The 71,786-nt window shown below is 40.4% G+C and overlaps 4 protein-coding genes across 6 annotated transcripts; 2 read left to right on the forward strand and 2 right to left on the reverse strand.

The window, feature by feature from the left end:
• Positions 1–10,880: 10,880 nt before the first annotated feature.
• On the reverse strand, positions 10,881–16,492 carry LOC109476277 (protein LKAAEAR1-like). Its single transcript, XM_019777166.1, has 7 exons — positions 16,327–16,492; positions 15,033–15,176; positions 14,512–14,594; positions 14,313–14,384; positions 12,141–12,198; positions 11,704–11,826; positions 10,881–11,073 (listed from the first exon to the last, which is right to left on the reverse strand). The coding sequence occupies exons 1-7, from the start codon at positions 16,342–16,344 to the stop codon at positions 11,005–11,007; spliced, it is 567 nt and encodes a 188-aa protein (XP_019632725.1). The 5' UTR covers positions 16,345–16,492; the 3' UTR covers positions 10,881–11,004.
• A 33-nt stretch (positions 16,493–16,525) lies between these two features.
• LOC109476276 (40S ribosomal protein S8-like) lies at positions 16,526–20,229 on the forward strand. The gene is made up of 6 exons (XM_019777165.1): positions 16,526–16,597; positions 17,301–17,407; positions 17,628–17,727; positions 18,231–18,406; positions 18,982–19,111; positions 20,056–20,229. Exons 1-6 carry the CDS (start codon positions 16,594–16,596, stop codon positions 20,163–20,165), a joined length of 627 nt encoding a protein of 208 aa, XP_019632724.1. The 5' UTR covers positions 16,526–16,593; the 3' UTR covers positions 20,166–20,229.
• A 1,168-nt stretch (positions 20,230–21,397) lies between these two features.
• On the reverse strand, positions 21,398–30,589 carry LOC109476412 (V-type proton ATPase subunit H-like). Its single transcript, XM_019777344.1, has 14 exons — positions 30,518–30,589; positions 29,603–29,773; positions 28,848–28,947; positions 28,274–28,363; positions 27,917–28,030; positions 26,259–26,363; positions 25,496–25,593; positions 24,933–25,043; positions 24,563–24,647; positions 23,397–23,575; positions 22,898–23,023; positions 22,286–22,387; positions 21,710–21,823; positions 21,398–21,508 (listed from the first exon to the last, which is right to left on the reverse strand). The coding sequence occupies exons 2-14, from the start codon at positions 29,761–29,763 to the stop codon at positions 21,475–21,477; spliced, it is 1,419 nt and encodes a 472-aa protein (XP_019632903.1). The 5' UTR covers positions 29,764–29,773; positions 30,518–30,589; the 3' UTR covers positions 21,398–21,474.
• Positions 30,590–31,073: 484 nt separating this feature from the next.
• Positions 31,074–56,911, forward strand: LOC109476274 (PHD finger protein 20-like protein 1). 3 transcript variants are annotated; one of them, XM_019777161.1, is made up of 23 exons: positions 31,074–31,115; positions 32,391–32,830; positions 33,080–33,245; positions 33,942–34,026; positions 34,787–34,875; positions 36,226–36,376; positions 36,599–36,739; positions 37,165–37,250; positions 37,757–37,941; positions 38,510–38,757; positions 40,768–40,947; positions 43,059–43,360; positions 43,717–43,741; positions 44,420–44,559; positions 45,533–45,644; positions 46,030–46,326; positions 49,580–49,788; positions 51,472–51,571; positions 52,176–52,371; positions 52,909–53,728; positions 54,799–54,894; positions 55,381–55,570; positions 56,004–56,911. In XM_019777161.1, the coding sequence occupies exons 1-23, from the start codon at positions 31,098–31,100 to the stop codon at positions 56,144–56,146; spliced, it is 4,419 nt and encodes a 1,472-aa protein (XP_019632720.1). In that variant the 5' UTR covers positions 31,074–31,097; the 3' UTR covers positions 56,147–56,911. The 3 variants fall into 3 exon arrangements, with proteins under 3 accessions (XP_019632720.1, XP_019632721.1, XP_019632722.1); XM_019777162.1 differs by having other exon boundaries at positions 52,179–52,371; positions 56,004–56,907; XM_019777163.1 differs by lacking the exon at positions 40,768–40,947.
• The last annotated feature ends 14,875 nt before the right edge of the window (positions 56,912–71,786 follow it).

Below are 71,786 nucleotides of genomic sequence, written 5' to 3' on the forward strand. Positions count from 1 at the left end.
CAATATTCAATTCTAGTTTGTAAATATAAGAAACAAATTATTTGAAAGCAGATAGATTTAAAGAATATTTTCTAGTTCACTAGAACAGTATTTCATGCATCTCAATTCGTGGTCCAAAAAAAAAAAATTTACCCTTCGAAAGACGAACGTGGAATGGTAATCATATATCATATGAATATTGCGCTTCTGCCATGCATGTTAAAATAGCACATCCTGATTTATTTCATATCAAATATCATAAACCTAACATCTTTCCGTCAATGTATGTATAATTTAGTTTCTCTTTGTTCATATGTTTAGGATAATGTACAAAATAAATCACGTATTACTGTTACGGAAGGAAAAAATTGAAGATATTATCAATGGAGACATCGAATCATTGACAAACATTGCTAGTCCGCTAACTGTATAAAAATCACTAGAAAATGTAGAAAATGATGCGATTATGCGTAAATCTGCTTCTGTAGGTATCAGAAAATGCATGCTGCGGGATAAAATATACGGTCTACATGCCTAATATCACTATTCCCCCTCCCCAATGGTACCTTACCGGTGTATAGGGCGGCCCCTCGAACCAAAGCTCTCAGCGGGCTTCCTAGTATCAACACTGCATCAAGCGACACAAGAACGCAGGATATACATACTCCACCCAGACGACACCCGTGTTGGCAAAATACTTGACAAGACGAGGACTTCACCAGCAGACTAATTACGGAGGGTTTTTCGCCGGTGCTACCTGTAATAGGGCCTCTTGCGGTGGGGAAGGTTTGGACTGGCGATGTGCCCTGCTTGTCAATGATGCCGCTATCATGACAGGGTGCGTAATACATTCCAGCCCCCTTTCGTAATGGGACAGTCCGGATTTCTCTCAGTTTTCTCTCAGAATCGTCTGATTTTGGACGATGGCATTTCGTTCACGGGGGAGGGGTGATGTTTAGACAATCATACTATTAATTCTGTGAAATGATTTAGGCATAATTTGTCTGTGGCTGTCTTATTAATAGCTCCATCCCCATTTACAAGTCAGATGGCCCAGATTTCAGTCAAAAGTACCTGAGTTTGGACCGCTACATGTCTTGGCGGGGGGGGGGTGTAAGACCAAATGTCGTCCCTTGAAGTCATCATACTTTTTTAAAGTATATCTTTTTGAAGTAAAATTTTATGTCACCCCATCATCGAATTCTACAAAATTCTACTATTTTCAACCTAAGCTACACCTTAAATTTGCGACTTTGAGTACAAATGCGTGCGAACTAGGAGTGCAACCAAGAAGAAAGTTGTAAGGTGTTTTTCTCTTTTTTTTTGTAGGTGGTATATCCCGCAGGTGGGACTTATATTCAAAATGTGACACTTCAGCTGCGCTCTAGATCTTTTCCAAAGATGGCCAAACTTCACTGACCCATATAGCACCATTCCAGTGTCTGAGGGCAGTGACCTACAGATCATCCAACAAACATAAACATATGTTATAAACACGGGGTGAACGACCTCTGGGATTGAGACAGAAGCAGATTACATGAGGATCTGCATGGGGGGTTCCTGGGCCTAGTTTAGGGCGATAAGGTGAATTTTCTGGCCATTTCTTTACAGAGTAAGTTGGATCAACCCTACTCCATAGTAAATAAGTGTCATTCAGGAAGTGTGGATGCCAAAATGTGACCTCTTACGAGCTTAAGACACAGCTGTCAGCCATGTTTGTTTACATTCTGGTAGTTTATGGTGGCACCACAAACTAAGTGTGCCTCATGTGGGCTGTTTTAGCGCCAACCATAAATGTGAGATTATTACACAAATATGTTGAAGTGAGTGCAAATTACCATTATATAAAATATTCAATATTCCTTTAAAAAAATGTTTTGGTACAAATGTTTGGTACAAAAATGTTATATAATGGCCCTTTAACAGTACATTCAGGCAGAGCGATGTTGCTTCATTGTACAATAAGTTGTCCTCGTTTGAGGCTTTGGAAACAATTTCATTGGTATGTTATTTTGTATGGGTGTTATTGTTGTTGTTGTTGTTTTTGGTTAGATTTTGTGGAAATCTGGCGTTTGACTGTAGCCTCTACCAGGCTTCAGGAGGCGGCTAGAAAGAGTAGAAATCAGCCAAATAGAGACAAACTCCCCTTGCATGCTATCTCTCTATTTGGCTGATTTCTACTCTTTCCAGCCTCCTCCTGAAGCCTGCTAGAGGCTAGTATGACAGCGCAATGCGACGAAATTTTCAATAACGCTTAATGGTGAATTCAGAATAACAAATAACGTGCTGCGTGGAATCAAAGCAACCTATTATAGCTCAGAAGGAATCGCACGGCAACAATCAACGTTGAATTATAGCGGCCGGCTACTATTAACGCTGAATCAAAACAACTCTGTCCGACTCACGGAAAAAGGCTTTCAGTCACCCTCTTACATTAGGCCACAGTAAGTTATTTTTATGGATGACATCAGCGCGCGCATTAATTTTCGCCTGATTATGAAAAAAAAACACAATATATTTTGTCGACAGTGGTCAATATGTCGAAAATGGGCAAAGATATCTGTTGCCATGCCGGAACGTGCAAGAGAAATATATAAAGAGAGGAGACAAGACAAAGTTCTGACTTATTCTTTTGTCTTTTACTTTGATGCGGTGATGCATTTCATTTTCCTTTTATATGTGATACTGACTGTGTATATGTGATGTTCCCACTGAATCAAAACCATTTGTACAATAATTGAATTTTTTTATTTTTCAAAGTTGTTTTAGTGAGAAATGGATGTTGTAATAGTTGGTGTTAAACGTAGCACAATATATGTATCATTTCTTGTTTGGTAAAGTTTATGATGTCAAAAAAAGAAAATGTAGGAATCTTTTTAGCCCGCGTTATTGTTGTTATTGTTTGTTTTTTGCCCTATCGCATTAGATTTGGATTCTGGAGAATGTCATACATAAAATTTTATGGATGACATCCGCGCGCGCATTGATTTTCGCCTGTTCTAAAATAAATGTTCTCCGAGGCTCTGGCCTGGCTCTAGGCCAGGGTAGTCCATGGTAGCTAGCGACAATACGGAGCCTGTGGTAACTCTGGAGGATGGCACCCAGGCTACGGAAGCTCTACGACTCAAGAACTCAGTATATACGTGCAGTGCCGATTCATAAATTCCGCAAAAAGCCAGCATGTGCCGGCTTGTCGTATATGTCACTATGTACTGCCACAAATTCACAATACCAGCTTTGTATTCCTGTGGTTTAGTAGCATTTTTATTTTTGGCCGGAATTTTTTTTATTCCCTCGCGCGCACTAGTTTGGTTGTCTTCAGAGGATGTCATCCATAAAATTAAGACGGTGTGGCCTTATAAACGAACGCAACGCCCACGCCTGTCATTATCAGTCACTATAGTCACTCACTTATTACCAGAAATAGGTTGGCATCTATTTATGTGTTACTATATATGGCCAGCTAATTCCTCGGACTAATTATTCATCTCGTTTGGCCAAATTGTGTTATTTCTTTTTTAGAAAAAAAATTAGTCTGGTTGAGATTGGAGGTGACTCGAAAAACAGAGAAGTCGAATGGCCGACAGTGGCTAGGCTAGCGGACACGAGAGTCATGGGTTCGATTCCTGGCATTTCCTGGCATTCCATTAGTAGTTAGGACGTTTTGTCCTTCCCTCACTCCATCCAGGTGTAAAATGGGTACATGACTTTGGTTGGGGAGGTAAAAGGCAGTGGAAGGAGAGGGATGGGCTCTGCCTTCCAAAACCGTGCCCTAGTCACATTGGATTAACAACCCACTGCCCCTACAGCCTCAAAAAGGCTTACAATTTACCTACCATTTGACGGACATATGTACATGAAACCACTCTCTCGTTGGTTGGTTTAACGGTTAATTGCCATGCTGTCATTGGTTGGAGTGCTAATTAAGATGGACAGCATGTGTAAGTCTACACAGACCGTGTGACATAGAACCAAGGAGCTTGATAGAAGCTCCTTGATAGAACGTACAAAGGTCGTCCTTTGACGGACATATGTACATGAAACCACTCTCTATCTCGTTGGTCGGTTGAACGGTTAATTGCCATGCTGTCATTGGCTGAAGTGCTAATTAAGATGGACAGCCCGTGTAAGTCTACACCATCACAGACCGTGTGACATAGAACGTACAAGGTCGTCCTTCACAAGAACGGTCTGCACTGATTTCCCCTGGGGATTACGTCATCATTTATCAGCCTCTAAGCAGGCTTTTTAGTGGGCGATTTATTCGTTTTTCTCGTTTCACCTCGGCGATGGTTGTTGTACGATATATAGCCGAAAAAGCACGCGTTAAGAATTTTACAAAACCCACACAGCAGGAAGATATTTAAGCAAAATTTACGCCATCCGTATTCAGACTTTAAAGACAGAGAAATATTTAAGCAGACTTTAAGATCGATTAAAGTCTACTGAAAAATAAATCTAATCTTTACGAAGGATTTTCGCAGTTGTAAATGTAACGTATTACGGCATGTTTCTTTACGCACGGTTTACAGATACTGAAATATTCAGTTCCGTCAAACATGTTAAACTTAAATGTCCCAGAAAGCTACAGAAAATGTTTCGTATTTCTGTTTCAAAACTTAAGTCAAATTTGAAACATGAGTAAATTAATCAGGTATGTTTAATATTTCTCTACGCACACTTAAATTCAAGCAAGACGGAAAAGACGCCGCATAAAGGTACATCAAATCATCGAGAGCGTTCGGAGGCCTGCACAGGAGGCTATGACCGTAGACAGAGTGCCAGCGCTTCTCGGATCGCTTCACAACGAAGCGCCGCTCTAAAAGCGCTCATCCGGGCGTGTTTGCCCACCGCTTCTCGCCGCATGTTTTCCCGGTCACCGTAAACATATTTCCCCCATGTCGGCACAGCAACGTGACGGCCGGTGTGACAGGCAAGTTGTACCCCCAGACCAAAACCGTACCCGGGTACATTCTGGCGCGGGGTGTAGGGACCTGTTACACCAGGTCTATACCGTACAGATGTAACGAATAAAAAATAGATAGATTGATAAATTGATTGATTGATCAATTGATTGATTGATTGAGAGAGAGAGAGAGAGAGAGAGATTGATACATACATACATACATACATACAGAGATACATACAGACATACATAGATACATATATTATGTAGAAAGATAGATAGATAGTGTATATACATAGATACATACATACATACATACATACATACATACATACATACATAGAAAGTTGAATATGAAAATTAATGGATTTATGAATGGAATGTAACAGAAACTGACAACGGAAGAGTTGAGAAAAATTATACTACTATACTGGGTGAACATAACCGTTGAGTTACTTTACTTATAGACAAAAACACAACTGGCTACTCAGCTATTTTGGCTGCTTTCTGTTTTTGTCGGTCCGCCTTAGTTAATCCTGACAATCTGCTATTAAAATCGGATTATGAAATAAGGATGACTGATTACATTATCACGATAATAACGTTATAAGGCCTAAGAATGCATGGATTTTTTCGTCTATATCGAAAATTAGCTCGTTGGAAAATAACAAAAATTGACCAAATACACTGAATAATATTAATATGATATAACATAAAGAGGAGTTGTGAGCCATAGTTTGTAATTCTATGGCCAGCTTACTCTTTATCATTCAGACTATTTGGAAAATTTTTAATACATTTTTTTGGTCTTTTTCCAGCTACTTAATATTGGAGTATGACAGATATTGGACATTAGTAGCGTTGAACACTACAATATACGTTATTTCATACACTGTAATAATAACATTATTTCGCTTTATGATGTGGTAATTAGGGATTGGGAGGATCATAATATGGCAATTAACTGTCAAAGGGACCACCGGAGATTGTATTTTTAAAATAGGATAGTAACTAGAAAAGTAACATTTGCAAAGCAAATGCATAATGTTTACCTTCATATGGTCTAGTCCACAGAACTACTGCTCTGTTTATTTTCATACATACCCGTTTTAATTCATCATATATGTAATATATGGTGATCAGCCTCTTCCTCTCTGTTCTGGAACAAAATGTAACGCAACACCACGCGTTACCATGGTGACAGACGTCTGGTTCAAGTCATTGACCTTATTTGTTTGGAGAAGAAGAAGAAACTGAGCAAAAACAATATGTTTTCCTTCTGCGAAGGTAAACATAATGAGCTGATATCAGCGTGCAAAATACCTGGTTTCCCAGTTGCCCCGGGCAACCAAATTTTACTTGGGGCAACCTATTTTTGAACCTAGGTAGCCCAATGTGTTACCTGAATTTTAATCATGCCCACTTGGCTTGCACCACTGTATCAGGCAGATGCTTTTTAATCTTAGGTATTAATAGCTATTACTAGTATCAGTTAACTAAAGGCTGTTAGAAATATTGTCAAAGGCTTATGTATGTAACATTGCTTAATTTGAGGAAAGTAGTAACTTATGAGGTGGGGCAACCTAAAATTCTGATGGGCAACCTAATTTTTGCCGTAGGTTCCCACTGGGGAATAAGGTAAACTATTATAATTTTGTCAGTTGTTTCTGCTCAACTAAACGGATATCTCAGACAAAAATACGATACAAAAAAGGGGAAGAAACCTACAAATATACGGGACTTGAACCAAGTACTTGACACCACACGAGCGCAAGCACTCTCACACTAGCTCACTCCGCTACAAGTCATGGTAACGTTACACCCTCTTTTAGTACCTTAAACGTCTATCAAACCCTATTGAAATATAGAACGAAATCAGTCTAAAATCCTTCACTCGAAAAATCCCCCCAAAAAACTACAAATAGTTAAAGGCTAATGGCTTAGTTAAAAAGTAGGACAGTCGGTCGATATTTTTCTGACCTGTTTTTTTTTTCAGTTGGTCTAAAATTTGAGCTCTCTGTGGCCTGAATTGGAGAGTGCCCTGGGGCGTTACGCCGTAGTGTGTGCGTCAGCCAAGCGCTATGTTTGGTGGGCAACAGCCAAACAACAATCCTTTAAGTACAGTGTAGAATCTTCGGCCAGGTAGGAACTATAGAATTCTATCTAATTATAGTTTAGGCCGCTCTTTGTATGATCATGCAATTACCCAGGTCTTTATAAGGGACACTGTAGTTACTGGGTGGTTTTCAACTTCAAGTTGTATTTTGCCAGTCTTTCTTTGAAAATAAAGATGTCTGAATACAGTCGTTGCACATAACGCTACTTCTGCTGTTACAGTGTTCTTGCATGTAACGTATGCTCTTATAGTTGCACAATAAAATCACTACATATCATTAGAAAATCGCACCAACCTGTTAGAAGATCTGACGAGTACGGACCTGACACAGCGGACGTGGTGAAACATCGAAGTATTGGGGACAGATCATTTATAATATGGGGACGGTCGCCCATACAACGATTTCACCGCTATTTTCAACAGTAGAATTAAAAATTGTGACTTAAAAAATGTACGTTCAAACCTGATTTTTAGCATTGTATGAGCATTCTGGGAGCAATTCGGCGACGTAAAATAGAATTTTCAGCGACCACCCCTGGATTGAAAACGACTCTCCCCTGAAGTTAAGCGCTTAAAGAGTGCTGCTTGAGAGAATGAGTGGTTTGAACGCCAGACTCCGTGACGGTTGTGGACACTGATTCTTTGTTGTCAACACGTCCCGCATTTTTCTTACCCTCCAAGCAGAGGTTTGGATTTTGGCTTATTTTTTGCGTGTTTTAGGCTTTTTTTTTTAAATCGGGGTTTCTTTTTTGGGTGAAAAATAAAAACGTGCAAAATATTAGAAACCTCGATAAAAAAAGCCTAAAAACACGCCAAAAATAACCCAAACCTCTGCTTGGAGAGTACATTTTTTTTTCACCCAGACAGCCGCCCTACATAGTTAGGTGGTTCAATCATGGCCTAAAGAGGAGTCTAAATTGATGCTTGCATTAGATACAATCCGTTAATTTGGTGGTTGAATTTTAAAGGGCATACGTGGACGACAGATTAACTTCAAATTCTAACACGGAATTTGGGCTGTGAGCATTTAGATAGATACAGCAGACTTCACCCCTTTGAAGGTCACCCTCTGACACACAGACACACACACACACACGCACACACACACACACACATACACACAAACACACACACACACACACAAACTCACACACACACACTCACACACAAATTCACACACACAAATTCACACAGACACACTCACAAAGCAACATGCTCTTTTTGTACCCATGTTGAAAAGAGAAAAACCCTAAAGGGATGACTTGAAAACAGCAAGGGATTCCAAATATTTGCACATTACTCTTTAGTTCAAGTTCAATGGCACTATGTACACATTAGGCCATACCAATTTAATTTGTTGTTTCTCGGATTTTTTCTGAAAAAATCAGGAGCGACAGGGCGACAAAAAAAACAGGCCAAGGCACCCCATGATAGCTGGAATTGTTACAATATGAGCCATGAAGTCAACATACCAGGCTGGTTTATAATTAAAACAATAGATTTTGGACTTTTGATGAAACAAAATTGCATTGACACTTTGAAAACTTTAACAACTAGGAAGAAGAGGACTTTTTCAACTGTTGGTTGATTTAGAACCTAAAAAAATTTTTTTTTTGCAAGTCAGGAAAAAATGGACAGGGCAAATCCAAGAAACAACAAATTAATTGGTGAGGCCTTAACTATAATAACATAGTATCATTACGCTTTAACACCTGCTCTGGAAATGCACAACTTGTAAGTGTTCGTCCATCCGAAAACTCCTGGCTTTTGCAAACTGGGCGAATGGGACGACAAAAGAACTTTCAACGCCTGCGTTTGTTGTTTGAAGTGACTGTTATAGGTACTGAGGGGTCAGCCACGGGGGGCCAAAATGTCATGTTCAAAAGCTCTTAACACACAAGTGAAAAAAAAACACTCAGTGTTGGCTGCCTGTGCAAATGCGCTTCTTGTAGTTTTTCGCCATCACTTGATGTCTACTGACTGTTGATCAGAGTATGTTTGGCTGAAAAAATTGATCAATTAATACATTGATTGATCAATGAGTCAATCAATCAATCAATCATGTTGATGTTCAATCAACAATGTTCAGAACGAGTAAAAATATCTTACTAGAGAAGTAACATTTGCAAAGCAAATGCATAATGTTAATCTGCTCTGTTAATTGTCACTCACACACATTCACATACATGTACTACTAGTATATGGTGACAGGAGCAGAGCAGACCATAAAATTGCAACATTATGTAACCCAACACCAGTCACCATGGTGACAGACATCAACAAATCATGTCATTGGTCAGGTCATAGGTCACTGTTTGGAGAAGAAGAAGAGGAAGAAACTGAGCAAAAACAATATGTTTTCCTTTGGTAAACATAAAAATTTGACTAAAGAAAACACACAGCTCCAACTCTCAAACTAAACACACAATAGACTTGACACCACTGTTTAATATTAGCAGAATATCTGATTCATTTACTACATACTCTGGTACTGTAATTTTGATCCACCATAGGTAAAAATTCACATGATTAGGTACAGTTTACTGACAAACCATCAGTACTGAAAATTTACTGTTAAGTATTGATCAACTACTAACAGTAAAATTTCAGTAAATTTTCAGTAAATAATCTTTTACTGTTTTACTAATTAAAAGCATTACTGGTAAGTACTTATGCCTCTATTTACTGTTCTTTTACTGTCATTACAGTACTGAATTTTACTGACATTTACTGTCTGCCTCTGTTCAATTACTGTCAATGGGGTGTTTTAATCAATGTTACACAGCATCACTATTTAAGACTTCTGACTGCTTTATTCTGCATATGTGTATAAATGTGTATATGTGTGTATAATTATACAATAATGACAGAAATTGAAGGGTTGGCCAATAGCAGCTAACATCTGCCCAAATATGGCTTTGTAATTTGATACTGCATGGACTGTACCAACAGAGGGTGTAAGAGGGGTGTGTAGGGTAGATCAGTGTTGGGAATATTAGCAGTCACATATTTACAGTTGCAATAATTACATTGCCATATTACTACAGTCTACAATATCTCTAGTAAATATTCACAATATATACATGTACTCCTGTGCTCTATTATTTCTATATGTTTGATCATCATTAGGCCAGGTTGATTTGATTATATGTATAATACCCGTATGTGCATGCATTTTCGTCTGTTTCAAAAAAGTTTCCAACCATACTTAAAAATCATACAAAGTAGCTGCAAATGAGCAAATATTTGCCGTAAATTGAACAAAAAATTGGAAAACTATGTCACAGAATGCCAAAATCCATTCCAAAGGACAAGAATAAAATGCAAAGGAATGAAAATGAAGAGTCTATTTTTCACCATGCCAATAAAATATTACTCTGTGTGTTTAGTCATTTCTTCAACCTTCATGACCACCTAGATTTCATAATGAAGGCCACTTTTTTTTGCCAAACTTTTTTTTATTTGCACGCTCGCATCAGTTTTGGGGTTCCCAGAGGATGTCATCCATGTAATCAAATTAACATGGCCTTACAGCAGACATGTTGGCTTTCTGTCCAGTCCCACTTAGACCACACCAATTTAGTTTCTTGGTTAACTGATTTTTCTAGAAAAATAATGGAGCAGACGGGCGAAAAAAAAATAAGAATAAAAACAGGCCTAGGCATCCTATTATGGAACAAAATGGTACGATAGGAGCCATAAAGTCAACACACCAGGCTGGTTCAAAATTCAAGCAGTGAATTTTGAACTTTTAATGATACCATTGCATTGAAAGATGGAATAACTGTATTACAACTAGTATGAAAAGGACTGTTTTCAACTGCTCACTGGGCAAAATATGAGCATTTTGCAGTTGATTCTGGATTTTTTTTTGCAAATCAGAAAAAAATGAAGCGGGCAAATCCGTTAACCAAGAAATTAAATTGGTGTGGCCTAATTGTACAGTAGGAAATGTACACCACACCCAGACAGCTAGACTGGCATTACACTCTGCCATTATGAATCAGTAGTCCAGGTATCTCACTGTCGTCAGCCCTTTGTCATCTTCTAGGATTCCCTCCACTCGCGCTCTCTGTTGGCATGACATAAAAAAAGAAATTTTCATAATCATGAAATACAGAAAGATAGGAAGCCATGACTTCTATTGAGGTGAAGCTTCAGATGCTTTTTCAAGTTAAGCTACAAAATGTAATAGAGTGATGTGGTCTTGCATTTTGACAAACTTCCTCTCCACCCAACCTGCCACCCAAAAAGGACCCACCTGCAAACAAGCAACCAAGAAAGCAACCAAAATGAACCCACCCAAAAAGGGCCCACCTGCAAACAAGCAACCAAGCAAGCAACCAAAAAGAACCCACCCAAAAAGGGCCCACCTGCAAACAAGCAACCAAAAAGAACCCACCCTAAAAGGACCCACCTGCAAACAAGCAACCAAGCAACCTGACCAAAAAGAATCCACCCAAAAAGGACCCACCTGCAAACAAGCAACCAAGCAACCAACCAAAAAGAACCCACCCAAAAAGGACCCACCTGCAAACAACCAACCCCAAGCAACCTAGAAAGCAAGCAAGCACTCGAGCAAGCAGGCAAGCAAGCAAGCAAACCAAACAAGCAAGCAACTAAGCAACCAATTGAAAACACACAACTAAGCACACACACACATACGAACAAACGTCCACTCCCTCCTGACCCCTGTACCAACCTGCATCCTGTCCAGCTTGTCTCCAGGGTTAGCGTTGTCCAGGTAGGGTGGGACCAGTGCCTCCAGTCTGAGGGCCTTCAGCGAGTGAGGCTGGCACGCAATCAGGTGTTTCACCTCCTGGGCCTGGAGGGGAGGGGGGGGTGAGCTGGACTTTAGCAATGTAGTGTGATTGCATTGCATTGTAGCATGGAAGTTTATCTGTGTTAGTAGTAATCATAGCACAATGCTGAATTAATTTATATTATATTATATATAACGTTATATATATATATATGTCAGGGCACTCCAGCCATCACTTAACAGAGACAGTGGAAGATATAAACTGCCGAGCATGTTTGACTGTGTCACGTATCTGTAAGTCTCTGCGAACTGTGAACTTTTGCTACTACAAACATAAAGTGAATTACTGTAGCTGTTTCTCAAAATACAATACTGACCCTGTTACTCTGATATCTTAGCCGCATCACCCGAAGTCTGTTCCTGGCCTCTGCAGCTCTGATGGAAAAGAATATCAAACATGAAAACAAAAAAAAAATACACTGTTCTTCAAAATCAAATGACAAACTTTTTGTTGAATGCTGTAACAGTTGCCATGGTACATGTAATATACTAGTAACTAGAATTCCACGATTTCATGCCTTCGACAAAATTAATGATGTTAACAAATGATGTTAACTCTCATTTTGGGTCAGTTTTGCAAATCTGTGTTCACCTACAACAATAAATAAGTCTTTATTTTCGAGGTCTAGGGTATTGGTTTACCAGCAAATCAGACAATTAGCGTTGTTTACACGACTTCAAAACGCTAGAGAGCTGGAGTTCTTGTTAACTGTCTGAGAAGCTCAATACTAGTCCAGCAGTCCTGCAACAGAGCCCCCTAACAGGTTAGGGGAAAATGCAGCATGTCAAAGAACGAGAGCTAACTACCATCTAAAAATCATGACCCTTGCACGTCCAGATCACGAAATTTAAAAGCCAGAAGTTTCACTGCAGTACGTTCTAATTCAATGACATGGGGACCCCCCCACGAAGCCCATCAAAGTCAAACCCTCAAATGCAGCCAGTATGAAATTCCTGTCAGTCACCACTATTGCATTATACTACTATTTATAGCATTTTTCTCATTATTTATGCAAATTAAGCCTTATTGACACCAAATATTTGTGACCCCAGCCTGTTTACATCGTGAGCTATCAAAACTGCTTGCCTGCCCCAGATAATGTAGAGCTCAAGGATGTGACCCACTTCCACATCTGTGTCTATTTTGATATACAGTACTAACTTGTCAGGGCTGTTTTCAGAGTAGCTGAGACTCTTGTTATTATAGGACACTTCGTTGGTACTGTTCAAACAAACATCTCTACACCCTGTCAGTGTTCTTGTTATCTTACCTTAGTTCACCCTGATATCTGTTATCCTTAGTTTAACCAACTACATAAAAGGACAAAGACTTCGCCTACACTTTAAAGATGTGCAAACAAAATGTCCTTAGGCTATTACACGTACCCACAACCTACTACAGACTCCAAACTTTAAACCCTCAATCTAAACCCCTTAACCCATTCACAAAAAATTTAAGAAAAAATTCTATTCTACAACTTCAACTACTGAAAAACTAACAATCACCAAAAGCCCACTACGTAACTGCAGTATGAAAGACATTTAGATTTCTCTTATCAATTAATCAAATTGGGTCACAATTTACATAATTAATATCTGTTACTGTTCCTCTTCCTCTTGATTAAATATGCCACCATTTTAATTGTTCTATTATGGAACACAGCAGATTTATAGACTTTTGTCATTAATTATGTAAATTAGATCGTGATCTGCGTAATTGTCATCTAATTAGGTCAAGCATCACTTAAGCTACCGAGATCCCAAAAATAACAACAATCCGTCAACCGGTTCTTGAGCTATCCTACTTCAGACATTTTCAAACAAATGCCTCTGCATTTCCCAAACAAGCTGCTACGGGGCCCAAACTTATGGCACTTTTTTGTGAGCACAAGAGCTACGTACCATCTAAAAATCATGACCCTAGCACGTCCAGATCATGAGATTTAGAAACCAGAAGTTTCGCTGCAGTACTTTCTAATTCAATGACGTGGGGACGCCCCACGAAGCCCATATCCGAACTTGACCTTGGTATTGTCAATGGTAACTTGCCAACTAAAAAACATGAACATCCATTTAAAGATTCTCGAGTTATCTTGATGACAAGAAAAAATACAAAAAACAAAGGTCAACTGCGGTGACATAGAAACCCCCACGGGGCCCATCTTTGAACTTGACCTCGGCATTTGCAACGGTAACGTGCCCACTAAAAATCATGAACATCCATTTAAGGATACTCGAGATATCTTGATGACAAGGAAAAAACACCAAAAACCAAGGTCAACTACAGTGACTTAGGAACCCCCCACGAAGCCCATTTTTAGCCTTGACAATGGCCACCCCTAAATCAACCTGCCTGCCAAAAATCGTGAACCTCGGACCTTGCCTTCAAGAGTTATCGTGCCTAATCTGCCAAACAGTGCAAACCCGATTTCATAACCTTCTCCGAAGGCATAGCCTTCAGTCGAAGGCAATGAGGAACATTCACTTACTTGAGTTGTCCTATGAGCTTGCTGTGTTTTTCTTTCTCCACAAATTCATCCATGGACATGGGAGGGTTTGCTCTGAAATGGAATAAGTGGAGTTATTAAACAATTATTAGTGGTTTCTGGAAGTTTCTGAAATAATGTAAGATAAACTACAGAGTAACAAAATCATGTGAAATCTAAGACAGTGAGTCAGTTGACTGACCTTCTCTGTGCCTTTCGAAGGTCACGGACTCTCTTCAAGGTGGACGCCTGTGCCTCCTGTACAGGCTTTGAAGGCTCCTCGTACTGAAAAAAAAAGAAAATTGAGGTCAAGATTGTTGGCGCTCACTCGGTGGTTTAATCAGTGGTTATAGGAAATGACCAAGCTTTATGACACCATATACACCTTGGGGTAGGTCATTAACTCTTAACTACTTTACTGGTAACTGATTCTCTCAGTATAAATCTGTCACTTCCTCCCAGCCTACAAGTCAACCTTCCTGTCAGTCTGTGGTTATGCCATTTCCCCCATCACTTCCTGTGATTCAAATAAGGCCACACCTAGTAATTTTTATGTGTGTCAGCAAACAGAGCCGGGAGACATTCCTGTGGACATTCCAAGCCTGTGGACAAAATTCCCGTACAATTCCTAGAATTCTTGCAAACTACACACAATACTGTACCATTGGGCTCCTCCCTGAGACATCGCCAAAAACAACTGAAACACAGCTATACAGCACTTACTGCCAGGTATTTGCTTTTCTCCTGTGGCGCCATCTTGTTTAGCGTCCGCGGGGACAGCTGTCGCCAGTTCTTCGCCACAAACTTCTCTTTCGGACCGTCATCATCACCGCCCTTCTTCAGGGGAGGCAGGGTGACCTTTGAACCCTTGGGGTACAAGACAAGAGCAATTGTTAGCAGAACGTACTGCACATTCGTGAAACCCCTAATGAATTGTACATAGCACTTCAGCAAAACGTCTCATATAAGGTTGTATTCGAGCATATAAGGTTAAGTTCCTGTCTGTAGTTTCCATATGTTATGTTTAGTAGCCATACCTACACAACACTACATCACAAAGAACACTAACACTACATTAGGGGCCATCCCCTCAGATACATAACTCTCAGTTGCAAAACATTTTCAGATCCAGTTACTTCCCAAGAACTATCATAGAATGGAACGCACTACCGGAACACTTAGTGACACAATTATCTGTCGACACATTCAAGACGGGGTTGGCCCTGCACCTGGGCCACCCCGTCTCACAGATGTAAGTCGGGATTACTAATTGCGGCCACTCACAAAATGCACAAATTTATCGTTCGGTTTTGTTTTTTTTTCATGCACATTTTTCTTCACCGCACCCCACCGGCCACAATTATTATAGCTGTGCACCCTGGGCAGGATGCCCTAGATAGGGCTTTGCTCAGTATTATATAGAACTAGAACTATGTTAGAAAAGATATTGTCTGCAGCAGGCAAAATTTCGCAGTTTCACACAGTCAGACAATTGTGCATTCTGCCAACTGCTAAAGACAAGTGTTTTCAATCTTAAAAGGATTAGGAAAGAATTTAAAAATGTTCTTTTCAGTCCTGAAAAAATTAGGGTCGCTTTTCAACACTCCTGTTACTTAGGATCTAGCACTGATCATATGCAAATTGCAAAATCTTTTAATTGCTTTACAAACTCAATAAGGTATACAGCATAAAAACTTGAAACAGATCTTAATATCCCAGAATGTAATTTATGTAGACCAAAACTGTGAATGCTGATCAAATTAAGGTCTGAGAAATTTGGGTCAGATCTTTTGATCAAATTATGGTCACATTTTAATTAGGGTAAGAACTTTTGCAACAATTGCATGCCCAGATGAGACTTTGAGTCACTTTTTTGTACCATTTATGCATACAGTATAGAAATAAATCAACATTTCAAACAGTTGTACGGTAAATAAATACTTGCCCCTCTTTTAATTCTGCAACAGTCTTTAAAGTAAGAAACATAAGTGATCATAAGTATTAAACTGTATTTTACCTTTTTGTCTTCCGCCATTCGTCTAAACTATAGTGGTGGCCTTCACCGAATCAGTTCATTGGTTCAAGTATGCTTCAACTTGCACAAAAGCTCTCGAAAAGGCGTTAAATTTCGAGAAAATTGAAGAGAAACGCGCCCAAATCTTCACAGCTGCAAAACCCGGAAGTGTTTGTTTGGTTGCCAGGTATCCCACAATGCACCGAAAGTTACGAGGGGACTTTTACCCACAGTTCCTAGCGACTTCCTCTTTCCAGCTCGGCCGCCATCATGGGTGAGTGAAAGAAAAAATCCACCTAAGAAATCCTCAACAATCCGCCTTAATTCTACCACACTTAAAGCCAAAAATTAAAAGGAACGATGTCTAAGACATTTTTAATTGTAGTAGAAGTGTTAGTTTATGCGTCAAGACCATTAAAGAGTTCCCGTTGGCGATATTTTAGACCGATGTCCGACCAACATGGAGAAAGAAAATACGATGCATGCACAAGTAGCCAGTACTAGTAGTAAGCTAGCAGACTTTTCTAGAAAATAAAACGTTCTTATTCACTACACAGCTTATACCAGGGCCGCAGCCTGTTATCTAGTCTATTCTATTCATCTACTTGAATTTAATTCGTGTTGGCCGTGCGTGATCAAAAGAAAATCTATGTTGATATGTCGTCACTGAATGACCAAAATTATGGGGGGGGAGTAGACGTGTTCCTAGTACTACAGTCAAACTTACATATCGATGCGAATATCCACCTGTGCATTAAAGCCACCATGCCATTTTGGACAATTTTGGTGATCCCTGAGGTTATTTTTCCACATCATGTTGATGAATATTGAGTGGCCACTGACCACCTGTCTACATCCAGTCTAGAGTGAGCATCTAGTAGAGTGACCATTTTCTTTGTTAAAGTCCATAACTTCAGTAGTTAGTTACTACAGATTTATGTGTTTATTTAAATCAAATTTGATGGTGTCAATCACAGGTATCTCCCGTGACAACTGGCACAAGAGGCGCTCGACCGGAGGTCGGCGTAACCCAATCAGGAAGAAGAGAAAGTACGAGCTCGGTCGTCCGCCAGCAAACACCAAGGTAAGACATTTATTATCCCAGGTACATGATCATGTATTTGATATTGATGTAGGAATAGAAGTTTTTGCAATGTTTGAGAAGTTTGTGGTTGAAACAAAACTGTAGCACAAAAAGACTGCAAATTTTGCAGTGCCATAATTTTGCGGTGGAGAGTCAGTGTTAAAAAAAAAACATGAAAAATTTAAAAGTAACAGCAGTTGCTTTCTTTTTCTCTTCGCAGCTTGGCGCCAAGCGTGTCCATCTTGTACGCTGCAGAGGCGGGAACGTGAAGTTCCGAGGACTCCGATTGGACACCGGCAACTTTTCCTGGGGCTCTGAAGGTACTAGGAGAGCATCTCCCATTTACAAAAGTTTTCAGTACCAGGGATCGAAATACTGGGTGCATGTGCACCTTAGTGCACCTAAAGTTGGAGCAGTGCACCTAATATTTTTCTGTAGGTGCACTGGTACACCCAAATATTTTTGTAGGAATCTTTAGCATTAGAAATGTATAATAGTATACCTGATATTCTTGGTCTCGAAGTATTAGAAAAATAATAAAATCTTTGCGTTATAGCACTTGTGTAAGATTTTGAATTTAGCTCAGAAGAGGAGTAGTAAGACCTGCAATTAGGTTTTGTTTCATATGGTGCACCCAAAAAATTTTTGTGCACCTAATTTTTTAGGTTGGGTGCACCAGTGCGCCTATTCCCAAAAATGAATTTCGAGCCCTGGTACTGTAGTGGATGCTGCTTGAAATGTCTGACAGGTTTCATAATTTATCCAGTTGCTTCGAAACTTTTCTGAAGCATTTGAGTTAATCTTTCTCTCTTCCTCCCCATAGCCATCTCCCGTAAGACCCGTGTCATCGATGTCATGTACAACGCTAGCAACAACGAGTTGGTGCGTACCAAGACGCTGGTGAAGGGCGCTATCGTCCAGATCGACAGCACGCCGTTCCGCCAGTGGTACGAAGCACACTACGCCCTCCCTCTCGGACGCAAGAAGGGACAGAAACTGGTTCGTAGCACGATCTTTTGGCTTTCTAAAGAAATAAATAGACAGTATACCCTAGATAACCAGGTGTTTGTCCATCAATGCTAAATGTTTATATCTAACATTTAGTCTTGTTGAAGTGAGAGTACAGTTCTTTTGTTGTCTTCAGTACCAACAGCTTGACAAGTCTGCTGTAATACTTTGTGTATTCATGAAAATACTATGAATGATACAAATTTGTTCTGAAGCTGAAATGTAATTCGCAACACAAAAATTTTTATACGATTTTTTGTTAGAAACTACAATTCAACTTTGCTTCAGAAAGTTTGTCTGTGTTGATAGTTAAAATATAAGCTGTAGTTTTGTTCAACTTCCAACACAACTAAGTGCATAGATGAATTTGTCTGTATGAAAAAGTCTGTACTTGCAAATCCATCTCAGTGTTTTTATCTCCACGCCAGACATTTTAGTAGAACTATGGTCTTGACCCTAAATACTAATATTAGTAAGTATGTTTTGTTTGTATCTTCAATGTTCATCTTGTGTCTGTGTGGTGTATATGTGCCTCCTGACAGATTTCTTTGATTTTGCTTTTGCAGAGTGAGGCTGAAGAGGCAGTCTTGAACAAAAAAGCGTCTAAGAAGGTCATGAAGATGTACAGGGAGAGGCAAAAGAAAGCCAAGGTTGCCCAGCCTCTGGAGGAACAGTTTATGCAAGGAAGATTGCTCGGTAAGAAACATGAAGGTTCTAAGAGTTAAGTTTCATCAGATTGGTAAATTAGAGAATGTTTAGACTCATCTTATTAACTTAGTTTTGAGGAAAAATTTGCAAAAATAATATCTTTAAAATCTCCAATTAGGAAAGCTAATAGAAGAGAGGTGCAGGTTTTTAACAAAAGATTTTAGGAAACAGTATTTTAGCACTGTTCGTCTTACCAGTGTAAAGGATCTTTCCCAATGCTATAATGATCAGCTAAAAATAATTCGTCATTACTGTTTACTGTCTAGAAAAATCAGAATGATGTCTTAAGCAGAATGATGACACTATCTGGTACAGAGATGGTTTTGTGCTGTTCCAGCACTGGAAACCATCACATGACCCAACCATTGTCATAGTTACACTGACTGCTTCTTAATCCTACACATTGTTTAACATATTGTTGATTTTGGAAAGTAAACAGGTGAAAAGACTGTGCCGATCAAAACTAACCCTCTCAGAAAACCCATGCAAAAGTGAGATAGACTTAGAGGTTCACGTGTCATTTTTTTTTTTTTCCTTGATCCTCTACTTTTCTTAGTCTCTGAAAAGAAATCAAACCCCAGTAGATTTAGGGAGTTTGCCTTAACTTCCAATCATGTAATGTTGTTACCATTGTTTGTATTTCATTACACAGGTTTTTGTGCTTGCTATCACAAACAAGAATTCGGAGATTTCATACCTCCATGATATATGAGTTTTTGTAAATGTGTTAAGTTTAATTTATGGTTTTCTGAATTCAAATGACAATATTTTTCGTGTAAATTCCTTTGTCATACTTCATTTCAACTACAATGTGCGAAAACACAAACACACACACACACACACAGACAGACACGCCAAAAACAATACCTCCATTTTTCATGGATGTAATAATTATTCTATAACTGAAGGAACTGTTTGTTGTGTTTCTGCAGCCTGTATTGCATCGAGACCAGGCCAGGTGGGGCGGTGTGACGGCTACATTCTTGAAGGGAAGGAACTCGAGTTCTATTCCAGGAAGATCAAGGCCAAGAAGGGCAAATAGGCAACACAGGAAGGACGGCACTATTCCTGACATGCACTATATAAAATCTACAAATTGAAAAGTACATCTGGCTTCTGTTGTTATTGTTTGTTGATTTGTTTGTTTGGATGGATGTGTGTTTTTGATTATTGCTGGGGTACCTGCTTTGAGAGGTATCCGTACAAAGTAGTGCTGTGTACCTAAACCCACATTTAGGTTCAGATTCAAGTCCAGAGGTTTAGGTTCAGTTCTGGACTTGAGTCCAGACCTGTATGTGAAATGGTCTTTTATGGTAATAAGTCCGGACTCGGTTCTAGACTTTTAGGGTTTTTTTTTTACTTGAACCTAAACATTCTTACAAGTCCGGATCCAAGTCCAGTGAACCGGTACACAGCACTATTGGAGAGGTAGCCGTATACGTACAAAGCATTACAGACCAGACTTGCACACTCACAAACACAAAGGATGGATTTAAAGATGGTTTAATGTATTATCATTACAGTAGCGGACCTAGAAGGACAACTACATAATTTGTACCAGTATTGCAACATTTGCAATTCTAACTTCGATGTGAACTAATTTTCACCTTATAATACCGAATACAACTCTACTACAATACTACACGCATTTTTACTTACCACGATTTTTCAATATTATCTTCAAATTCATTTATAGGCATTTTTCATAGTGACTTATATACATAGTAATAATAGATAATGTGCAGATTACTTATAGTTTCTTGTCCAATGACGCTATCAACTTTTAAGTCTGATTTTTTTGTAGAATAAAGTTAAGTCCATCAATACATGGGGTACATCATATACAAATCTTAATTCAGAGGTACAGTGTAAACATGTACATCCACAGACACTTATTAAATACATTACAACTAGCACAACTGATACACCATTTACTTTCCTCTTAGGCCACACCAATTTTCTTGGTTAACGGATTTTTCTGGAAAAATAATGGAGCGGGTGGGCGAAAAAAAAAATAAAAACAGGCCTAGACATCCTATTATGGTCCAAAATGGTACGATAGGAGCCATGAAGTCAACACACCAGGCTGGTTCAAAGTTTAAACAATGAATTTTGAACTTTAAATGATACCACTGCATTGAAAGATGGAATAACTGTAGCAACTAGGAAGAAAAGGACTCGTTTCAACTGTTCAGGGCAAAATATGAGCATTTTGCAGTTGAATCTGAATTTTTTTTTTTTTTTGCAAATCAGAAAAAAATTGAGTGAGCGAATTCGTTAACCAAGAAATTAAATTGGTGTGGCCTTATCACTACATTTGAAGCTTAATGGACATGTTAAGTACTGCACATCTACGCAGCCTGCAACTGTTTTCCCAGGTATTCCCTGAAATATAAAAGCAAAAGAATGAATCACAAAGAACACCTTTTGGCTATTCATGACTTAATAAAATCATGCTTTCACTCCTGATTATATGGTACAGTTCCAAAACATTCATCGATACCCAAAACACTCTTGGAAATTTCAATTTTTTGTGGTAAACCGTACTGGTTTTGCTTGATAAACTTGAAAGGTATGTTTACTGACCAGTTGTGAACCATGAGTTTCTGTACAGCTAGTAGGGCCTGGTAGCGCACAGACTGGTCCTCATGGTGCATGTGCTGCATCACCAACTGTTTCCCTCCAAGGGTCTCAATCAGGCTGGGCAAGAGAAGAAGGAAACCATTAAAAATCATAAGAGGGCAGCCAATACTAGAAAGGTTTGCAAATGCATACATGTAATGTCTACCTCCACATGGTCTAGTCTATCAACTAGTTCTCTGTTTATTCCTCAAACACATTCAAATACATGTATATGGTGACCAGCCTCTCCAATACTTGCTACATAATGTAATCCAACACCACATGGTGTCTGCTACAGCACCAGTTACCATGGTGACAGACATCTGGTTTGTGTTATTGACCTTATTTGCTTGGAAGGGAAGAAGAAACTGCAAAAACAACCTGTTTTCCTTCTGTAGAGGTAAACATAAGTACTGGGTACAAAAAGACTAGCTATAGGCTTCAAGAAAATGGCAGATACGGTAACAGAATTGAACTCAGAGAGAGAAACAGTAAGTTGGTTTAAGTTTGAGGTTGAAACAACAATAGGGTGTGACTCACTGTTTCCCGCGGGGTAGATGTCTGACGTACTCTCCGATGTCGTGTGAGGCCACCGCCAGAATCTGTGGGTCCTTCGACGTCTCCAACAGTCGAATCAAGATCCTACAGACATTTCTTCAGTAAGTAACTTTTAAAATTGAGAAACCCACATCTACATGCATTGCGATTTAGTACTCTTTCTCACAGATTTACAAATTGAAACTAAGCTGCAAAGAGCAGAACTTTGACCACAGGTTTCTATCTATGCAGCTAAAAGATACAGTAAGATGTTAGCTGAAAGTAGAGTTCGTTTAACAAGCAATTTGGTCACCAACATTTTGCAAGCTAATAAGTTGCCTTCCTCAGGGCATATTAATGATTTAATACTGTAATCTTATAAAAATTCATGTTAACATATCCATAATTTTTGGAAAAATATCTGTTCAACAGCAGATTACCTTAGCCACTGACAGAAAGTGGTGGATTTTAATTGAAATGTCTCACAGTTTTCAAAATGTACTCAGTTGCTTGAGTAACAATTTTCTTGTGTATCTTATTACCTGGATGCCTAAAGTACATATGTAGAATGTCAGATAAAATATCCTGTCCTTGACTACTTCAAAATGTACTCACTTCAACAGCTCATAGTTCTTCTCGTTCAGTCTGCCAGCGTTCTCTCTCCAGAACTTCTCAGACTTGTGCACGGGGCTCCACTCCAGTCGACCTGACCGCACCTCGCTGGAATACTCATCAAAGGAGCTACAGAACACAATAATGCAAAATCATTCACGATTTTGTCACTACCATTTATTTATGTTTTCTTCTCTAGCCTAACAAACTACTGCTCTGTTTATTTGTACTCAAACACATTCATATACTGGTATATGGTGACCAGCCCCTCCAAGTTTGTCCTGCCACTTGCTACATAATGTAATTAAAGCACCACAGGGTGTCTACTACAGCACCAGTTACCATGGTGACAGACGTCTGGTCAGGTCATTGACCTTACAATGTATGTGTTTGCAGGAGAAGAAGAGAGCAAAAACAATACATTTCCTTTTGTGAAGGTAAACATAAGATACATTGAGTCACAGGCAAGCTTAAACCTTGCTGTTTTTCTCAAAGATCTTACCTGAGGTCCTGCATGCTCTCCTGAAGTTTCTCCTCCAAGAACTCGATGTCCTCGGTGATGTCTGGGTCCTCAAACTTCTGGCCCTCCAGGACTTCCAGGTGTTTCAACACCTTACACTGGATCATGGCTAGTGCATGGTCTTTGATACAGTCTCTGTCTGTGGGTTTCTCTAGGAGGTTCTGTTAGGGCAAGTTCAAGGTATCACATGTCTATCACATGATCAGTACATGTACATCACATGGCTAATGCATGGTCTCCAAAACAGTCTGTGGGTTTCTCTAAGAGGTTCTGTACTGTATGGGCAAGTTCAAGGTATCACATGAATCGTGCATGTACGTCACATGTCTATCACATGATCAGTACATGTACATCACATGGCTAATGCATGGCCAAACCAGTCTTGTGGGTTTCTCAAAGAGGTTCTGTAAGGGTAGCACGTTGGCAGAATGTACTACACTTGCGCAAAACCCCAATTTTTCACGTTTTTCGTTGGATTTTTGGTCAATGTTGCATCAGAATTTTGCGTGTTGCAGATGACATTTTTTCCAACATAACATTTGTAAACTATGTACAGACAAAGTGTGACCTTATATACGAGAATACAACCTTATATGAGACGTTCTGCTGAAGTGCTATTCACAATACATTACAGGTTTCACGCAGGTGCAGTATGTTCTGCCGACATGCTTGTATGGGTAAGTTCAAGGTATCATTAGTTGATGATCACATGACTCATGCATGTATGTCACACGTCTATCACATGATCAGTACATGTACATCACATGGCTAATGCATGGTCTCCAAAACAGTCTGTCTGTGGGTTTCTCTAAGAGGTTCTGTACTGTATGGGCAAGTTCAAGGTATCACATGAATCGTGCATGTACGTCACATGTCTATCACATGATCAGTACATGTACATCACATGGCTAATACATGGCCAAAACAGTCTGTGGGTTTCTCAAAGAGGTTCTGTAAGGGTAGCACGTTGGCAGAATGTACTACACTTGCGCAAAACCCCCATTTTTCACGTTTTTCGTTGGATTTTTGGTCAATGTTGCATCAGAATTCTGCGTGTTGCAGACAATATTTTTTCCAACATATCATTTGTAAACTACCATATTTTGTATTATGTGTAATTGAGAACGTCAAATACAACCAATACCTACCCGGAAAGTTGCCAGGACAATACGAGTGACTTTCTCCTTCACTGACTCTCTCAATACGTCGCTCAGGACGGGAATGACATTATATCTAAGGGGGAAAACATAGCATAAAAATCAAGCTATTTCAAGACTGCAAAATACCTCAGGATATATACATGCATGTACTGTTCAAAGATCTTTAGAAAAGAAAAAAGGAAATAGAGTTCATGCTTTTCAACATATCTTCCCAAAAGACCAATTCTAAATCCCTGGACAAGAATACCATATTGGTACATTACTTTTTCAAATTATGAAAAAATACCCAATTTCTCTTAATGGACTGTCCCAACTGTGCATACGGGCTGGACCAAAGGCAGAAAATAGGGGTGCTCACCTGTCCATCTGCATGGCAATCTCTGCGTTGAAAGCCAGCAGCCACATGGAGAATGTAATCTGATACTGCAGCTGGAAACCTATCTTATTGGCTGCTACTACGGTAACCAACCTGTCAACCAATCAGAGAAAAGGCTCAGATTCAAATCTGTCTGTATTTTTCAGTCATTGCTTGTTCATGTTCAAAACCAATGCAAAAGAGACAGTTTTATGTAAAAGAGACTATGTAATCTTATGAGCTGAAGAAAGATGGCGGATGCCAGCTAAAAGCTTCTCATAGACATAACATTACATATTTGCTTCACACAATTTTGTGGAACTGTCCTAAGGGTCCGTGTGTCTGCCATTTGGCGCCACAGGGTGACCTCAATACGACTTTCCCCAACCAAAGTTAGGTACCCATTCACACCTGGGTGGAGTGAGGAAGGTTGTGTTAAGTGCCTTTCCCAAGGACACAACCTCAGGGCGCATGTCTAGACATGTCACGGGTACAACTCGGGATCGAACACAGGTCTCGCCATTTCAAAGTCGAAGGCTCTACCACTATACCACGTGTATACTCACGTGTTGATCCCATCCAGTCTCATGAAGCCCAGACGGTACTCGTTAATTCTCAGCATCATCATCAAACATCCCGCCACAGTCTGTCGGTAGTCGTTGTCCTACAGGGCAAGGGAAATAACAGGAGGTTTGAGGAAAATTCTTGCCTAAGGACTCATTGAAAATAGATGTAAAATAGAGATGATAAAGATATGCGATAATGGTAATAAGCCACGAAGCCACATGAGGTCTCATCCCCCGTGATTGAGCATACTGACAGTCATCTTCGGCGACGAAGGACTACCAAGAATAAGCAACTAGTACCTGTGTTGCATTAATGTATGAGAACCTAAAAGTATGCCAGTGGTCGAAATACTTTTTTGCAATGTTCTGCAATATTGCAAATATATATTTAACCCTATCTAGACCGGGCTTTTTTTGGCTTCGCGGGACCAGGGGGGGGGGTCATTTGGTCCCCCCTCAGAACTCGGGAACGGTATATTCATATGACCACCAAATTTTCAGAGGATGGTGTGCTAGTAAAAACGAATCATAACAACAATTTTGATGTCGTTATGACATGGGTTATTTCCTAAAAACTCAATGGTATACAACATAACTTGAACAAAAAGTGTTAATGATAGAATAGTAGGGTGTACTAAGACGTCAATAGGGTGTCACTTGATGCAGGAAGGCTCTTTATTTTTTTTTTAATTTTATAAAGGCTCTTTAACTTTTCTTAATACATGCTGTACATGTATATGCCTTGAGTAGTGATGAACCTTACCTTAGCAACCAGCTGGTTCTTCAGCCAGGTGAAGAAGTAGGTGAGGTCAGACCCTTCCATCAGCTCACGTCCCCAGCATGCCAGCTTAGCAATGATCCGGGCAGCCTGGGGAGGGGGGCAATATTCAGCACTACATATACTACCAGTGCCGCATATAGAGGTGAGTAGAGCTGAGTACCAGTACACAGTACAGGTACTGTACCGAAAAAATTGATTAGGTATATATAAGTCCAAAATACCTAATCCCTTGTGCCTGAATGATTTTACACTTACATCTAGAGCTTTTGACCAGTTACTCTGGTCTTCCTCATTAGATTGACCCAGTGAGACTTGTCACGTGGCTTCTTTGAAGTGTGACGTCAACACTGGGACAAAGGTATCAGTCTACTGAGGAAGACCAGAGTGACTGGTCGAAAGGTCTAGGTGAGAGAAATTTTTGTGTTGGACCAAAACTTTTAACTTTAAACAATCAACTAGCAACACAGATGAACTTTGATGATGATTTTACACTCATTTGTGACCTAAGAGAAATAAATAGCTGGTTTCCCATGGCTCCCAAAGTAAGGACTGTGTGTTTGTGTTACATTTATTTGTTAGTGTGAAGAGAGAATAGAGTTAGCCACACCACTGCAACCAGCAAGAATGAGCAGGTCTGGGAATCAAACAGAATCTGATCATTAGTCTAATTAGATACTAGTAGTGAAAGACAAAAACTTCCACTTTCAAATGTTTCCTAATAAGGGCTTGTTTGAGACCATAAGGCATGTCTACGTGTATGTATAGTTTTGCATGTTTAGAGGTATATATATCAAGTTATGGTATGTCATATTTGGCAACCTTTTGAAATTATAACAATTAAAGTTTAAAATAACAGTGCATATTTGAAAAACTATGAAAATACCCACTTTTTGAATTTTACATGTAAATCTTGTCTAAATTCAGCATTTTGAGGATTTTCACTTTAAGACTTTGAAGTGTTGCATACAATTTACAATGGTCAAAGGAGCGCAGCGAATTTTGAAGTCATTTTGTAGCTTGAACTTCGACCTGGCCCTGAGCCACCAACAGGCCCTCTTGCTTTATCACCATGGCAACCTCATCGCAAGCTGCTCCCGTCAGGAATGAGGGAATGAGGGAGAGCCCAGAGAAGGACAGCTATAGGAGCACCCAACATGCCAGTTGGCACCCGACTAACCTGGAACACTGTGAAATGGTCTGGTCTACCCAGCATGCTCAGGAATTGGGACCAGGGCACCTGGGGCTGGAAGTTACCATGGAGACAGGTTGCCATGGTTACCATGCTAGAGTTGGTTGCCATGGTTACATGGCCACATGTACCATCATTGGTTTTCATGTTACTGTGTGTGAGTGTGACTGGAAGTTACCATGGAGACAGGTTGCCATGGTTACTATGGTTGTGTTGGTTGCCATGGTTACTATGGTTGTGTTGGTTGCCATGGTTACTATGGTTGTGTTGGTTGCCATGGTTACTAAGCTTCTTGTTGTCATAGTTACACAGTTTTATGTACCATGACGCATTTTTATAGAAGAAACAACTTTGTCTAGTCAAATCTAGTAAGTTAGCAAAGCAAAACAAACCAGACCAGTTATGATGAGTTGTCATTGATCACCAATAGGTTATGGTTAACATTACTAACCTGGTTAATGACAAACTGGTCCTGTCTGTTCAGCATGTTGATGAACTGAGACCAGGGCGCAGTCTTCATTTTCTTGGCATAGTCAAAGAACAAGTTCACTCGATCATGCTTCTCCTGAAAAAAAGGCAACATTATTTCTAACTCCTAAAACCATAATTTTTACCTTCACGCATGGTAACAAAAACTGCTACTTAGTTTATTCTTCCTAAAACACATTCATAGGTCACAGCCCCTTCAACTCTGTCCAGCCACTTGCTACATAATGTAAATCCAACACCCAATGGTGTCTGCTACAGTACCAGTTACCTCGTCTCATTTTCCATGGGTGATACCATTTGTATAAAGGGGTGTTCTAACCTGTAGCATGTCATCCACCATAGTCAGGATGTATTGCACAGTCTGGTCCTTGGAAATCTTCCCCATCAGGTTTTGGAATGTCTTCACTGCCTAAAGGATGAGAAAAAAACGAAAAGAACCATGGTTAGTCTCAGAGCTCAGCATCCCTGAGTGTCTAGATGGGTTCAAACCCCAGTCAAGTCATATGCGTGCATAGTCCAGTGGTAAGCGATCCTGCCTCTGGACTAAGAGGTTGGGAGTTCGAATCCCGGCTGATGTCGCTCACCCGACATGCGCGCTACTGTAAAGGGTCGCAGTCCTTCGGACGGGATGTTAAGCTGTGGTCCACTGTTCATTGTGCTTATCAAAAAGAGCTAGGGGAATTTCCCCGGTACAATGAACCTGTAAATACTGTACATAGCGTCTGTCTTCTCTGTCACGACCAGTGGAAAATTAGCTCTTCAGTGAGCTAAACTGGTTCGAGATCACTTTCTTTCTTTCTTTCTATGCTTAGTTCTAAATTGAGACCAAACTGACTTTCATCTTTTATCATTTAGGGCTGAACGGTATGAGACTGTACAAAAGCTCCTCCTACCTGCATGCCCTTGTCCTGCAGCACCTTCTCCCTGTTCTCAGCAGACACGTTGTCGAACTCTCGGATGAACTGAAAGTCTTCTTGTGAGATCATCTGGCCCCTGAGGAGAGTTGAGTTAACATTTTGAAACATCCCTTTCCTTTTTCTTTATATTCTTGTGACTAAACCAATAAAAAAAGGTTGGGAATTGGACTCAAGTTGATCGTACCAACTTTGTCAATTCTGTTGTGTCATCATTGGAAACCATTTATGTGTCAGTCATGTTGTGAGGCAACCCTCTTCAAGGAGACCACCTGTCCAAGGTGACCACTTGTTTTCGGTCCCCTGGGTGGCTGGCTTGGACAGGTTTTTTTTTTTTTAACGGAGTAGTTCAATGCAAGGCCTATAGGACCACTTCTCGGCATTGAACTAGAAATATGAGAGAAACATGGCTATGTCAAGAGATGGCGGTGAATGTTTGATTTGAAAGCCTGTAGATTGTAGGTTGGTGGGAAACACTTGTCAGGGAGGGAATTCCAAAGCTTGGCCGTACGGGGAAAGAAACTGTCACAGTAAAAAGATTTCGAACAAGGTATTTGGACAGTGAAGTTGTGTGAGCTAGTGGAGAACCTAGTGGAACGCTTAATAATTCTGAGTGGTGGAACTAGTTGGGTGAGTTCTGCAGAGCAATGACCATGAAAATATCTGTAAAAGAGGGATAGAGAGGCAACATTTTGTCTAACTTGTATTGTCTTTAAGGAATAGTTTGTACTGACTGTAGATAGGACTGCCAGTTGACCCTGTGTGCTCGGACGTCCGCAGCACGCTGGGATAGCGGGTCGGTAGCGATGATGAACCCCCCCGCGCCCTTGAACTCTTCCGCACGATCCAGCTTGGCCAATGATGGCACACCTTCCAGAGACTGGTACGATGACATTGTGTTCTGTCTGGACATGAACAAAATAAATACATGATAAACATTGTAGGGAGTCAATAGGCAATAAGAACAAGCCACAAAGGGGTTGTGTGGCGCAATCGGTAGTGCGTTCATGTACATGTACGTACATGTACGTACATGTACAAAACTGGTGTATTACGCCTTAAGGCGGTTTACCGGTTATGTGAAACAAACAAAAAAAGAAATGAATTGTGGTTTATTATTCATAATTTGATAGGTGGAATTTAATAAATTCCACCTATCAAATTATACAACACTGGTGTTTTCCTCATGGAAAGTACACAAATTATTTTTGAAAATATTTAATTTTAAAAATGTATTGCACTGACATCGTCCAAGGAGATTTAACATATTAAATAAATTACAAATATTTGATTTTTAACCTCCTTGCTTCATCCACATGCATAATATTTAATTTACCCTGGCTTATCAATCATGTCAGTATACAAATATTTTATGATATACAGATGTATTTAGGTTTTAAGAGGATTAGTACTGAGAAACACAATAATTTTTAGAAATTACTTAGTATTTTGTCTAGAGTAACTAAAAATTATTTTATGTTACGCCCCCCCCTCCCTCCGGGTTTATCTTCCTGGATTCTTTACAAAAATTCATAGATTTTTTACATAAATCTGACGTGAAATTTTCAACAACTAAAATATAAATACTTTGTTCTAACTACCAGTTAGTAATGAATCGATATAACTGTGTAAAAAGCGGGAAAACAAACCTTTTTCGTCGTCTGTCTTCCACAAAATCCAGAAATCAGACCTGAGGTCACGTCTGGTCACGTCAGGGTCATATGACAAAAAGTCTCGCGAGAATAAACGTGATTTCAAAACCATCTTTTTAGGGACTGTACATTTTTAACTCAATATGGTCTGAAAGTGTCCAAAATCCGGCATTATGACACATTATTTACGGAATATTAACCGCTTCTAAATACTACCGTAAGGTTAACTTTATACTTTATACAATGTAATTTCATTTTGCATCATTTTCATTGCTACTGCAGACATTTTACCAAAATGGAAGGTATACATAATGTTTACTCCCGAAAACCGAGCAAAGCCATATATGGAAATACTTTTAGATGATTCCAAACGGGGGTGTATACTTTCATTTAGAATACTATAAATCAGTAGAACTGAATAAAACTGATTTATATCTGTATAGATATTACTAATATATTTCTATAATTGTGAAAAAACATATTTTCTTTCAAATTACAATAACATTTGGTTATTTAAAATAATCTAAAATTACTGTCCTCCCCAAACTTTTGGTATCGCCCAGGAAGAACAAACAAAATGGCGGCAAACGATGAGGTGGGTTGTTGTTTTGATCGGTCAATTTTACGTGCATTATTCCACGTCAAATCGGTCAAGATCTTCTCCACTATTTTGTTAAAATGTTGCCTAAAACTATGAAGTTTCGTCTGGTATATTTGCCGCTTCGCAATGTTGATGTGAATTTTGTGACGAAAGGCAAGAAAAAATTTGGAAAAAATGTCGTCACGATCACGTTTGGGCCTTTCTTGTGGTATTGTGTTCACACTTGCCTTTTTAAAACGTTGTCGAGCTACAAACGAGAGATAATTTCGTGCTGTACAACTAGTTGTTGAGGAATTTTAGGCTGATCAGACGTTAGATACTGAGTTGAACTAGCGAAAAATAACGTATACTACTATTTTGCATAACAAAATACCATCTACAACTGCTGACTCGCACACATGCACGCAGTCACATGCACACACACTCACAGAAAATATGTGCGTACGCACACACACACATGCGCGCATATACACATATACACACACCCATTTAGACACACAGAAAATTATGCACACCTTCAGTATGCACACACACACATGCACACATTCATATATGTACTATAGGAGGGCCTGCATGGGGGGGGGGGTAGTGATTACGAATTACGCAAAATTTTCGCTGCCGATTACGAATAACGTTAAAGTCTCAGAGCTGATTACCACTTAACGATTTGCGGGTAATGTCCTATTACGAGTTTCGTTAAGTTTTCTGGCGGCTGCCTACGAATTACGAAGTCCAAAAAGGCCTGATTTTTACGCCTTATGAAAAAGGGCATGCAGGCCCTCCTATAGATGTTCAGTGAACACACATTGACACAGATGCACATGCACACTTTATACGCATAGATGTACAATAAACACGCATACACACAGACACTCATGCACACTTTCTTACACGTAGATGTATAGTGAACACGTACGCAGACACGCATGCATACGCACATTGTACACACACACACGCACACACGCATGCACACGCACACGCATGCTTTATCCAGTGGCTCTATGTGCTATTTTTCATTTGCTTTTTGACTTGTTTTACATTTTAGTCAATAAGTTATTCTCATTAACAGCCTATAACAGGTGTCATATTTTGCTAACATGAACAGGTGTCGTAATTTGTCAATATTGGCCATATTAATGTGTTCTTCCTTAAAATTAATCTTACTCCTTTTTTAAGTTTTGTTGTTTTGTTTATTTATTTGCTTTGTTTATTTATTTGTTGATTTGCTTTGAATTTGTGTGTAAGCAACTTGCCGTGGTTTCATTTCAGAGAGAAGGGTGTGATCACATGACCGAACCCTACCAATCAGAAAACACAGGACAAACCATCCCCAAATCACTTGACCAGTCAGGACCCACAGATGAAACTCAGTACCAGTCAGTTGACCAATCAGAAGCAAGCTTTCAGAAGGGATTAGATTTGCATGTAAATCGACCGTTAAATCCGATAGACGAGATTAGCGCTGACGACGCTGAAGTATCACTAGCGATGTCTCTGTCCGAGCAGAACAGGCCCGGCTCCTCTCAGCCAATCAGAGACCGCCGTACACCAAAGGCGAGGAACGTTAGCGGGTCGAGCCAGCACGATACGAGCGGGAATAAATCGGACAGCGGCTCGGGGTCCGGAGCTCGCCACAAGAGATGGATGCGGCCGGGCATTCCGCTGAAAGTCGGCGCAAAGATGGAGGCCATGGACTACTTGAAGAAATGGTAACACATATACAAGTTATTTTGTTTACCAAAAGAAAACATACTGTTTTTGCTCTGTTCTCCAAACAAATAAGGCCAATGACCTGAACCAGGTGTCTGTCACCATGGTAACTGATGTTTGGTTACATTATGTTGCAGTTTTATAGCAGGAGGGATTTAGACTCTTGTCTGACCATATATATGAATGTGTTTGAGTAAGACCATATGTGAAGGTAAACATTATGCTTAGCAAAATATCACTATTTTCAGGTACCCAGCCAAAATTGAGGAGGTTGATTATGAGGAGCGAGAGATTTTGGTGCATTTTGAGGGCTGGAACCATCGCTACGACGAGTGGCTCACCTTCGATAGCGACCGGATCAGACCAGTGGATCGTCTCACAACACGGAAGGAAGGACCTATCAAAATACCAGCTGTAAGTCAGAAATATTAAACTTACTTAGTAGCGTGCATAGTTCAGTGGTTAGCGATCCTGCCTCTGGACTAAGAGGTTGGGAGTTCGAATCCCGGCTGTGTCGCTGACCCGACATGCACGCTACTGTTTAGGATCGCAGTCCTTAGGACGGGACGTTAAGCCGTGGACCACTGTTCATTCAAATTTGCTTACTTATAATTTTTATATGTATCCTCTTTGAGTGTGACTTGTTTTTGTTTGTATGTCATGAATATGGAAATACGTTATGAAGCAAGTTTAAACTGTAATGTCCAACACAGGAAAATGGACTCACCCAAATTTTCAACTGTACAACTCCTGTCTTTGTCAAGGAATGAACAATCCACCTCTTCCGTGACGTCACACAGATAACACGTGACTCCGTGAGCAGTGGATCATAGGTTGCAGAAAGTCTGTGGCGCCCCCCGTCTCTGTTGAGGGATGGCTGTAATGCCCTGATGTAGATGGCCTCTTTAATCCCTCGTGCAAAGAAATCCAGCTCTGAGTCCAAGGTTCTTACTTTGTCCAGTGAGACTGAGTGTCCAGGCGATTCTATATGGAAATACATATATTAAAAAGTCATGTTGCTGTTGCTGTGAAATTTGATATCCCTAGAAATGAAGTTTATATTTGAGAGGTTTTGACTTGTTTTTTTTTTTATTCTTGTCATTGTTACAGCAATACAAAGTTGGAGATGAAGTTCTGGCCAGGTGGACCGACTGCAAATATTACCCTGCAAAGATCCTAGAAGTTAGAGTAGATGGTGAGTGTGTTGTGGAAGTTGCAAGAAATAAAAAAATCATACATAAAACAAAACCTCCATGTATACACGGAGGTAAATATATGAAAAATTGTAAGTATGTAGCAGCATAGCAAAGTCAATATTTCTGGTGGTTTGTTATGATTTAAAATGTATAATGTATAATGTAGGGTAGTACCATTTTTGTAATCAGATACTTTATTCAAATGGTGTTTAGAAAATTGTAGACGAAACTTCACATCGTTTTAAAGTACATTTTTGTTTGAGGCTTATTTTATTTACTAGTATTCATTTGGAATTGCGACAAATATGAATATGAGGGCTATATGAACATTGTATTAATATTTCAGTGTAGGCAAGATAATAGTCACTTGATAAGCTGAAATAAAAAAAAAAGACATAATCTATACATTGTTTTTAATGATGGATATGTATATTTATATTAAGTAACAGGTAGATATAGAATCCAAAGAGAACAAAATGTATTTATAGCATTGTCTCAACATATTTGACACATGCTTTGAATAAGTCATTGTTTTGGAGCAATGCCAGTGTCTACTATTGATTCTAACCTCAATCAATAAATGTTTCGACTCAACTAAAATATTTCCTCCAAAATTGCTCCAATCCCACCACAAAAAAATTACTGTGAAAAAATAACTGAGTGGGAAAAAAATTGTTGGGAAAAATTTCCCATGAGCACTTGTGGCTAGACCTTTGACCTCTAACCCCTGACCTTTAACCCTTGGCTTCCCCCTCCCAGCCTCCTATAGGGTTCATTTCTATGATGGGATTGACAAGACAGTGAAAGGCATCAATGTAAGACCCATCCCAGATGATATGAAGGGACAGGTACGTCTGAAATCTTTTATGTTTTCTCTTTTAGCAAGGTGTATTCTGAAGGTAAACTTTATGTACACAGAAACATAATTTAAAGACTTAGAAATAGAAGTAAAGTCAGGTCAGGGCTCGAAATTAACATTGTCCCAGTGTCAAATGACACTAAATTTTCAGCTTGGGACAATTCAAATTACGTTTCGGGACAATTTTGGGGCAATTGGAAAATTCTAAGACCATCCACGTCATTTGGGAACGCGATCCATCCATCCTGCTGCAGACTGCTGGCAGCCTATAAATATATAATACTCTGACAAACATTTAAATTTGACCAATCAGGGATTCCAAATATCAGGGACGGTGCCACGCCCATGATATTATCATGTATTTCCCTACATTTACTAATAAAGTGGACTTCAAGTTGTACAAATTCAGTTGTTGTTTTCTTATTTTTGTCATCAACTTATTTCCTGAAAAGCAGGCTGGGACAGTCCATCTTCAGTTCGGGACAATTGAAATCTATGTTCGGGACAATTCTGGGACAATAGTGAAAAAAGTTAATTTCGAGGCCTGCAGGTGCATCATAGAAGATTGCTAGCCACAATTTTCACATGATAGATTATTGCAAGCATTATTTTACAGGGAAGCTATACTTTGCAAATATAGAAAAGAGAATTTTAACTTTTTGGAAAAGAAAACAATCAGGTGCATCAGTGAAGATAGCATTAGCCTTGATCCTTTTACATGCACTCTTACTGCAAGAATTGGAAGCTTTACTTTGAAAATGTAGAACAATGTATTTTAAACTGAAAAAAAATCATAAGGTAGAAAGCTATGTTTTACATGAAATGTTTATAGGAATGTATTTTAAGCTCTTTCAAGAAAAATTGGGACCATAACTATTAAGATAGCTATGTTTGGACTACAGAGTGGAGTCATGTATTCTAGTACAAGCCTGTTTTTAGTAATTGTGGACCCATTGAAAATGTGTTGAACTGAACCTAAACCTCTGGACTTGAATCCGGACCTGAACCTAAATATGGGTGCACAGCACTATATGTGATTTTAATACGTTTAATCCTATAGATAAATTCAACTACATTCTCAGGCGAGATAACCAATACAGTGTTCAAATAGGAAAATTTCATTAAAGAATGTTTCGATCTTAGAGACCACATGTTAGAGAATAGTTAAACCTTCATTGTTACAGCATACATATACTCTGTACGTAAGATGACGTTATCCACACATGTATTTAGCTTTGTTAGATCTTTAGTTGTAGAAGACCATACAAAAGTCACTGTACTTTTTTGTTGTGTCAATAAAGAATCTATGTAACCAGTGTATGTCTGGTATCTTCCCCAGGATTTTGCAGCGCTTGCCCAGGCCCAGAACTCGGGGCCAGGTACTGGGAAGGGCCGTCCGTCCAGTAAGGACCGTAGTCGTAGTAGTAGCAGCGGGAGTCGCCCCAGCAGCCGCGAGCAACGACACAGGCAGAGCGACGAGTCATCAGATGGTAACAATTATTTGTTTGTTTGTTTGCTTTATATCACAATACACAAAACATATTGTTTTTGCTCTGTTAACTCTTCTTTAAAGAAATAAATAAGGTCAATGACCAGAACCAGATGTCTGTCACCATGGTAACTGATGTTGGGTTACATCATGTTGCAATTTTGTAGCAGGAGGGATTTAGACTCTTGTCTGACCATATGTATGAATGTATCCTACCACCTAGAAGACAGCGGCCCTACCACCAAGAAGAGACGTGCGTCGTCTTCCCCGAAAGGGTCCTTCCAAGAAAAGCGTGCACGACTGGACAAACTGGCGGGCAAACTGTCGGCGCTGTCTAAGGCCAGAGGTCACACCTCACGTGCAGGTACGAATTTGAACCTTGAACTGTTAAACTTTGTAAGGCCACACCAACTTAATTCTATGGATGAGATCCTCCGAAAAGTGCGCGCAGGCGAATAAAAAATAAATTCTGGCCAAAAATAAAAATGCTACTAAACCACAGGAATACAAAGCTGGTATTGTTAATTTGCGGCAGTACATAGCGACGTTTACGACAAGCCGGCACATGCTGGCTTTTGGCGGAATTTATGAATAGGCACTGTACGTATGTACTGAGTTCTTGAGTCGTGGAGCTTTGGTAGCCTGGGTGCCATCCTCCAGAGTTACCATCTCCATATTGTCACTAACCACCATGGACTACCAAGGCCTAGAGCTAGGCCAGAGCCTCGGAGGACGTGATCTAACCACTGAAACTCTACCCCTAATGAAAAGTATCTCTCTGTACAACAGATGAACACATAGCGACCACCAGGACTTCTATGATGGGAACTACCACCATCAAGACCAAGATTGCAACTGGCAAGCCAACGAAAAAGGTAACAGTCACACATTCAGTCCTTGTGGCATAGGAAGAATTTAAACCTTGAGCCACAACTGAAAAATGAAGATGTCCAAAAACACAGGTAGAAAGCTTGTGTTGCAAAGTTCAAATGGTTTTATGTCAGTTATATGTCACGCGCAAGATGTAGAAAACCTTACGAAAGTTTTGTACTTTGTCAAGGATGGTATCAAAGTTTTTTTTTTTATGTTTACTGAAGGAAAACATATTGTTTTTGCTCTGTTTCTTCTTCTTCTTCTGTTCCAAACACCAACCTCTGACCTGGTCAATGACCAGATTGTCTCTCACCATGGTTACTACTACTAGTGTTGGGTTACATAATGTTGCAATTTCATAGTAGGAGGGATTTAGACTCTTGTCACTATATATACTGTATGTATGATGTGTTTGAGTAAGAATTAACAGAGCAGACCATATGCGAAGGTAAACATTATGCATTTGCTTTGCAAATGTTACCTTTCTAATTAATTTTTATGTTTGAAGCCTCAAGCCAGTAACAACTCCAGTACAGAGTCGGAAACGGAGACGGGACTCCATGGCCAATCAGTGATCTCCAGTCTTCTGGCTGCCCCCTCGCCCTTCCACAGCGAGGGCGTGAGTCTTCCGACAACCATGAACCCTGAAACCATGACAACCTCCATTCTACAGACATCTCCGCAGCTGTTCAAGTGAGTACACAGGGCTTACTGTAGAATATCACTGGTACTTACCGTTTTCCTGTTCCCAGGATGCATTGCAACTGGGGGGTAAAATCTCCCAGGTTGCATGGCACAGGAAGGTATCCTGTTTTTTTTTTTTTTAGTGTGTTTTGAGGTGTTGGGGTATTTTGAGCTCAACAGTAGTTGCCTTACTATAGTTCAAATCTCAACAAGAGAATGAAAATTTTTTTGTGTTCTTTTTAACATGGAACAACGTTACAGTCACTGTGGTATATATAACACTATACATTCTGCCAATCGAAAAGGAGACTATACGCTATATATTTCTTTTAAAGGATTTTGAGCCCTGGTAGAGGATTCCATACCTCTGTTAGTCTGAAAGGGTAGAAAATATGTGCAAAATACACCAAGAAGAAATTCTGTCTTTTTAAAAATATATGTATAAGTCCAACAACAAATATTGTCCAAAATGTTGAATGTGAAAACCCACTGGTTACAGAATTAAGAGTCTTGAACTTGAAGTTTTAATGCTGTTGCAATTGTTCTTCAATAAAAGTTTTATTGATTTTTTTTGCAGTCCGCAACTGCCCTTCACCATGCCGCATCCCATGATGCCGCTGTCCAGCCAAGGCCCCCTACCCCTCCACCAGACTCCGCCTGCTACCCCGCCCATATTTGGGCAGCCCCCGTTTCTGGGTCCATCCGGCCAACCGCCATTCAGCGCTGGGACGTCGTTTGGTATGGGCCAGTTACCACCGGTTTCTGTTACTATGGGTATGGGTCTTCCTACTGGTCCACATGCCTTACTACCTCCGCATACCACCGGTACGTAATACTGTTTGTTTGTGTGTTTGTTTTGCATAATCGTAAACTGCCTTCAGGCATATTACACCAGTTTTGTATGCTGCATAAGAATGGAGTATTCTAGCCTGCTGGAAATTTGGAGGCCTGCTTCCCTGAGAAAATTTTGAAATCTTAACCGTCTGAAATGCTATTTCCTGCAGTTGGGGGGGGGGAATTTTGCTGGTAGGCTAAGGTTGAATGACATCTCTTACCCATAAGGCCACACCAAGTAAATTTTATGGATGACGTCCTTTGGAGACCCTAAATCTAATGCGAGAGGGCGAAAAAAAAACAAAAAGGGCCCTAAAAAACAAGATGCCTAGATTAGAAATATACTAAGAGACGACAAATGTTAGGACACAAATTGAATGAGGTGACACAGTGTAACAAGCAAGAAGTCTTTTATTCATCATCAAAACAGCAATAAATCAGGTGGAACAGTGTACAGTGAAAAATTTTCTGTTATTGACAGGATGGTCCTGTCAATAGACACTTTCTTCGCATTACGGGTTTCACGTCAATCTGATGATTTTTGGCACTGTCGTGACTCTTTGGTCATAGTAACAGGAAGCGGAATTTCTTGTGTTTTTTTTCTAGGAACAGGCCAAAATCAATGCGCGCACGGACATCATCCATAAAATTTACTTGGTGTGGCCTAACTTCAAATGCAGATTTTTTCGATATACAGGAGTGCATATTATACTCAGTGACGTTGTTTTAGAGATCTCCTTTGATGCATTTTTTTCAGGTTGGCGGATTAATAAATATGACTTGGTGGACTTGTATTAAAATTGTGCAATATTATAACATTTACTTTCTGTAGATACTACTGTTACAAGAGTTAATATCAAGAAGTTTGTGTTTGGTTTTGTTACTGGCTCCAGCATGATGTTGCAGTACTCATATGAAATGATAGGAGGTGCTTGTGATAAGTCAAGCCATCATGCTATAGTAGTTGCTGACATAGCTACATGTAGTTATGTGAATCTTGAAGATAAAGAATAAAACCAAGATTTTTTTAGATGATGCACTTTTTTCTAAAAGAATTTGCACCCTATGTAGAAATCCTTACTCAGTAGACTCGGGCTCCATATATAATTATTTACTTCTACATGTATTTCTACTCTGTTACACTAACTACACATACATGTAGATTGACACCCAGGCTATCTCCTAATAATATTCTTTTAAATCCCAAAACCCACTCATGCAGAAAGTGGGACTTTTCATTAATATCTACTGACTTCAAAGAAGAAATGAAACCTTATAGGATTAATTGCAAATATGACACTAGTACTTATAGTTCAGACTGTAGTTGTATGTATCTAAATTACAACACGGAGTATTCCGTATCGCCCGAGGTATCGGCCCGACCGCGGGTTGGATCGCCCGCAGGCGATCCGACTCACGGGAGGGCCGGGACCGAGGGCGATGCGGAATACCCCGTGTTGTATTTTATTTATATCATACCCACCCAAGAAAACGCGCCTTTCAATGCAATATGAGCCAAAAGTTGGTGCCCCTAAACCCTCAAATGCAACAACATCAATTCCAACGTCCGGATTCTGTATTCAAATTTTCGAAAGGGGCACACGCGGTTAGGGCGAAACGCGTTCGAATCGTTTTATGGAAGCCATGGAAGCGTTCGATAACGGGTTCCGGACCGGGCCGTACCGTAAAGTACGGCCCGGTCCGGAACCCGTTATCGAATGTTATCGCGGCCTGGGTATGATATAAACTCTGTTATTTTACTTTATGTTGATCAAGCTCAGCATAATTTTGTAAATAACTGCTATTAATTATAATAATTGAATTGTTATGATAGTTAAAGTTATAGTTCTTATAAAGATGCAATTACTGTCAGGTAAAGTTAGATAAAAGCAGCTGGAAATACAGAAAACATGTGTACATGTATGCAGCTGCATGTATGTGAGGAAGGGACTTGGCTGTTTGCTGGGAAACAATGGCCTCTCTTCCCTCCCTCCGCTGTAGGGATGCTGTCTCACAGCGGGCTCTCTCCACCAGACACCCCCGAGGGACACCAAAGCGCCCTCATGCGAATGCTGAAGGCATCGCAGGCCCAGGCGCAGGGATACATGCCTGTCACCACTGCGATGGGGCATCCGTATTACCCCCTTTCCATGCCGGGATTCATGCCCAATCCGCATGAAGGTGCTTTGTTGTTGTGTGTTTGGGCCGTACCAATTTATTTCTTTGCTTCTCGGACATTGGTAGAAAAATGCAAGATGAAAACACAGGGCTAGTAATATATGAGCAGTAATATATTATCTAATCCGAGAACCAACAAATTAAATTGGCGTGGCCAAGAATAACCTCTTGTCTAATGATATTTCTCTTCAATTGCATGCAAACCGCCCCTTATTTCGCAGTGGACGAGTCCAAACGTTCCACTGCTCTGGAAAGAAAATTGGGCCGGACTACTAATAAGCGGGGGGGTGGTACATAGATTTTTTGTGAGGAAAAAATATGCTGCATTTCGGAAGCAGCCATTTTTGACAAGAGGGGTGTCCAGTGTGGTGCATTGAAGAGAGATCATTGTTTAGATATGCAGTTTTTCGTATGATCACTACACCATTGTGTTAGCATGAGTTTTTAATCCGTCACTACATTCCATGTTGCATCTTCAAAAAATGCATTTGTTTGCTACTTTGCTTGTCAACCTGTCCTTCTAAGCCACTTCAGAAAGCCACCCCTGCCTTTTAGTGGAACATTCCTGCTTTCTTGAAATATCTCTAAAACCAGTCCTTTATGTATTTGGATGGTTGAAAGTGTGTTTAGATTTCCTTTTCTTAGCCTAACTTGGTTGAAATTGTTTTATTAGTGGCATCATTAAGCATCAAATTTACAACAAAAAAACACTGCTTGCACCCCTGCAAATGCAAGACTAGTGGTACGATCCAACTGTCACGCCCACTTTAAAACTAACCTGTCGCACCACCTGGTATTTATGCCCTAAAGCTACATCTATATTACCTGTCTGCTACTCGGAAAACTGTCTGCTACCATATCTAGGAAGTGTGGACAACTATAGGTGAATTGTCAACTCCATGTTGGTTTCTATAAAATGTCTTTCCTAAATGTACTTTCCTATATGCACTGTTAGATTTTAGCAAGGCTTTTGATTCTTGTTTGCTTGGCATTTTCTTTTTCTTGTGGTAATGTTTACTGTAATTAGAAAAGAGGTGCTGTATTGTACATGTTTTGTACATTACAACTACCTTGTCTGTAATGTTAAATTGCAGTTTAGTTAACGGTAGCGTGCCGTTTTGTGAAAGTTGTCAGTTTTGTTTTGAAATGTTACATTTCAGTCACAGTAAAATACATGCATGCTAGTCAAACAGTATATGCTAAACTTAGCGTTACCAAAATCATTGCTCACTAATTTTGGTACAAATTAAGCATTTAGTATCCGATTTTAGCATATTCTACTCATTGTAGCTGTAGTAAAAAATAAATGCACAAATTATCTTTAAAAAAATTATTATTAAGTCCCGATGCTTCCTATTGTACAATAATAAGGCCACACCAATTTAATTTGTTGGTTCTCTGATTCACCTCTTCGTTTTTTTCTGATTTGCAAAAAAAAAAATTTGATTCTGGTCCTGAATCAACTGAAAAATGCTCATGTTTTGCCCCCCAACAGTTGAGGAAAGTCCTTTTCTTCCTAGTTGTTACAGTTTTTCCATCTATCAATGCAGTGGTTTGATTAAAAGTTCAAAATTCAACGTTTAAATTTTAACCCAGCCTTTTGTGTTGACTTCATGGCTCATTTTGTAGCATTTAAGCCTATAATAGGATGCCTAGACCTGTTTTTATTTTTTTGGCCCTGTCGCTTCATACTTTTTCTGAAAAAATCCGAGAACCAACAAATGAAATTGGTGTGGCCTAAGGTTCAGAAAAAATACTTGTCAATGCTTAACCTTCTTGCTGCTTTGCGCTCACCCATGCATCCTGACTTTGCCTTCTTTGCAGCACAAGCTGGGTGAAAGAGGGTTAAACAAGTAGAGAGTCTTCAAATTCTTCCTGACGATGCTTTACTGTTTCATGCATGGATGTTGTGTGTTTTTTAGTCCTGTTTGTTTCCCATTCATCCAAATACTGTTTCCCATCCAATGTTATTATTAAAACCTGTATATTTCTCGATGAAAATGCATGCAAAAGTAGTACACTCCTTGTTTAAATGGAGTTCACTTTTCTTGTAAAAAAAAAATAATAAAATGTATCTACTAGATACTAGAAACTTAAACGTGTCCCCCTTGCAGGCCTGATGAGTATGGCACCGACGTCCCAGAGTCTACATCTTCGCTCCGCGCACGGTACGCGCCCGCGTCCGGCCACGCGGCGAGCACGACAAACCCGCAACAAGAACCGACTTTCGTCCTCCAAGACTAAACAGTCGCAATCCGCCCCTCCTATGGGTGGTCAGGACGCACTGACCAGTCTGCTACAAGGATCACCCATGCATGCGGCGGGCGGGGCCGCCATGGCAACCGTTGCCATGTCAAGGGGACAGCTGCAGATCCCCCACAGGAAGAGAGGTTTTGGGATGAGTCAGCGAGATCGGGTAGGTTTGGACAACGGGTAAACTTTTGCTTGGAATTTAGTTTACTCTAAGTTATTTTTATAGATATTGATATTTTAATTATAGGTACATGTATCAAACTTTGCTCTCCTAACCTTTATCGCTAATATCGAGTTTTAGAATGGTGACAAAAACTTTTCAGGTTTTTAAGTTTACTAAATTATTATCCCTGGCCCTTAAGATGGTCTCTTTGTCTTGAAATGTCATGTAAAAATAAAACCATTTTGCCATTAAATTTTTCTACTCCTTGGTTGCCTTATATGGTGTTATCTTTGTTTTCCTGAACACTTTTCTGGTCTCTAATTTCCTAATATGGGGTTATTTTTTTTCCTGAACAGTCCAAGAAGCACAGCAGAGAACCATGTAAGTATAAAAGAATTTCAAAGATGTTGATAAAAGTACATTTATTTTATAAAGTGTACTATTTAAGAAACAGGCCATAACAATCAGTAGTGTTCTCACCAAATTCTTTGACAGCATGTAATTGTTAGTATTTAGTAATTTATTAATTTAAATTTTTTTTTTGTACAGGGTTCATATTTTGTACTCAATACATGGCTGGTACTAGTAAACATAAATGCTTGCACCACTCCAAATTTTCCTGCACTAAGGCCACACCAATTTAATTTCTTGGTTAACGGATTCGCCCGCTTTATTTTTTTTCTTATTTGCAAATAAAAAATTCAGAATCAACTGCAAAATGCTCATATTTTGCCCTGAACAGTTGAAAACCGTCCTTTTCTTCCTGGTTGTTACAGTTATTCCATCTTTCAATGCAGTGGTACCATTAAAAGTTCAAAATTCATAGTTCAAATTTTGAACCAGCCTGGTGTGTTAACTTCATGGCTCGTATCGCACCATTTTGGTCCATAATAGGATGCCTAGGCCTGATTTTATTTTTTCGTCCGCCCACATTATTTTTGTAGAAAAATTTGTTTTTTCTAGAAAAAAACAAGAAATTAAATTGGTGTGGCCTAACCTTCATATGGTATTTTGAGCCCTGTAGCTATCTAACCAAGGTAACCATCCATACAATTCTAGTGGTGGGGAACGCACCTAAAGACATGGACGTGGATTTTGACCATAACAAGTACAAGTGTCCAGTTGCTGGCTGTGGCAAGGCCTTCCGCAAAGAGATGGGACTTCTCTGTCACAAGAAACACTACCACGACAAGAACAAGGTATGTGCTTACTACTGTAGGATAGTTGACTTGGGATCTAAAGATCCTGGGTTCGAATCCCTGGGTTCGAATCCTCGGTTGTGACAAGGCCTTCCGCAAAGAGATGGGACTTCTTTGTCACAAGAAACACTACCACGACAAGAACAAGGTTTGTGCTTACGAGGATAGTTGACTCAGAATCTGAAGGTCCTGGGTTCGAATCCCTAGCATGCAGGTCCCAATGTTGTGCCCTTGGGAAAAGCACTATTGGTGAAATGCCATGAATTTTTGCACTCCACTCAAAAACAAGTACCTAGCTTCAGTTAGGGACATCCTCTCATGAGTAGGGCCACACCTCAAGCATGTTGAACTACACTTATCAAAAAAAATAGGGGTCACCAACACTATAGTTACTGGTAATCCCCAAGACTTTTTTCAACAATGATGTGTTACGAGGGGAAGTTTACTGGTTACATGGTCCATTTTGTTTCCTCCATTGTCCACTGTATAGCTGCAATAATCCTTATAAATAACTGGTTCCACCGGCCAGGACAACGGCCACTGGGAGGACCTTAAGAAATGGAACTGCACTTACAGTACCAGCAGCCCGTACAAAAAGACTGAAAAACTCTTTCTTACACAAGGCAATATGCCTGTACAACAAGTCTTCACAGTAAGACTCTAAGGACTCTCTGGTCTTTACTTTAGTGCCCATGTGAGGCTTTTTGTAATGTTTTTTTTTGTATGTCTGTATATGTATTGTAATGTTGATTTGTATTTGTATTTGCTAGACAACTGTAAAAAATCAGTGTTATTCAGCTTGTTTTGTACTGGCTGCAAGGCTGATGTTTATGAATAAACTGTTGATTAACTAGCATGTACATACATGTATACAAGGTATCCTGCCTTTAAACACAAGTAATGCCACTGACAGTACAACGTTGCCTTTTTGTTGTTGTTAAAAACAGTAAGATAAATGAATTGTGTTTCCCAGCATGACAAAGATGACCTGTCAGGTGGCCTGTCTGGAGGAGAAGGGCCAGAGCCTCGGCCGGAGAAAAGGGAGAAGGTTCTGAAGAGAAAGAAGGAAAGAAACGCATCCGGAAGTAAGCATTACTATTCTTCTACTATCATGAAAGTTCATCTGTGTTGGTAGTTACATGTTTAAAGTTAAAACTTTTGGTCCAACACAAAAAATTCTCTCACCTAGAGCTTTCGACCAGTCACTCTGGTCTTTCTCAGTAGACTGACCCAGTGAAGCTTGTCACGTGGCTTCTTTGAAGTGTGACGTCAACACTGGGTCAAAGGTATCTAGTGTTGACGTCACACTTCAAAGAAGCCACGTGACAAGCCTCACTGGGTCAGTCTACTGAGGAAGACCAGAGTGACTGGTAGAAAGCTCTAGGTGAGAGTGTATCACATTTTGTATTATCCAATGCAACCAATAGTGAAAATATAAATTCTGGATGCCTAAATATTCTACCTTTACAGCGGATGGTCGAATCAAACATCCCAGCGAGAGTCGAACGCGAACCTCCAGCGACGGGAGACCGCGGAACCCCAGCGAGAGTCGTTCCAGACACCCGAGCGAGAGCCGGTCTCGACATCCCAGCGAGAACCGACCGCGCCATCCCAGCGAGACGCGGGGGCGACCCCCGGGCAGTAAGAACCGTGAGACCGCGGCGGGGAGACTCCCGCGTACGAAGCGAGCGTCGGCCCCGCCCAAGCTGCAGACATCGGGAGAGGGCCAAAGTACAGAAGGAGAGGAGAGGAACCAAGCTGTGGAGGGTAAGGCCATAGCAAGTAATTTTTATGGATGACATCAGTGCACGCATTAATTTTTGCCTGATTTTGAAAAAAAAAAGAAATTTTGATGCCCTCTGACACTGTGACAGTGGTCAACATGCCGAAATTGGGCAAAGATGTCTGTTGTCATGGTGGAAGGTGGATGGCAGATAACTATGAAGAGAGGAGACAAGAAAAGGCTCTTTATTATCATGTTTCTTACTTTGATGCAGTGATGCTGGCTGTTTATATTTGATGTTCCCACTGAATCAAAACCAATTGTACAATGATTGAGTAAAATGTAGCAACCTTGTTTTTTTGCCCCGCCTTGTTGTTTTTTTCGCCCACTTGCTACATAATGTTACCATAAACTCCACAGGGTGTCTGCTACAGCACCAGTTACCATGGTGACAGACATCTAGTTCAGGTCATTGACCTTATTTGTTTGGAACAGAAGAAGGAGATGAAGAAACAGAGCGAAAGCAGTGTTTTCCTTCTTGAAATATTTAGTCCAAAACATCCAAAATTACCATCCAACTCCACAGGGTGTCTGCTACATGTACATGTACAGCACCAGTTACCATGGTGACAGACATCTAGTCCAGGTCATTGACCTTATTTATTTGGAACGGAAGAAGGAGATGAAGAAACAGAGCAAAAACAGTGTTTTCCCTTCTTGAAATACCTACAGTACCGTTCGCGTTATAGTTAACCGGGTACCCCGTTACTAACGAGTTATTTTTTCGTCAGAAAATGGTTAGAAAATCGTCAGTATTTGGTTAGATTTTCGTCAGAAAATGGTTAGAAAATCGTCAGAAATTATTTCTAACGCGTTACCGTTTGCGTTAATGTGATAGGGTCGGATTTCATGTTTGTTTTGCGCGCCGACAAGACAATAGCAATTTGCCACCTCCTGGGCGTCCGCTAATGTGTTGCGATGTTGCCCCTTGAAAAATAACAGCACCAGAGGCAAGTGGACATGTGATTCGTAAAATAACTTTGTGGTTTATCCATGTGTCGACTGTGTGAAGCGAATTGTGCTATCTTTTAATGCTATTCTATAGTTATTTCTAGCGGTAAATTACGTTGTGTAATACAATGTATGTCAACAAAGTGTAGCAGTGGGCAGACGATGTCTTGTACATTTTGTACCAGCGGCGGCCTACCGCTCTCACAGGACGTCATGGGACGTGACGAAACAAGAAATATCTGCCGTAGAAGAAATATAAATCGGTAACTCATGCCTTAAATTCACGGCGGTTTTTGACACAAAAGAAAAATTATTATAATTTTTGTAAGGCGCGCGGCTTACTAGTACTAGTAGTAGTAGCGGCTTACTCACGGTAAAATGTACCGTCACTCCCGGCGCAAGGACTCGGTTCGCCAGCTGAGGACTTTCCACAACAACCATGATGATATCATAGCAAATAAAGGAATATATAATAGATCTATCATGTTGAAATGATAATTGTAATACATGGTTCTATTTAATAGCGGTAGTTTTGTTCCTTATTTTGAGGGGAGAAACTGTCAAAAATCGAGGGAACGCAAACTGAGATCGGCTCACTTCCGGGTGCATAACGCCAAAATTTCTCGACGATTATATAAAAATGACCACTCATTTGCCGCCTACGGTAGCGTGTACATGGTAGTGCGATCATATCGTGCCAAAGTCAGCGTCAAACGTCAGAAAATCCCCGTAAAAATATAGTTGCAAAACACATTTCCCGCGCACTCAGGGCCGGTCGCCCTGGCCGCGGCCGCCCTGTGAGCAGCATGCTCATTATAATATGCAAGTAGCTACGCTCTGATTGGTTCACCTTAGATGACCTGCGCTGTGATTGGCTAGAACGAAGCCCGTTGCATGCTGGGGCGCCAGGGCGCGCGAAGTGCAGAGAGCTCGATCTCGAGAAAGCCACATTTACGCTGGTTTCTACCTTATTTCTACGACTAATTAGCAACATCCTAGTGACGAAATGCGTACTCAAAAGAATTTTCGGGAAAAAAAATATGTACATGTGGATTTGTGGTGCCTTTGGCGTAATTTTGTTGGTCACATACAACGTAATGTAACACGGAAGTGCATGGAGTCGGAGTCGCGGCACGGCTTTCCGTCCCACTCTAAACAAAACTCCAAGGACATAACAAAACTCCCCAAAACTGGTCAATAATTAGCCATAAAAATGTTGGTGGGCACGTGTAAATATGCTGCCTTTTTTCGAGTGTTATAGGAATTTTCCGCGATGTTTTTGCACATCCCTAACGTTACCTCACGCCCGCCGCCTATTATGTACGGCGGACTGCGGGGCATTTATAACTTCAGATCATCTAGGTTTCTTATTCGGTGGTAAAATAAGTTAACAGAGAAAAACAGCAAAACAAAGTTGACAAACTATAGAAACGCTTGCCTGGGCAACAGTGACAAAAGAAAATGTCGATCTAATTGAATTGCGCCGGTGATCGTAAAACGTTTTAAACGTTACAATATAGTAAAATGCAGGCTAGATCAACGTTCCTTCCGCTGTTCCAGCGGTGTGTATCGGTAATTTCCCGCCCCGGCCCGCATGAGGTAAATTAGTACTCCTCCCACGATTCCTGTGATGTTACCGCGCCTGCATATGAATGGAGAAGTCTGACGAAAAAGAAACGTGTTACTTTCGGAAAAGTAACGGAAAACTTTCGGAAAAGTAACCAGTTAATAACGGAAAACTAACGGGAAAAAAACGCGTTAGTAACGGCCGTTAGGGTAACTATAACGCGAACGGTACTGTAGTCCAAAACATCCAAGAACGAAAACTTGTTCCTTCCTTTACTATCATGAAACAACAAGGGGCCCTGCCAGGAAACGTACATCGGGGAAACAGAGAGGTCTCTAAACGCCAGGTTTCAAGAACATACACGGCCTAGCTCTGCCAGTTCAGAGGTGTCTCAACACATCCACATAGAGTCACCCGGACATTTTGTTTCACTTGACACTAGGGGTTTTAGACACTGAACAAGACTATTTCTTGAGAGGGGTGAAGGAAGCCATATACATCAGGGCCCATCACCCTACATTGAACCGTGACGGGGGCCGACATCGTCTACCAGATACCTTTGACCCAGTGTTGACGTCACACTTCAAAGAAGCCACGTGACAAGCTTCACTGGATCAGTCTACTGAGGAAGACCAGAGTGACTGGTCGAAAGCTCTAGGTGAGAGAATTTTTTGTGTTGGACCAAAAGTTTTAACTTTAAACTTGTTCCTTCCTTGCAGATGTTCCCATGGAGATGGTCCCAGACATGGAGGAGGAGGAGGGGGAGGAGCCTGAGGAGGTTTCCATGGAGACGGGTGAGGAGGCGGAGCCTGATGGACCCCCTGCAGAGGATCAGGAGTTTGAGCGGGAAGGGAAGGAGACTCTGAACCAGGATGAGGTGGTCCACTGTCTGTGTAACTACCCTGAGGAGGATGGCTTTATGATACAGGTAACAGTCATCTACTTAATAATGATAATAATAATAAATGGTTTTTATTGTCCAAACAGTACCCGTGCAGTCGCAGCTTTTAACGGCTGAATTAATGCAGGATAATGCACATAATAATGAATTATGTGGAACTGTCGCAAGGGTCTGTGCGGCTGCCATTCGGCACCACAAGGTGACCTCAATACGACTTTCCCCAACCGTAGTTAGGTACCCATTCACACCTGGGTGGAGTGAGGAAAGTCGTGTAAAGTCATTTCCTAAGGCACATGTCCAGACATGTCCCGGGTACAACTCAGGATCCAACCCGGGTCTCCCGGTTCACAGTCGAATGATCTACCACTACGCCACCTGACACCACCTACTTGAACTACAAGGCACAAATAAACCATCATAACAAACGGGTATAATGATTTTAAACGATAAATTACATGAACAAGCTTTCCAATTATATTTAATGCAATGAAATTGATAAATTAGAAAGAAGGAAAATGTCTATGCATGATATACAAAATGACTAGGAAGCTGGTTGACATTCCTACTACTGTACTGGGCACCTAATTCTTGCTTAACCAGGTATTAACCAAGATATGATGTAGGTAGGACATGGCATATAATATAGGGCTTATTCACCACAGATTGTCACGTGACTCTCCCCCTGGTGTCTGCCATTTTGGGGTCCAGCGTAGTGCCTATCTCTATGCAATGCTATGCAAACTCATGGCGATAGTTGGGTATTTTGGGGCCACAATCTACGTTTTGGACACTCTTGTTGTTAGTAACATTGTCCTTGGGGTTGTTCTGGCTCCGTGTCCACTTCTCATGTTGTCAAGATTGGCTTTTTTCTTTTTTTGCTGATCAGAAATCGGTGTGTTTACCCTGGCGCGGCGTACAGGGCTGTACATGTAACGTTACATGTAGATGGCAACGTGGGTAGCCATGAACACGGTAATCTGTTGGAGCTACTGTCCCTTTACTCTGTGGTAAATGTCCATGTTATGCCATGTAGAACAGGGCGCTGGCAACTTGTAACACTCACCTTGTCCAGCCACAGTCGCGGCAGTGCGGACTGAGGATGGCGGCCGATGGCCCCGCCTTTGCTTGTTGTTATCCAGACACAGTCCGGGACTGTTCCAAAATAGCGATCTTTTGCGTGTCCCGACTACAACGTACTTAATTGTCACCACGCAACTGTCCCACAACACTTTCTACACATCCTGATACAACGCTTCCAGACTCTTAAAGGGTTTGAACCTATCCTGTGTGTAAAAACTTTTGCCCAGTACCAAATACGAAGCTAAGTCACGTCAATGGACTCCGCTGGCGGTAGACGCCGTCTCGATCAGACTGATCAAAACTCAACAGAAACGGGTCAATCCCTACAGATTTTATTTTGTTCCGGTAACGAGAGGTATGAGTGGTGGTTAAGTCTTTGTGTAATAGGACAAAGGACAGTTTACCTAACGTTTGTCGGCCATTTCAACGCTTGGAAACTCGCTGTAGAGATGGACCCCAAAATGGCGCCGCACGGGACATGAGGGGTCTTGACGTCATGATGACGTGTGGTGAATAAGCTCTATAGTTATTTTTTTCTTAAACAACTGGTTATGTTTCTCACCTGCTTTCGTCTTTTAAACCATTGATGCTGCCATTTTAATTCCATGTTTTTTATCTCTCTGTGTTCAGTGTGAGGTGTGCATGTGCTGGCAACACGGCATGTGTGTGGGACTGACTGAGGAAACTGTTCCCAAGAAATACGTCTGTTTCGCCTGTCTCAACCCGCAAGGTTAGTAGGGCAGCTTCTTAAAGTCTCTATCTACAACTTCTTCAATCATTGAAGATTTAACACTGTGCCCTTCAAATTTGGAAGACACTAAACGTTTTGGAATTTGGAAATTACATGTAAATGTATTTCTGGCTGTCCTATTCTACAGTATTACTGTGTGATCTACAGTATTACTGTGTGAACTTCTGAAACCTTTCCTAACTGTTGTGATGTGATAACATAAAGCATGTCTGTGTGTCTTTCTCTTTCTCATGCTGCAGAAATCTCCACAGGTATTTCTGCTATTCTGTCTCTATATATATAGTATACACTGTCAGGATATTCTTGGCATCTAAGGGTCAGAAAAATAATAAAATCTTTGTTGTAGTACTTGTGTAAGAATTTGAAGTTAGCTCCCATTTCAGATTCAAGCTTAGGAGAGCAGTAAGATCTGTAAATAGGTTTTGTTTTATATGGTGCACCCAAAAATTTTCTTGTGCACCTAATTTTTTAGGTTGGGTGCACCAGTGCACCTACCGGGGTATTCTCAAAAAATGTATTTTGAGCCCTGCTGTAGCACCTTTGTCATGAAGAAGCTACCATGTTGTAATTCCCCTTTCCAAAGCAGGCCAGAGACTCAGCGCACGCTACCTGCACGATCAGGACTGGTTCAAACAGGGCATGATGGCACGCTTCTCCTTTGCTAAACCGCCCAAGGACGACACGCCGCGCTACGTGGCAGCCACGCATACGCTGATGGGAGACATGTACGGAGTGAAGACTGCACTGCACAGTCTGCAGAGGAAGATACAGATAGCTAAGTAAGATATCAGTGAATGTGTGTTACTTTCTGTCTCTGTGTAAGTGTGTGTGTGACTGTGTGTTTCTGTCTCTGTGCAAGTGTGTGTGTGTGTGTATTTCTGTCTGTGTGTGTGTGTGTGTTTCTGTCTGTGTGTTTGTGTGTTTCTCTGTGTGTGTGTGTGTGTGTGTTTCTGTGTGTGTGTAGTGTGTGTTTGTGTGTGTGTGTTTCTGTGTAAGTGTGTGTGTGTGTTTGTGTGTGTTTCTGTCTCTGTGTATGTGTGTGTGTGTGTTTCTGTCTCTGTGTAAGTGTGTGTTTGTGTGTGTGTGTTTCTGTCTCTGTGTAAGTGTGTGTGTGTGTTTCTGTCTCTGTGTAAGTGTGTGTGTATGTTTCTGTCTCTGTGTAAGTGTGTGTGTGTGTGTGTGTTTATGTGAGTGAGTGTTTGTTAATGCAGCATAATTGAATGAAACTTCATTATGCTTAGCATGTGGCATGACGCATGTGTACAATTCACCTGTCTTAAATGTCAAAAAGGATGAGTTTTGTTATTTTCCCCCAGAACGTCGGACCATCCTGAGCTGATCCTGTGGAGCCGAAGATGGGAGAAGGAGGTGGAGGAGGAGGAAGAAGAAGAGGAAGAGGATGGACCACGAGAAGAAGAACAACCCCAGACTCCCCAGGACACGTCAATGGACACGGAGGACGGACAGAACGAGACAGCACCTCACGAAGGAACGAATGAAGCAGCAACAAAGGAAAGCCATGAGGCAGATACAGGTGTGGTGGTAAACGGGGACACAGTTGAAGGCGAAGCCAATTCTTCTGTGGAACAAATTCCAATGGACACAAACGATTCCAACCACATTGACAGTCCACCAAAATTGAACGATCCAGAAAAGAGAGACCAAACGATTTTACAAGAAAAGAGTGAAGAAACACCACGCGAAGAAGAGAAGAAGTCTGAAAGTCCAAGAATTGAGCAAGACTTATCGACAACCACACCAGTAAGTTCTTCAGAAAACAAGACTGCGTCAATCTCAGGAAGCGAAACACAGGAAAACGTCCAACCTTCGGTTAGTCGAAACTCTGAACCGGAAAAAGGAAACCAGCGCGCTAGTCCAGCTGAGCCACAAAAGTCCAAGACCTTTGCCTCAGAACAAGCGAAACCTCAAATCATGGAGAAGGAGAAGAGTCCGGTAAAGGAGGAGTCTCCGGGTAAGTCGAGTCTGAGCGACAGCTGGGGTGACCACTCGTACAGCCGGCCGTGTACGCCGGTGGAGCGTCCGACCGTGGCGGAGAGCCGGGCTGGGAGGACCTCGGGGGTGGAGACACAGACACAGGAGGAGGGCAGACTACTCATGGCAGGGGCACTCGCACAGGTCTGTACATACATGTATGTGGACAGAAATAAAGTTTAGGTACTGGTAAAGGTAGTAGCATGGTAGGGGCACTAGCACAGGTCTGTACAGATGTGGTCAGAAATAAAGTTTAGGTACTGGTAAAGGTAGTAGCATGGTAGGGGCACTAGCACAGGTCTGTACTGATGTGGACAGAAATAAAGTTTAGGTACAGGTAAATGTACTAGAAGTATGGCAGGGGCACTAGCACAGGTCTGTACAGATGTGGACAGAAATAAAGTTTAGGTACTGGTAAAGGTAGTAGTATGGCAGGGGCACTAGCACAGGTCTGTACTGATGTGGACAGAAATAAAATTGAACGTCAAATTTTAGATACAGGTACAGATACAAAGGTTTAAGACCTGTAGACACAGACACAGGAGGAGGGCAGACTACTCATAGCAGGGGCACTAGCACAGGTCTGTACAGATGTGGACAGAAATAAAGTTTAGGTACTGGTAAAGGTAGTAGTATGGCAGGGGCACTAGCACAGGTCTGTACAGATGTGGACAGAAATAAAGTTTAGGTACTGGTAAAGGTAGTAGCATGGTAGGGGCACTAGCACAGGTCTGTACAGATGTGGACAGAAATAAAGTTTAGGTACAGGTAAATGTACTAGTAGTATGGCAGGGGCACTTGCACAGGTCTGTACAGATGTAGGCAGAAATAAAGTTTAGGTACTGGTAAAGGAAGTAAAAGTAGTATCTAGCTGAAGCTGAAATTAGGTACCCATTTTACATCTGGGTGGAGGGAAAAAAGCTATCAAGTGCCTTTCCCAAGGACACAACCGCTAGTAGCCGAGAATGCTGAGAATTGGATTTGTGTTCTTGTATCTGCTAACCAAGCCACTAGTTTGTTCCATGTCAAATTTTAGGTAAAATCCATCTGTCTTTTATGTCAAAAATGTACTTCAATTTACTTCGTTCAGGAACGTACTGGTACAGGTTTAAAGTACACAATTCTGATATTTTTTAAATGTAGTAAATGATTTTAATACTGGGTACCAGTATGTACATGTAGCTCTAATGTTTCCTGTTGTGTTGCTGCCCCAGACTGCAGACAGAGTGGAGAGTCTGCCCACTGATGGTCCAGACTACACGGCAGGAGTGCCACTGGAGTCTGGACATGGGCTATGGAGACAACCTGAGGTTAGGAAGAATTGCACTTTTAACCCTTACTCTCAGTTGTTTTCAGGTACTTTGAAAAGAGCTCTTAGTAGATAATTGTGTAACTTTGAAGTCTGGAGTTCCATTGATGTCCCTCCTGAGCAAGATTAACCAAAGGAAAACATATTGTTTTTGCTCAGTTTCTTCCTCTTCTTCTCCAAACAGTGACCTCTGACCTGACCAATGACATGATTTGTTGACGTCTGTCACCATGGTGACTGGTGTTGGTTACATTATGTTGCAATTTCATGGTCTGCTCTGCTCCTGTCACCATATACTAGTAGTACATGTATGTGAATGTGTTTGAGTAAGAATTAACAGAGCAGACCATGTCCGAAGGTAAACATTATGCATTTGCTTTGCAAATGTTACTTCTCTAGTTTATCACATAACGTCCTACCAGGATGTCTAACCTTCATGGAATATGCCAAAGTGTTGGCCTCAAGTAAACTTGTGCTTGTTTTCCAGCCTACAACAGTTGAACCGTCCACAAGCCAATCAGACGAGGCGACTGATGGTGTCGCCATGACGACCAGCACGTTGACCAATCAGGAGCAGGTTGCGCCGTTCTCGTGTGAGGTGAACCTGCTGGACCACATCTGTGAGATGCAGGACGACGTGGAGAAACGGCTGGAGATGATGGAACAACACATCATCGGTCAGTTTGTTTGTTTGTTTTGTATAACCAGTAAACAACTAGAGATGATGGAATAACACAACATCGGTCAGTTTGTTTGTTACCTTCGCCAAGAAAGTTATGTTTTTAGTAGCGTTCGTGTGTGTGTTCGTGGTTTAGCACGATATTTTAAGAAGCTTTAATGGATCGTTTTAAAACTTGGTAGGTGGGTAGATCTTCGTGGGACCTAGAAATGATTAGATTTTGGGCCTCCTGGTGGCTTTCCTAGATACTGCAGCAGAACTTCCAGTTTTGATATCTCGTGATCCAGACAGGCTAGGGCCACGAAATTTGGATAGTAGATAGCTCTTGGGCTAGGGAAGAAGTGACGTGAGTTTGGGCCCACTAGCGGCTTGTTCTGGAACTGCAGGAGGAGTTTAACGTGATGTCCTTTGTTGTTTTTGTTCCACCACAGCTTTGGAGACGGCCTGCGAAGCCCCAGCAACAACTCAGGAGGGTCAAGACCCCCTGCACGATAGGTCAAAGGTCAAAGGTGAAATCAGGCGGCTGCTGAGTGACCTGAACAAAGTGCAGTTGTTAGTCGGCATCACCCAGTAACTATAGACCGAAGAAAACATTGAAATTTGGTTTTCAAGTTTTGTTAATTTCTCTTGTATTATTTATTCCAGAAATGTTTCAAGACTAGAAAATTTTAAGGTAACATTTGCTACCAACAAACTACTAAATTGAACATTCATATATACATTGTATTGTGACCAGCTCATCCTGCACTGGCTACATAATGTAATGCAACACCACAGGGTGTCGGCTACAACACCAGTTACCATGGTGACAGACCTGTGGTCCAGGTCATTGACTGTTTTGTTTAGAGAAGAAGAAACAGAGCAAAAAACAGATGTTTTCCTCTTGCAAAGGTAAACATATTGACAACCTCCCAAGACAGTAAAGATATTCAGTGTTTCTAAGGACATGTATACATGATATTGTAGCAAAGTTGAGCTATTTGATGTATATTATATGATGATATGCATGTATAAAGAAAGGCAGGAGGAAAACAGATATTGTTTAGAGGATGCATACTTGATTGAGGTACAGTACACATGTATGTAGCAGGCACTTGCCTATGAAAACAGTGCCATTTTCTTCAATATGTTGCCAGTTTTGTTGACAGAGAATATTAGAGTTTGCTCCGTTCACTTTGCATATCAAAGTAACAGTTAGATGTAGATTTTTACAATACGGTTAGCACCCCAAACTCTTGATACAACCAAGATTTGTATGAAGAAAAAGTGTTTGTTTTTCTACATATTTCTGTTTCCATGCTTGTTTTTTTTCCATGTTCTAAAATGATTTGCTTGATGAAAGTACTTGTTTCTGAATTTCTTGTTTAGGTATGAAAAGAAGTTGCAGTTACAAATTTAATTGTACTGGTCTTTCTTGTGTGCTTTTGTCGATTTCATTATAAGCTACGTAAGTGCTTTCTTTTGAAGATAATGGCCATTTTATGCCAAAAAACAGTTACTCAAGCTACTGGATATGATTTTAGAAATGGCCATTTTATTTACTAATACCTCGCAAAAGTATCTCTTTAGTGTGTATGTGTAAATATGTGCAGGTTTGTGAGTGAGAGAATGTGCGAGTGTGTATGTGTGTGATTATTTTTGGCAGGGCAGCATACAAGGTATCACACAATACAATGTCCTTGGTTTATCATGAAAGTTCATCTGTGTTGGTAGTAATCATAGTAAAACGTTAAACTTTATTCCAACCGTAACTCTCGCGAGATCACGTTGTGAAGTGATTGGTCATTAATTATCCTGATGAAGGCGACAGTGGTCGCTGAAAATTTGATCCCTGTAAATAGTGTGTTGGAATAAAGTTTAACGTTTTACTACAATGTCCTTGGCATGCACTAAAGGAGTAAAGGCTACTAGGTTTGACCGTGACAATAGACGGTCTCACAGTGCCGCCTAGCAACATGGATTGGTACTGCAACTGTGCCTTATGTGCTGGCACCATGGCCGATTGTCTGCGTCTTAGAGCGTTTACAATACTACCTCTAATCCCCTCAAAAGCATACCTATTTTTTTCGTAGGGTTTGTCAAACTTTTACAAGTTCTTGTATTTCATGGACGCTCAAAAAGCGAGCGCGCGTGTGGTGTTCACCACACTATGTGTTTAACATTGTGCGGATGGCGGTCAGCACCAAGGACAGGCACCGTTTGCACGTAAACTTGTTGGGAAGAATGCCTGCAAGCCTGGGGCGTAATCGGCCGTTCTATCCCACACAATTCGTAGCCAGACGACTAAAATGGTTCATATACAACAGCATGTAGTGTACGTAATCGGTGCAGTCTATGCAAAGCGTAAAATAAGCTATATTAGTGCCTGGATTTTCATGTAGGCGGAATCAGCTTGCCCGAATGCAACGTAACATGTAGCCGCTGCCATTGTAAATTTATCGTAGTCCGTTGACAGTTCCACTCCTACCTTCCTCAAGTGCATGCCATTTTTTTCTGTAAGGTTTGGCCAGCTTTAACAAGTCCCTGTACTTAACGGACGCTCAAAAAGCGAGCGCGCGCGTGTGGTTTTCACCGTACATACTGTGTGTTTTACTATGAGGATGGTGTTGCATTCCAAAACGTGATCCATTCCAAATCATGATTTGGAATAAAATGAAGTGGAATGCACCTGCATTCCAAAACGTGGTCCATTCCAAAACATGATTTGGAATAACACGCAGTGGAATGCCTGTTGCATTCGAAAAGGTGATCCATTCCAAAACATAATATTTCGTAATCACGTGTCTGGGGGCGGAGCCTCGTACTTCTGTGGGCGTGGCTAAATGAAACGTGTCTGGAAATGTTTTTTAACACTCAGTGTTCCATATTATATTGTTACAGTCTGAGACGTGTCAAGTTTAATGCAGAAATGGGAGTGTCAAAATGCCCCACGAGTGTTTTAGAATACCTGTGTCACTTCTCGAAATAAATGGTTCCCTATGTTTCAAATTGGTAGCTTTTGGATATAAGCATTGCCCATGCTGTCTGCCTCTGTATGTTTTGACCTTCTAAGCCTCTTCAGTGTTAGTCATGGCACGCCCGTCAATTATACCCGCATTCAGGACCGCCACTGCACGGCCGAAGCATGGTAAAGCTCACACGCAACTGTGGCGACCATCTTTGTCACAATCTCAAAGTTTGTCATTTTTAAACAAAGCAGCAGCAACTCCACACAAAGTCCTATCCCAAGCCCACATGTATGGAGCACGTTTTGGAATATTGCATTTCGTATCTTTGTCTGAAACATTTTTCGGAATATTCTATAACGTGCCTAGAGAAAGGACACGAAATGGAATATTCCGAAACATGTCTGGAGCATGTTTCGGAATATTCCATGTCGTGACTAGATAAAGGGCACGAAATGGAATATTCCGAAACATGTCCTAACCATGTTTCGGAATATTCCATAACGTGGCGATATAGGCTTTGCCGCGGCCGAGCTAGTAACCCAATATCCCCATATATACTAGCTGGGCCGTGGAGACCACATTTCTAACTGAATTATTAGTATATTACAAGCTTGTTTGCATAATTTAATGACACAAAGTAATGCTAAATATTTACAAACTGCACTTTGATACAAAAAAATTTAACTATAAATTCCGTTCTCTCTTCTGTGGCTCAACAAGTATCACGTGATTCTTTAAGCGGGAAAATCATGAGAAACAGATCCGCGAGCATCCGACCAAGGAGTAAACTCAGGCCAGGTTAACTAGGAAACTAACATGATTGCCAGTAAATGGAACATCATACCAAGGATATCATAGTACTGATTGTTCGTGGACGTCCTTTTCCCCACACAGCTGAATTAAACGTGCTAACACCGTCGGCGCTCTAAGCCCGACATGTTCAGACAAGTAAACAGGGCACGATTTTGAACACAGTATTTGTATACGAACAGCAAAAATTAAAATTAAACTAAACAAAAACACGAAGAAGATAGCCCCCTGGCACTGTTAATCTCTGTTAATCCCGACTGGCAACTCCGAAGTCTATTAAAGTCAGTCTCAATTTTTTTGAAGTCTCGCAAAAACAACAGACCAAATATGGAAACTTCGGTATGAATAATTAATCACCACTCCTGTCAATCATTCGTGATTGACAGCGTGGCCGTTCACGTTTTGGAACATTCCAAATCGTGGTCCAGCTGCGCCATGATTTGGAATACAACGTGTGGAATGCCTGTTGCATTCCAGAACGTGGCCCATTCCAAAACATGATTTGGAATAACACGTTTTGGAATGCAACAGATGGCGTTCAGCACCAAGGACAGGTACCGTTTGCACTAGAAACATGTGGTGCCGAGGCTGATTGAATTAGCAGATTCCGGCTACTATACTTTGACCAAATTGAATACTTATTGCTGCTGACACTGCCTGTGTGTTATTTTGACACAAACTAGTCCGAAATTTTGAGCAGAGAGCCATTATTTTTCTGTGGGGATTGATTTTTGGCGGTAAAGTAGTTGTGGTTATCAGGATAAATTAGACCAGCTGTTGTACACAGCTGTGTAAAAGTCACAGTGGTACGGTCCACTTAGTCTGCGTCTGTCGGAGCCACGCGGGGAAGACCAGGAATTATTTGTCGACTTTTTGGTAAATTTTCGGCTTCCAGTTCGAAAAATCTTCATTCTAACTTGTAGAAGAAATCTTTGGGGATGGTTCTACGGCGGAGTTGTGCCGTTTTCTGGATTATGGGCGAAGAAATGGCGGATTTCCTGACGTGGCGGATTTTGGAGAAGACGAGAAAATGGCGCCAGAAGGATGGCGGCGTGGTCGTGGGGAGGGCAGAGTTTTCACAAGGTAAGGCAACAAGCCGCGCCGTAGAATTTATTTCCCACAAACTGATAACAACACGTTTCGGTATATTCGTGGTAAATTTGTGTGATTTTGAGAATGCAACACGATAGTTTGTGTAGTTTTGGGTCGTTGTTGTTTCAATATATCTCACTGTGATATTCACTCTTCACGTCTTCTCCCAGAATATCACAGTTCGGTATTGCTACTCTTGAGTTAAAGTTTAAAGAGAAAAAAATGGACGTTTGTTTCTGTATACCTGGTCTAATAATTTTGCCCCTTGTCTGTGAAACAGAAAGGAAACATGGGTAGAATATTTGTGGGAATTTCCCTCATGGAAAACACTAGAAATTTTGCCTATCGATATGCATGCAACATTTCTCTTCATTTGGCTAGGTATTTCAGACTGGGATAAAAATACAAGAAACTGACTTTAACTTGTTGTTTCTTGGATTTGCCAGTCTTTTTCCTGATTAAAAAAAACATGTACTTGTAACATTCAGGTTCTGTGTCAACCCCAAAATCCTCATTTTTTGCCATAAAGTCTGATTCAATAATTTTAGGTATTGGATAGGATTTCTGTAATGTTGTTACATGCATCTGATTTGTTTTTTGTTTAATCGTAGAACCAACTAATTAAACATCGAACATTCTCAAGTTTATGAAACCAAAAATACATGTAAACCTTTAAATTTTATGTACATGTGTAAAGTTAGACTAAGTGTAATATTCACATACATGACATTGTGTTAAATTAAACCAACTGTACAGAGTACCCTTGAGTGTCTACAAATGCATAGCAAGTCTTAAAAGTTGTTATATGACAAGTCTCCTCCTGGGTACAATTTTTCTCATCAATACCCTAAATTGATTATTCTGTATACAGTTAGGTGATTGAGTTTTAGCTGTATGTTTTAAACATGACTTTTAAGCTCTTCAAGAATGGCATCAAAAGTTTCTGGTCTACTAGTAGTTGTTAAGGTCTCATTCCGGTATTCTTCCGCGTGGGTACTCTAAAGTAGATCGTACTAAAAATTAAATGCGTGTATGGATGTGTGTTTATATCCGCCAGAAATTGCATTTTAGCTAAGTCAGTTGGCGTAAACCGCTTGTGATATGAGAGGTTGTTTGTATGTGCTAAAATTAGTGGGTAAGTGTTGACATCCGCGCGACAGGTCGGATGTTTACACGCTGTTGTGATGGGTAATGCGGTCAGGAGGTAGCAGCGCTGGAGGACCTCTGGCGGAGAGTGGCCAAGTGCAGTTTATAAATAAATAAAAAGAGATTGTTGAGTTAGATCTGGTTGGGAATTTTTTGACGTAATGTAGGGCCATTGTGCTCAAAATTGATTGGATAGACTAGATGGCTGTCATTCAAATTATTGGGTTTTGGCCTATGTAAAGTTACGTATTTTGCCATAGGCGGCTATAGTTAACAAAAACTCACGAATGAGACCTTCAGCTTTTTATTGTCTGTGTGTGACAGGGCTGATAACACCTTGTAACTTGACCTTGTTTTCATGTGATTCTGTAGTTAGCTGTGTGCTGAGGGTTTGCCAGCTCTGCAAGTGTTCCTGTCCAGATGAGATCAGACTTGTGATGGCAGAGGCACCAGGTGATCAGATACAGGAGTATCAGGCCAGGTGAGGAAAATTGGAACTCTGCATTTTGCGTACCATTTACTTGATTATTTGAGACAAGTGTGTAACTTGGTATCTCTACATAGTTAGGTGGCTGCTGACTGATGCAGTTGTGATGATTCCTGTCTGAACCTGACAAAACTGGATTGGACCAGATCAGACCAGGCGACCCCAGAAGACTCAAGAAGAATATCAGGTGAGAAAAATCTTAATTCTGCATTTTGCAAATTCCACTTGCTTGGTGTATTTGAGGAAAGTGTGTGACTTATTGTATCTGTATATAGTATACTTGGTAACTTCTTTCTGTTGCTAATATGTCAGAATTACAGTCACTGCAAGTTCAAAGAAATTGCACACAGCCTGGATTTTTTATCAATGTTACAGCATTTTTCATTTTTCTACATCAGATTTATTGATAAGCAAAGGGATAGTTCAATTGTTAAAGTTTCTTATCTATCATTTAATGGCCATTCCGTGAATGGGGGATGTTTCTGCATCACACTAATTATCCTTTCATTATTACATGTAGGTGTGTCCTGACATTCCTGTGCTGACTGGGAGAAACCTGTGATGACCGGCGACTCCTGTCCAATGCAGACCAAATGAGAGCTAATTTAAGCAAACCAGTTGACTTGAAGACACAGAGAACATTTGAGACACAGCACAGAAGAAGACCAAGACAGTGAACTGGTAAGTTTGTATAAATCCAAACATACATTTGAAAGGTTGACATGTTACAAAGGTTAAACCTACATAAGTGCCATCAGTGACAGTTTTGCCTGTATTGAATATAAACATTTTTTGAGGTTGGCTATATCCTTTTTTTGTAAAATGTAATCAGATTTAGCTTAAGTACATCTGATTTGATGGAGGTTAAACATGCAGGTGATGAGATGCATAATTCAGCAGAAAACTGTTACTCAAGCAACTGGATAGATTTTGAAAACTACCAGACATTTAAAGAAGCATCCACTTCTTTTCTTCAGTAAAGACAGTCAGTAGAAGCTATACACTCCAAAAGAAAAAAAATAATGTATGTGATATTCAGCTTTATTTGGTTTTATTAGCAAATAGCATCAATTTCCTACCAAAATTTGAAAGTTTGAGAAATTTGGATGTTTCCATGCTTTTTGATTTCAACTAAACAGTATATTAACTGGGATGGACTGATGCTCAGTCAACAGACAATGCAAACCACATTGATTCTGCAAAAATCTTTGGTAAAATTAGTGTGACCATAGCATAACTTACAACACTATTTGTAAACACTTGTCTTAGCACGCCAATCGTTGGGTTCAATACACTGACTTGTGTTCTCTGTCTTCAAGACGACATTGTGGATGATCCGGAGACCAGACTATAGCAGAATGAAGGACCAGACTTTTGTTGGCAGATCTCAACCTGAGTGGGTAAAAGAAGATGGGGAGGTGTGAGTATGTTTCCTTATTATAACACATTCAAGCACTCCACATGCACACACTTGCACTCGCAGTTCTCTCTTTTGCCCAGTTCACTCTAACTCTGAGGGTCGGCAAGCCTTTTTTAGGTGAGCTATTTGACGTTAATCATCTTTTAATTCCAATTGACAAAGGACACTGAAAAATTCTTTATATCGTAATTTATTATTATTATTAGTTGAATGCCAAATTGCCCAAAAATTGACACTTTGGACCTCTATAACAAAAGTATCTTAGTCAGCCACTTCAATTCCACGTTTTTATCCTGAATTCATGTTACACATCACTGAAATTTATTTGAAATTCATATTTAGTTGAATATGCCAAATTGCCCCAAAATTGTCGCCTTGGACCTATACACAGTTAAATTCTCCCGCCAAAAATCTTTGAATTAACTCCACGTTGTTATCCTCTTTGTATCGTATAGTGGAATCGATGCCAAATTGCCCCAAAATTGTTCAACAGCTTTTGACCTGTACACTTCTAAATTTTCCTGCCAAAAACATTGTATCTTTAGTCGGCCCTTTCAATGCCACGTTGTTATCCTGAATTCATGTTATTTTTATGTTTTTTTTATTTGTCATTTTTCATATCGTTTAGCCAAATTGCCCAAAAAGTATCTTAGCCGGCCACATTAATTTCATTATAAAATATCCTGTTCAAAATTGTCGATTTGGATCTTTGTTTGCACTTAAATTGTCTCGCCAAAGTCCATTTTCCTGCCAAAAAAAACTAATTGGCACTTTCACCTGGTTAATTAATTGGATTAAGTTTTCCCGCCAAAAAACTTAGTATATAGAGCACTCTAACCTTGAACTTGTGCCCCCCTCCCCACTCTTCCTGCCCACCTCCCACACTTCTTCCACAACTCAGAGTATGTTAGTTACACTGTTCTCGGACTTCTTCGCACATGTAGTCACCACACACTGCTACACAAACACTTTGTTGATCGAGTGCAGTTTTTCCACCACTTAGACTTTAGAATAATCTCTGGGTCTCCTGGTCAGTCAATTGCACTGGTATACTGATGTGTCGAAGCATCAATGTCTCCGAAAAGACATCCCCCGGGGAGTACACTTAGTGCATTGACCGACCAGGAGAGCGAGAGATTATTCTAAAGTCTAAGTGGTGGAAAAACTGCACTCGATGAACTGTGTTTGTGTAGCAGAGTGTGGTGACTACATGTGCGAAGAAGTGCGAAGAAGTCCGAGAACAGTGTAACTAACATACTCTGAGTTGTGGAAGAAGTGTGGGAGGTTGGCAGGAAGAGTGGGGAGGGGGGCACAAGTTCAAGGTTAGAGTGCTCTATATACTAAGTTTTTTGGCGGGAAAACTTAATTCAATTAATTAACCAGGTGAGGGTGCCAATTAGTTTGTTTTTTTTTGCATGAAAAGACTTCACAAGGAATCAGCAAAAACAAAAGGATACCCAAAGTTCTTTCAGACTAAATCCCCAAATTTTCACACTTTAACACTGAAAACCTGATCTTCTGTACCTTAAAGTTAAACACAGGCTACATTTCAATTAGGAAGCTTTTTTACATAACATGTCAACTATATAAAACCTCTCACTCAACAGTCTTCTACTGAGTTATGTAATAATAAATCTTTTTACCTGCAACTCTGGGGCCATCTTTGCCGCACAAATCTGACATTTTTGCTGTCATGTTCAGATTATGCTTATTATTAAATCCTGAGTTCTGAATTCATCAATCTGAAGTTTTACAAATCAAAGTGGCCAATTTTACTTCAGATCCGCCTTTTTAAGCGAATGACAACTTAACACCCTACAAAATATTGGCTCTATGTGCAACTGGCTAAAAGTCCACCACCACAAACAAGTACAAATAGGACTGGTGTCTCCTGAGTTTCTGTGGAGTTTCCGTGCTGTACACGCTTTTTAAGTACCCTTGTTGGGCAAAATATACCTCGTGATATTTTGCCCAAAATGGACTACTTGAAAAGCGTGTACAGCATGGAAACTTCGCAGAAATTCAGGAGACACCTGTTTGAATGTACTTGTTTGTGGTGGTCAGGATTTTTAGCTCAGTTGCCCATTAGGGCCAATATTTTGCAGGGCATTAGGTGGTCATTTGGATTGAAGTAAAACTGTCAACTTTGATTATGTAACTTCAGATTAAGGCATCCTCTTCAAACTTAGGAATAATAAATGAGAGCACAGTCTGGACATGACCACAGCAAAAAAAATCAGATTTGTACAACAAGGATGGTCCCAGAGTGGTCATTTGTGTGCATTCTCTAAAAACAAATTACACACTACTTTTAACTAAAAAAGTCACTTGAGAGTATATGATCCTCGTATTAATGTTCTACCTGTTGCAGAGACCACCGGGACCAGGAAAATAGATCCTCACCCACTGTCAAGGCCATACCTGCTGGTCACTGGACCTCTCACTGTGACTTGACTACATCTAAAGCCTACAACAGCCTGTCTACCTGTGAAATGACTACTTTTAACTTAGAAAGTCACTTGAGAGTAACTATGTGATCCTCGTATTAATGTTCTATCTGTTGCAGAGACCACCGGGACCAGGAAAAGAGATCCTGACCCACTGTCAAGGCCATACCTGCTGGACACTGGACTTTTATCAACCTAAAATTATCACTTTAAGTTATACTACCTAAACTATCTGTGACTTGGCTACATTAAAAGTTACAAAAATGTAGAAAGCAGCTACAGAGTAATTATTAATCCTTGCAAAAAGAGTTTTGTTTTGCTGATTCCGGAACTCAATTCCTCCCTTTAAAACATCACACACAGCTTACCTGTAGTACATTTCACTCTACAGGAAGAAAGCACAACTGTTACATTGCCTTTTCCATTTTCTGTAAAGAAATAGGACATATTTCTATCTTTTTGTGACCAAAAGTATTTCCCCAGAAATCCACTCCATCATTGTTTCAAAAGGGTTTGTTGAATGCCTATAATTTGTGTTTTAAAATTAATTATTTGTTGAATGAATAATCCTGCTTGTTACTTGACAACCAGAGACAAACGGATGGAAGTTTAGGTAAATCAGAGTCTAGATTTGTATGTTTTTGTGTGCCTCTTGCAGATTCATAATTGCAAGCAAATTGCAGTGGAAAAATATAGCAAAGCACTTAAAATCTCATGTTTATACAATCATGTAATATATTTTAGAGATTTAGAGCACTCTGGGTCAGAAGTGGATATTATGATTCATCAAAAAAACAACGTCAGTTCATATTTGATCATGATCATCACAAAAATGTCTCTTTGTTTCTTCTAGCTTTAACCAAGGACATTCTACACTTTTACTTTATTTGAGTGCTTAAAACTGCACTATTGATCTTTGAATGTTTCATGTTTAATATTTGCTTTTAAATTAGTACTTGCTTGCTTCATCATCTGGGTTGTCATTTCTTCATACAAAGGATATTTTTTTCTGAAAGGACTTTAAAAAGGCAAAATCGTAATACAGTTTTGTGGTTGTTTTGAACTAATTTATAATACAACATTCTGGACTTTCCTTGAAAGTTACAAACCTTGCATTTTGTACCATCCTTGTTCCAAATCTTAGTTATTTTTGTATTTTTTTTTTGGAATCTTGACTGTGCATTGAAATATCAGAAAACAATTTTGTCAGATACCAACAAATGCCAAATCTTGACTGTGCATGTTATCTTCACCAGTAAATATTACAGCTAGAATTCATGATCATTATGAAATGTCTTTTCATGTTATCTTAGAGTAATTTTCCATTTTGAATGCTTATATTTGCCTAAAAACCGTTGCCTTTATTGTTTCCTATCATCATGTGGATTTTTTTGGTTACATGAATGACAATTTTCATTATTATAATATTAACTGTTTTAAAAGGATGTATGTTGGTCATATAATGAAGAAGATATCAGGGAAAACAGTTTGATCACAAATGCTGTAGAAAATATGTCCCATTGCTATACAGAATAAAACAACAGACAGTCATTAAAAGTGCTCTCCTCAATAGGAAAATGTACTGTGTTCTCCGTCATATTTGCAATAAAATATTAGTCACAACCTTAAGCTAGGTATTACTTAGTAGTTAGAAATGTGACAGAAATGACAACAAATAGCAGGGAGGACCAGGCCTATTTGAGTTTCAACAATGGCATTTTTAAGAACAAAAATTCAGAGGATCGCAAACATGCCCTTTCCCAACATCTTTCATTGTCATTTTTAAGGGTCTGCATGGAAGGTCCTGATCACGCTTAGCACGCTAACTTTTGTAAGGCAGTGACCACGATTTACACTTGACATTAAATCAGAGTTGTTCGACTTTAAATTATGCAAATAGCAAGGTGCGAAATTCTGCAGAGCAACGACCCCGTATTACAAAATGTACGCTTCACTTAATTGTACAGGCTGGATGTTTTATTACACACATTACGTTTAATGGAGAATAGAATGATCCGGCGTCCCGTTGTGCAAAACTAAAACGGCTGATTACGCATCGCGGCATGCAGACCCAATTTTTGAAAGAGTTCATACATGAAAGTAGACTCACAGTCAAGTCCGATGTTCTCTTGTCTCGTGGATAGGTGACAGGTCCCTCAGAAACACAGGCGGGTCCTCCAAGAATATGGACAGGAACACAGGATAGCTGACAAGTCCCACAATGTCAAGCCTAAGGTGTAAAGAAAGATCACAGGCTTAAAATATAACTACTCACAGAGCATCATACATTGCTATAGTCACATCATTTGTTAAAGTTCTAAAAACCTGATTTGGGTTGGGGTTTCAATTGAGGCATTAGTTTATGCTTTGTTTAATAGAACATTCAAGAAAATGTACACATAGAATATCATGACCATAGAAAATCACATATAATACATATCACATAAAATATTATACATCAAAACAATCAATATGAAAAGTTAACACACATGTTAACAGAAGAAGCATCATACTACTATCATAGCCAATGGCAAATTGAATCAGACATGAAATACCTCAAGAAACATTCAAGAAAAGGTACACATAGAATATCATGACCATAGAAAATCACATATAATACATATCACATAAAATATTATACTATCATAGCCAATGGCAAATTGAATCAGACATGAAATACCTCATTTCAGAACGGTTACCATTACAACACATGAAATCCATTTCAAACATCAGTCAAACAATATTTAAGCACAGCTCATATTGATAAAATAAGGTAGTAAAAGGTGAATAAACTTTGAAAAATGCGGCTCTGAAAAAGCGCCCCTCGACGGCCGTTTTACTAAGTGCAGGCTTAAACCCCTTTAACCCGGTCGCCCCAAATACTTCACTCCATTCTGTGTTTTAGCTTCACTTCATTACAATACGTTCGGTTTAGATAGCAACGACAATATAAAGGACAATGTTAAGTGCGACTCACCACCTAAAACGTGCGTAACGCGTCTTCCAAGACGAATTTTACCGGAGCTCTCTCCCTTCCATGCGTACTGGCTGTCTTCCTGAAGCGTGGTCTTAGCACCTGACAAGAGATTACCAGAATTTGCATATTGTCAATTAAGTAATTAGATCAGATTAGCTTAGACACAGGTGTGATCTCATTTGTTAATGAATCATCATAATTTGCATGTCTTTGCTAAGCTTTATAACGTAATAGACCAACACCATTATCATTATACCATTATTTGCCTTACAAATATATCATTCGTCCTCAAAGATATTCCTTTGATATTTTATTTCAATAGATGACAGCATTACAGTTGGTTTTAACAGGTTTGAACACAATAAACATACACCTTTACTTTACACAGTCCTGAATTGCAATTTGCTGTTATGTTTTTAATAAAATATTGTCTCGAGTGTTTCTCAGTTTGATATACCTTACAATATCCTTAATAATGCAAACATTACATTTTGAATCAATCAACTATTCGGTAAATTTTTGTGTTTTTTCGCCGTCTGTGTAGCTAAGGCATTTCTTGGCGCCCTCCCCTTTCATTAATTTCTTTCATAAAGCTACAATCTGTCCTTGTTATTTTCCTTAATTTAGTGCATTGACTTTTCTATTTGAATCAATGAGGATTAAAGGAAAATTAAACGGCTGCCTTGTCACTTACCTTTCTATTCAGAAAGAAACCCTGCTTCTATAGTTCTGACACGTTAAAATGGATCAAAAGCGCCATGGATCAAAAGCGCCACAGCGGCGATAAAACATCACTGCAGTAATAGGAGCAACTGAGCCAATGTATTGCTGCAGTTCTGCAACGGACTGCTGGGGGCCGCTTTTGGTCCATGTACAAAACTTCACTTTCGTAACGTGTTCGCAACGTATCCTGAGTCCTGTCGTAGATAGAGCGGGCTCTCTTCAAGGCTCTGTGGTCCCTTAAAACTAGTATCTCTCCGCTGCCTGACTTAACTATAGCCTTGTTCATGTGAAGTCACCCAAACCGCGATTCGGGTAACTCGCATTCCTCACATCTGGTCCACGTGCCATACATTCCTTTCAAACCGTGTCCGACCACGATTCTCCGAAACTGCATTCATTGTTGTTTGATGAAAACACGCAAGGTAGCGTGTTAAACTGTATACTGATACGATTGCACTGTATTCCGTAAAATCGCACTGTATACTCTGGCACCCCTGAGACTGGTGTCCCTGAATGACACACCAAGAAGGCTGGTGCCTCTGTCCTTTGTGCTGAATGACACACCAAGACTGGTGTCCCTGTCACTGAATAGCACACCAACAATAATAGTGTCCCTGTCCTTGGTGCTGAATGACACACCAACAAGACTGGTGTCCCTGTCCCTGGTGCTGAATACCACACCAACAAGACTGGTGTCCCTGTCCCTGGTGCTGAATACCACACCAACAAGACTGGTGTCCCTGTCCCTGGTGCTGAATGACACACCAACAAAACTGGTGTCCCTGTCTTTGGTGCTGAATGACACACCAACAAGACTGGTGTCCCTGTCCCTGGTGCTGAATAGCACACCAACAAGACTGGTGTCCCTGTCCCTGGTACTGAATGACACACCAACAAGACTGGTGTCCCTGTCCCTGGTGCTGAATGACACATCAACAAGACTGGTGTCCCTGTCCCTGGTGCTGAATACCACACCAACAAGACTAGTGTCCCTGTCACTGAAGAGAACACCAAGAAGACTGTTGCCCCTGTCCCTATCGTGCTGTCTCTTCATAGTTATGGTTTCAGTTATCTGCTACCAACCTTCCGGCATGGCAACAGACATCTTTGCCCAAAGATGCTCTGCTGAACTTCACTCCCTTGTGCCCCCACTCAGAACATTCTCTGCAAGAACACGCTTAGCCACCTTAACAGCAGAAAATCACCCTTTCTTCCTCAATAGTCCATCAGTCAAGAGAAAATTTCATGCTGACAGTTTCTTCCCCAGAACCACTTCACTGTGGAACAAGCTTCCCCGTGAATGTTTCACCGCTAATTACAACCTCCAACGGTTTAAATCAAGGGTGAACAAATATCTGACCACGCAGTCATCACTGTAACCCAAAACATGTAAGTGGCTCTCACGAGCCTTGTTTTGAGGTGAATCTGATGAAAAAATAAATAAATAAAAAAACTCATTCAGAGTGCCAAGTCGCTTGTATGCACGTTTGCACCCACGCATGGCGAGTTTGAATATTTAAGACTTCTCCGCTGTATTGGCGTCTTCAAAGAAATTGCTGGGATGTTATTGAAGATTGCCTCCTCTGTTGTTGACGACGGTTGCGGCTGGCTGCAGACTATTGAGTGATTGATGTAGTAAATATTCAACACGTGTGTTATGTGGAGCCGTGTGGCGTAACGGTGGAGTGTTGGGCTCAGACCCCAGAGCTCCCGGGTTCGAATCCTGCCACAGTTTTCGCGGCGCATTTATACACGAACGGGAAAAATTTAAAACTTCACAATCCAGGCAAGTCACAACCAGTCCAAAAGCCAATAAAATTCTAAACCACACAGCAAAGTTTATTACAGGCTATCCATCACATAAGACGTTACGGTCTAGCCAGACTTCAAGTTTTTGTCCGCACTACTTTTTATGACGCGTAATAGACCCATGGATCGCCCGTTAATACTGTGTTCTGTGACCTTAATTGTCGCTGGAAACGTCAGAACCTGCGCCGTGTTCGTGTGATCAGGCTTTGTTCTGAGATCTTCAGAAAAAATCGGTCCATCAAAGCCGAGCAAGATACTCAATCGAGCCATCGGATGGCCCAAAGTATCTCTGAGGTGAGTTTTATCAACGCATATAAGGGTCGTAAAATATACTGGAAATGACATGTACATGAAA

Source organism: Branchiostoma belcheri, unplaced genomic scaffold (genome assembly GCF_001625305.1).
Source record: "Branchiostoma belcheri isolate BF01 breed outbred unplaced genomic scaffold, Haploidv18h27 scaffold37, whole genome shotgun sequence".
Classification (NCBI taxonomy): domain Eukaryota; kingdom Metazoa; phylum Chordata; class Leptocardii; order Amphioxiformes; family Branchiostomatidae; genus Branchiostoma; species Branchiostoma belcheri.

What these genes read in the sequence shown, in the direction of transcription:
- LOC109476277 (XM_019777166.1), bottom strand. An exon ending in CTTCGAAAGGCACAGAGAAG is followed by an intron (nt 14,385 to 14,511) that starts GTCAGTCAACTG and finishes ATTCCATTTCAG; the next exon opens with AGCAAACCCTCCCATGTCCA. An exon ending in TAAGATATCAGAGTAACAGG is followed by an intron (nt 11,827 to 12,140) that starts GTCAGTATTGTA and finishes CCTCCCCTCCAG; the next exon opens with GCCCAGGAGGTGAAACACCT.
- LOC109476276 (XM_019777165.1), top strand. An exon ending in GTCCGCCAGCAAACACCAAG is followed by an intron (nt 17,408 to 17,627) that starts GTAAGACATTTA and finishes TTCTCTTCGCAG; the next exon opens with CTTGGCGCCAAGCGTGTCCA. An exon ending in GCAAGAAGGGACAGAAACTG is followed by an intron (nt 18,407 to 18,981) that starts GTTCGTAGCACG and finishes TTGCTTTTGCAG; the next exon opens with AGTGAGGCTGAAGAGGCAGT.
- LOC109476412 (XM_019777344.1), bottom strand. Translation starts at nt 29,763, where the DNA reads ATGTCATCGTACCAGTCTCTGGAAGGTGTGCCATCATTGGCCAAGCTG. An exon ending in ATTGCCATGCAGATGGACAG is followed by an intron (nt 24,648 to 24,932) that starts GTGAGCACCCCT and finishes TTTCCCCCTTAG; the next exon opens with ATATAATGTCATTCCCGTCC. An exon ending in AAGAACTATGAGCTGTTGAA is followed by an intron (nt 22,388 to 22,897) that starts GTGAGTACATTT and finishes AAATGTCTGTAG; the next exon opens with GATCTTGATTCGACTGTTGG.
- LOC109476274 (XM_019777161.1), top strand. An exon ending in GACCTATCAAAATACCAGCT is followed by an intron (nt 33,246 to 33,941) that starts GTAAGTCAGAAA and finishes TCATTGTTACAG; the next exon opens with CAATACAAAGTTGGAGATGA. An exon ending in TGGCAGGGGCACTCGCACAG is followed by an intron (nt 53,729 to 54,798) that starts GTCTGTACATAC and finishes TTGCTGCCCCAG; the next exon opens with ACTGCAGACAGAGTGGAGAG.